Source organism: Papio anubis, chromosome 20, assembly GCF_008728515.1.
Source record: "Papio anubis isolate 15944 chromosome 20, Panubis1.0, whole genome shotgun sequence".
NCBI classification, from domain to species: Eukaryota; Metazoa; Chordata; class Mammalia; order Primates; family Cercopithecidae; genus Papio; species Papio anubis.
Window position 1 is genome coordinate 12,629,438 of NC_044995.1, and position 69,582 is coordinate 12,699,019.

At 48.1% G+C, this 69,582-nt stretch overlaps 3 protein-coding genes and 2 long non-coding RNA genes across 12 annotated transcripts in view; 4 read left to right on the forward strand and 1 right to left on the reverse strand.

Annotated features, from left to right (window-relative positions):
- Positions 1-3,763: 3,763 nt before the first annotated feature.
- On the forward strand, positions 3,764-37,898 carry LOC103880228 (zinc finger protein 544). Of its 6 annotated transcripts, XM_031659352.1 has the most exons (7): positions 3,772-4,237; positions 4,728-4,826; positions 5,978-6,046; positions 16,380-16,471; positions 18,728-18,854; positions 19,167-19,215; positions 26,450-29,251. In XM_031659352.1, exons 4-7 carry the CDS (start codon positions 16,439-16,441, stop codon positions 26,466-26,468), a joined length of 228 nt encoding a protein of 75 aa, XP_031515212.1. In that variant the 5' UTR covers positions 3,772-4,237; positions 4,728-4,826; positions 5,978-6,046; positions 16,380-16,438; the 3' UTR covers positions 26,469-29,251. The 6 variants fall into 6 exon arrangements, 5 of the variants coding, with proteins under 5 accessions (XP_031515209.1, XP_031515212.1, XP_031515211.1 ...); XM_031659349.1 differs by lacking the exons at positions 5,978-6,046; positions 26,450-29,251 and adding an exon at positions 36,617-37,898 and having other exon boundaries at positions 3,764-4,237; positions 4,703-4,826; XR_004180245.1 differs by lacking the exon at positions 5,978-6,046 and having other exon boundaries at positions 4,703-4,826; positions 18,728-18,817; positions 19,132-19,215; positions 26,450-26,471.
- On the forward strand, positions 26,071-29,251 carry LOC116271639 (zinc finger protein 544-like). The gene is given in 1 exon segment (XM_031659347.1): positions 26,071-29,251. A coding segment is annotated over 1 exon segment (1,827 nt). The 5' UTR covers positions 26,071-26,634; the 3' UTR covers positions 28,462-29,251.
- A 3,597-nt stretch (positions 37,899-41,495) lies between the features above and the next one.
- On the forward strand, positions 41,496-62,686 carry ZNF8 (zinc finger protein 8). Of its 2 annotated transcripts, XM_009195521.2 has the most exons (5): positions 41,496-41,688; positions 48,238-48,364; positions 48,637-48,732; positions 53,865-55,349; positions 59,442-62,686. In XM_009195521.2, exons 1-4 carry the CDS (start codon positions 41,623-41,625, stop codon positions 55,301-55,303), a joined length of 1,728 nt encoding a protein of 575 aa, XP_009193785.1. In that variant the 5' UTR covers positions 41,496-41,622; the 3' UTR covers positions 55,304-55,349; positions 59,442-62,686. The 2 variants fall into 2 exon arrangements, with proteins under 2 accessions (XP_009193785.1, XP_003916305.1); XM_003916256.3 differs by lacking the exon at positions 59,442-62,686 and having other exon boundaries at positions 53,865-55,637.
- Positions 62,687-64,242: 1,556 nt separating this feature from the next.
- Positions 64,243-69,582, reverse strand: part of LOC110741969 — a 14,886-nt gene continuing 9,546 nt past the window's right edge. The window contains exon 2 of the long non-coding RNA XR_004180246.1: positions 64,243-69,248. This is a non-coding gene — a long non-coding RNA (uncharacterized LOC110741969). The remainder of the gene's footprint in view (positions 69,249-69,582) is intronic.
- The window catches only part of LOC108583330, an 8,782-nt gene continuing 3,913 nt past the window's right edge, over positions 64,714-69,582 (forward strand). Inside the window, exons 1-2 of one of the 2 annotated variants that reach the window (XR_001897868.3) lie at positions 64,714-64,822; positions 65,443-65,571. This is a non-coding gene — a long non-coding RNA (uncharacterized LOC108583330). Of the gene's footprint in view, positions 64,823-65,392; positions 65,572-69,582 lie in introns of both variants that reach the window. The other variant, XR_001897869.3, reaches the window with a different exon arrangement.

Genomic DNA, 69,582 nt, shown 5'->3' on the forward strand with positions numbered 1-69,582 from the left:
GATAATGAGGTCAGGAGATTGAGACCATCCTGGCTAAAATGATGAAACTCCAACTCTACTAAAATACAAAAAATTAGCTGGGCGTGGTGACGCGGGCTTGTAGTCCTAGTTACTTGGGAGGCTGAGGCAGGGGAATCGCTTGAACCAGGGAGGCAGAGGTTGCAGTGAGCCGAGATCGCACCATTGCACTCCAGCCTGGGCAGTAAGAGTGAAACTCCGTCTCAAAAAAAAAGAAAAAAAGATTAAATCACTATAATCCTAAATCTCATTAGAAATATCACGATAAATCCAAAATATATTTTTTCTTAAAAAGTAATTTTACATTGAAGAAGTCTATAATGGCTACGCTAGTAATAATGAGTCATTCTAGTACACAGATTGTGGTCTCTGAAACACATTTCCCACTAAAAAGAACCAGGCTCCTCAGGGAAATAACAGATTCCAGGGCGGAAGCAGGACATTTGCAGAATGCCCATACCAGAAAGCAAAGAAGCTATCAAAGAGTACTGGGGTCATGTCACAAGGACATAGGAGCAAGCTTGAAGGAGCTCCTCTTGACCAAGGTTGGGTCAAGTGGAGAATTAAGTTATTCACTGAAATGAATTAAAACACATTCAATATGTTAAAAATCCACATATGGCTGAATCCATATTCAGTGTTTAAATTACCCCAATTGTGTCTTTTTTATATTTTACTTATTTGAATTAGGATATGAACAAAGTTCATACTTCTGTTTTGAGATGGAGTCTCACCCTATCACCCAGACTGGAGTCCAGGTGCGATCTTGGCTCACTGCAACCTCCACCTCCCTGGTCAAGCGATTCTCCTGCTCCAGCCTCCTGAGGCTGGGTGCAGTGGCCCAAGCCTGTAATCCCAGCTACTTGGGAGGCTGGGGTAGGGGAATCGCTTGACCAGGGAGGCGGAGGTTGCAGTGAGCCGAGATTGCGCCATTGCACTCCAGCCTGGGTGATAGGGCAAGACTCCGTCTCAAAACAAAACAAAACGCAAATAAATGGAAATAAAATGAAAAATCACATGTGGAAGACATCCACATGAGACGTCAGTACATATTAACCAAATGCAAGGTATGAACTTTGTTCATATCCTAATTTGAATACGTAAAATATAAAAAAAGACACAATTGGGGTAACTTAAACACTGAATATTTTATAATATTAAGAAACTATTCCTGGCCGGGCACCGTGGCTCAAGCCTGTAATCCCAGCACTTTGGGAGGCCGAGACGGGTGGATCACGAGGTCAGGAGATCGAGACCATCCTGGCTACCATGGTGAAACCCCACTTCTACTAAAAAATACAAAAACTAGCCGGGCTAGGTATGGGCTTCTGTAGTCCCAGCTACTGAGGCTGAGGCAGGAGAATGCATGCAAACCCGGGAGGTGGAGCTTGCAGTGAGCTGGATAACTGCCACTGCACTCCCTAGCCTGGGCTGCATGTGAGCAAGACCTGTCTCAAAAAAAAAAAAAAAGAAACTATTCCTAACATTATAGGTGAATTAATGATTGTGTAGTTATTTTAAAAAATCATTCTTTTGCTGGGTGTGGTGGCTCATGCCTGTAATCCCAGCACTTTGGGAGGCCAAGGTGGGCGGATCACAAGGTCAGGAGTTCAAGACCAGCCTGACCAATATGGCGAAATCCCGTCTCTACTAAAAATACAAAAATTAACCAAGCATGGTGGTGCGTGCCTGTAATCCCAGCTACTCAGGAGGCTGAGGCAGAAGAATTGCCTGCACTCGGGAGGCAGAGGTTGCAGTGAACCAAGATCATGCCTGGCAACTGCACTCCAGCCTGGGTGACACAGTGAGACTTTGTCTAAAAAAAATAAAAAAGTCATTCTTTTTTCCCATTATATCTTTTTTTTTGTAATAGGTCTTGGTGTTGATTTTTAAACAGCTTGAGATGTAATTCACATACCATTCACCCACTTAAAATGTACATGGTTTAATATACTCACAGTTTTACAACCATCACTACAATAAATTTTAGAACATTTTCATTACCCCAGAAAGAAGCCAGTTTCTCAAATTCCCATTGACTGGAATTTCTCCTCAATCTTCCCTAGGCCGTGACAACACTTTGTGTCTTTGGATTTGCCCACTCTAGAAAAAAGCATTGTCTTTTAGAGATATTCTTTTTTTTTTTTTTTTTTTTTTGAGACTGAGTCTCGCTCTGTCACCCAGGCTAGAGTGTCTTGGCTCACTGCAAGCTCCACCTCCCAGGTTCACACCATTCTCCTGCCTTAGCCTCCCGAGTAGCTGGGACTACAGATGCCCACCACCACGCCCGGCTAATTTTTTGTATTTTTAATGGAGACGGGGTTTCTGTTAGACAGGATGATCTTGATCTCCTGACCTCGTGATCCACCCGCCCCGGCCTCCCAAAGTGTTGGGATTACAGGCGTGAGCCACAGCACCTGGCCCTAGACATACATTCTTAAATTCTTAAGTATTTATGGATGAAATGATGTGTCTAGGATTTGCTTCAAAATAACCCTGGGAACTGGGAGCAGGTAGGGATAGAGTAAAAGGCAGAATGCTGACAGTCAATGAAACTAGGTGAGGGTGATTGATGCATGGGTGAAACATGGGGTTTCATTACACTATTCTCTCTACTTTTGTATGTTTGAAATTTTATTTATTTCTTTTTTTTTTTTGAGACAGAGTCCCACTTTGTAGCCTGGGCTGGAATGCAGTGGTGTGATCTCAGCTCACTGCAAGCTCCGCCTCCCAGGTTCATGCCATTTTCCTGCCTCAGCGGATCACAAGGTCAGGAGATCGAGATCATCCTGGCTAACGGGATGAAACCCCGTCTCTACTAAAAATACAAAAAATTAACCGGGCGTGGTGGCGGGCGCCTGTAGTCCCAGCTACTCAGGAAGCTGAGGCAGGAGAAAGGTGTGAACCCGGGAGGCGGAGCCTGCAGTGAGCTGAGATCGCACCACTGCACTCCAGCCTGGGGGACAGAGGGAGACTCCGTCTCACAAAAAAAAAAGACTGAGGGAACCTTCCCAGGAAACTCCTAGCAGCCTTATTTCTCCTTGGCCAGAATACCCTTGCCTAATTCACACAGCAAGAGGCTTGAGTCCATTCCGATTAGCTTAGAATCCATCAAGATCCCCCCTTAGGGAGTCAGATTCTAGATTTCCTGGAAGAATCTAAAAATTGCGGGGTCGTGCTAGCCAGGTATGAAAATAAGCAAGTAAAAAGGTGACGACTGTTGGGTAAAGCTATTGACAAGGTCAGGCACAAGACAGTCAAGCCAAGGAAGGTTAGTCACAGATGCACCCCAGACACAAAAACACAGTCCAGGAGCTGAGGATGCCTGAGCCACAGTGGTTCCCGCCAATCTGGCCTTCGTAGGAAAGTTTCCTGTGGTCTCCCCCATTGAAGAGCCAGGACGGGTCAGCAGGTGGTGGGTCTCAGACACTGAGGCCCACAACGCACTGAGACTGAACATGAGACCATTTATAATAACAGAACTCTGACCCACAACTTCTGCAGCAATAGGTACGAAACAGAACTTGGTCACTAACTGCCAGCCTCCCTATTTTTTTCCCTGTCCCACTTAGGAGCGACCACAGACAGCCAAATAGGCTCGACTGAGCAATCACCTAGGACGAATCGCCGCCTCCAGTTAGCGTGCTTCCAGCTTCCACACGGAATGCTCCAAGTGGGCACACCCGGGGCTTGTTTCTGTCACTAGGACGCGACCCCACGCCCAGGCTGTCCCCGACTCCCTGCCACAGGCGCAGATGGTGGCGGGAGCCCTTGCCCCTGGGCTCCCGGTTAACGGCCTCGGACCGTTCTCATGGCGCAGTCTTCGTCTCTCACCCCAGCAGGCCAAGGCGCCGGGAAGGCCCCTGAGGAGATGACAGCGCCGAGTCCCATGAGGCGCTAGTCCCGCCCTGGACGCCGGGCGCCGCCTCCACAGTCTCGGCTTCGGTTGCTGGATGAGAACCAGCGTGGCCCGTTCAAGGTGGAGGGCACAGGCGCGCCAAGGAGCAGAGCCGCGGGAAGCAACTCCCTAAGCCACAATGCTAGTCGCGAACACAGGAAAAAGCTCGTCTCGCCGCCGCGGGACCCCAAGCTCCCGCCGGCAATGAATATACCTGTGGGAGCAACGGCCGCGGCGCGGAATTCTGGGAGTTGTTCGTTGCGCGGAGCGCAGGCACGTCCGCCGGCCACCGGAAGCAGCGCCATTGCCCGGTGCGTGCAGGTGAGTCTGGCCCCCTCAAGGTTGGCGCGGAGGTTTCACTGTTACCCGGGTGCGGCCGGAGCGCAGGACCAGGCCAGAGCCGCCCCAAGTGACCTGGGCGTACCGGAGAAACGAGCAGGGCCTGCGGGAGTCCCTCATGCGGCGAGGCCGGGCAAGGGCAGGGGCCTGATGGGACCGGGATCTCTCCGGCCTCAGGGACAGGGAAGGCCAGTCCAGTCAGATTTCCCCTGCCGCAGCGCCCGGCTGGGTCTGAGCTTGTCGGGAGGCTCTCTTGCTGCAGAGCTGGGAGGGAACTGATAGGGCCGGGCCCCCTCGCAGGTCCGGGCAGGGGGTAGGACTGGGTGGGCCCTCCCGACAGAGGGGGCCTGGGTCGAGGGTTGCAGGGGCTGGAGATTCAGGCCGGAGTATGGAGCTCTGGGGCTGCCGACCCAGTGGGCCTCTCCCGGCCCTTTTTTCCTCCCTCAGCTCATCTTCTGCGGCTTATCCACAGGTGGCAGCCAAGAGCCTCCTGGTACAGCGGCACCAGGTGGCGCCTATTGGACCCCAGAGGTCATCCCAGCTCCAGACGTGGACACATTTTCTTCCAATGGTACGTGAAGCTTGAACCTTGAAGAGAACGTGTGTATTTTTCAAGTGAAGAGAAGATTAAGGCCAGTCCTGGCAGGTCAGGGGTAACTGGGGTGTTGGGGGCCTGCAGTGGTTAAGCGCTACTGGTGCACCCCAGTGAGAGACTACAGAGGTGAACAGGATGGGATGTGTATGTAACGCCTGTAAGTGAGGGATCGGGGTTGCATTTGTGTTGGGTGATATTTGATGGGGACCGTACAAGGCAGTGCTAATGAGGAAGGCATGGGGTTGGATTTCAGAGTCTAAGGGAGTAGGGAAACATCTGATTGTGGAAATGACTCCGTTTAAGGAGGGATGCCAAAAGACAGGAAGGAGTGGGGGAAGACTGTGTCTCTGTTTCCAGCGTGGAGCCAGGATAGAAGTCACAGTGCAAGCAAGTTGTGGAATTCCTGGTCAGTCTCTGCATGGGAGTTGAGGAGCATGTGGGTGACATGACTGAATGTGGAGGAGGGAATGGCAGCGGCAGGAAGTCCAGGACGTTTGGGCTGGACATGTAACCTGGAACAGATTGGAAACATCACCCCACAAGCAGGGAAGGAGAAAACTGGAAAAGGAAAGAGAAAGCAACTCCTTCCCTAGCCCTGCAGCCGGAGGGACTTCTGCCAGTTCAGCCCCCACACAGGTCCAGTATGAGGAACAGAAGGAGAATTTTATTTTATTTTATTTTATTTTATTATTTTTTTTTTTTTGAGACGGAGTCTCGCGCTGTGTCACCCAGGCTGGAGTGCAGTGGCGCGATCTCGGCTCACTGCAAGCTCCGCCTCCCAGGTTCACGCCATTCTCCTGCCTCAGCCTCCGAGTAGCTGGGACTACAGGCGCCCGCCACCACGCCCGGCTAGTTTTTTGTATTTTTAGTAGAGACGGGGTTTCACCATGTTAGCCAGGATGGTCTCGATCTCCTGACCTCGTGATCCACCCGCCTCGGCCTCCCAAAGTGCTGGGATTACAGGCTTGAGCCACCGCGCCCGGCCAGAAGGAGAATTTTATGTCCAAGTATAATCACTATGAATACATCTGTTGTGCCCCTTTTGCAGGTCAGCACAATGTTAAGCTCTGTAAATGCAACTCAGTTCTTTCAGCATCCTCACAAGGCAGGGCTTGCTGTCTTTCCAGATGTCTACAAATGAGGAAACTGAGGCCTGGAGAGGTTAAAGAGGCCCGTTCAGAGTCCTACAGCAGCAGGTAATGGAGGCAGTACTTTGAAAGCAGGTTGCAAAGTGAGTGTTCTCAGCCCTTGCCCTTGGATGCCTCCAGACAAGGAAGGACAGGGTTAGAGAGCAGAGATGGACACAGGCAGTGAGAGATTCCCCAGGGAAGGCCAGGAGCATCAGGACAGGATAGTATCACACAGGATATTGGGCAGACCTCTTGGGTGTGGTCTACATTTGTGTTTGTGTGTGTGTTCAGGAATGAGAGAGCAGAGCAGGAATGGGCAAGATAAGGAGGGGAAAACAAAGTGTTGGTCACTCTGTTCAGGCCTCAGCTGAGAGGAGAAGCGGCATGGGGGTGGGGCACTGGGCTATGGATTCATCTTGACCAGAGAGAAGACATCTGACCTCAGAATTTGAAGGGAGCTACTATTGAGTGCAGGCTTGCAGGAGTTTGTGTGCCAGGAAGTTGAAAGAGTCCAGAGTCATCCCTTGGAGTGAATGAAAAGGCTGATTTGTCTGCAAAGAGAGGACAGTGGTGGAAGGGGGCTGAAGTAGGGAGTGAGAGCATGAGCTTGCAGCTGTAAGGGGATGGTGACTGAGCGGATACTGGTGTTCCTGAACTCCTGTACCACCCAGGACTCAGAAACTAGCAGGGTTGGGCAGAGAGGGCAGTCAAGGGCATGGGCAGATTACACAGAACAAACAGGTCAGAGAGGCCAGGAGATGGACCTCAGGCCAAGGATGCTAAGAAAAAGAACAGGGGCATTGGGCTCGGCTGGGCTGGGCTGGGGTGTACCAGATGGGGAGGCTGGGAGCCTGAGTAGTAGTGTGCTTAGGGTCATGAGCTATGGAGCTCCCCACTTCTCACTCCCCAGCCACAAGGCCTCAGTTAAGTTTTACTCAAGTTCTTTCTGCCTTGGTTTCCTCTTTCAGAAAACAGGGTAAATGCTGATAATTGTCTTTGTGGGGTTACAAGGAAGATCAAATGTATGAATTCAGGCAGAGAACAGGGTACAGTGCCTGTCCTGTAGGAAGTACAGCCTGAGTGGTCAGTGGATTCTGAAAGGTAGGAAGGCCTGGGGCATTTTCTAGGGAAGGAGGCTGAGATCATAGGCCCCAGCATGTTTTGATTCATGTCTTCATTATTATTTTTTTTTTATAGACGGAGTCTCACATGTTGCCCAGACTTGTCTCGAACGTCTGACCTCAGGAGAGCCTCCTGCCTTGGCATCACAAAGTGCTGGGATTATATGTCTTTAATACAGAGCAGCTTTTTGTATTTTTCAGCCGTGCAGTTTATTTTATTGTGAACTGTTTGTGACTGTCACCTCTTTTTCTCATAGATCGTTATTTTCATTAAAGAAGCTTAAATATTTTGTCAAGTTGAAAAAATAGTCCTGGTTTTTTTTTTTGTTTTTTTTTTTAGAGACAAGATCTCGCTCTGTCACCCAGGCTGGAATCGTGGCATGACTTCAGCTCGCTGCAGCCTCCGCCTCATGGGTTCAAGCGATTCTTGTGCCTCAGCCTCCCAAGTTACTGGGACCACAGATGTGCGCCACCACACCCAGCTAATTTTTTAATTGTTTTAGTATAGACAGGGTTTCACCATGTTGTCCAGGCTGGTCTTGAACTTGAAAAGTAATAGAAAACATTATATGTAATGGCAGAAATACGACTAGTTTTCACAGTAAATGTGATAGGTAGAACTCTTGTTTTAGTAGACACTTTGAATTGAAAATAAAAAGTTAAAGATACGTGCTACTTAGAAGAGTCAGATGATCCAGGCTTTGACAAATAGGTGGTAGGATGAGAATAGATCCATCAGTGAAAACAAATAAGGAAATGGGTGGCAAGATAATATCAGATAAGGTAGACCTTTAGTTCAACAGCATTAGGACACTTTTATCTTTTTTTTCTTTTTTTTTTTTTTTTTTGAAACAGGGTCTCACTCTGTCACCCAGGCTGGAGTGCAGTGATGCTATCACAGCTCACTGCAGCCTTGAACTCCCGGCTCAAGTGAGCCTCCCACCTCAACCTTCTCAGTAGTTGGGACTACAAGTGTATGCCACTACACCCAGCTAACTTTTTGATTTTTTTGTAGAGATTTGGTCTCACTTTGTTGTCCAAGCTAGTCTCCAACTCCTAGGCTCAAGCAGTCTTCCTGCTTTGACCTCTGTAATAGTCTGTTCTCATGCTGCTAATAAAGACATACCCGGGCCAGGCGCGGTGGCTCATGCCTGTAATCCCAGCACTTTGGGAGGCAGAGGTGGGTGGATCACAAGGTCAGGAGATTGAGACCATCCTGGCTAACATGGTGAAACCCTGTCTCTATTAAAAAAAAAAAATACAAAAAATTAGCCGGGCGTGGTGGCAGGCACCTGTAGTCCCAGCTACTTGGGAGGCTGAGGCAGGAGAATGGCGTGAACCCAGGAGGCAGAGCTTGCAGGCTTGATGTGAGTTGAGATCGCGTCACTGCACTCCAGCCTGAGCAACAGAGCGAGACTCCATCTCAAAAAAAAAAAAAAAGACATACCCAAGACTGGGTAATTTATTTATTTATTTATTTATTTATTTATTTATTTATTTATTTTTAAGAGGGAGTCTCGCACTGTCGCCCAGGCTGGAGTGCAGTGGCCGGATCTCAGCTCACTGCAAGCTCCGCCTCCCAGGTTTACGCCATTCTCCTGCCTCAGCCTCCCTATAGCTGGGACTACAGGCGCCCGCCACCTCGCCCGGCTATTTTTTTTGTATTTTTTTAGTAGAGACGGGGTTTCACTGTGTTAGCCAGGATGGTCTCGATCTCCTGACCTCGTGATCCGCCCGTCTCGGCCTCCCAAAGTGCTGGGATTACAGGCTTGAGCCACCGCTCCCGGCCAAGACTGGGTAATTTATAAAGGAAAGAAGTTTAATCGACTCACAGTTCCACATAGCTGGGGAGGTCTCACAATCATGGCAGAGGGCAAAGGAGAAGGAAAGTCACACGTTACGTGGCAGCAGGCAAGAGGGTGTGTGCAGGGGAGCTCTTCTTTACAGAAGCATCAGATCTTGTGAGACTGTCACAAGAACAGCAAGGAAAAGACCTGCCCCCATGACTCAGTTACCTGGGTCCCTCCCATAACATGACATGTGGGAATTATGGGAGCTACAATATAAAAAGATTTAGGTGGGGACACAACCAAACCACATCAGCCTCCAAAAGCCCTGGGATTACAGGCATGATTACAGGATTAAGGCCTGGCCTTATCATCTCTTTAGTGATAAAAGGCTATAGGAAGAAGATACATTAATCTTGAATGTTTATGGGCCAGACACCATAGCATAGATATAAAACAAAAATTGTGTACTTAAAGGAAATATGAGAAGGACTATATGAGAAACTAAAACACTTATCTTAGAATTTGATCAGGCAGACAAAATAGAGTATAATAAATTATTTTAAGTATGGTGTCAAAGTAGATACTTTATAGATTTATCTACACACTTCTGTCTGAAATATATTCAGCCCACAGAAAATTAAAAGGCCCAGATTTTCTTCTGTGTACACAAGGCCCCTCCTTTATTAGATCTGTAAATCATTGAGTTCCCTTGGTCCTGGGTCCTGTTCCCTCTCTGTAACTCGATTGTTCCTGTTTAGTTTAAGTGCTGCTGAGTCTCGTGGACTTCAATATCTTTATTGTGGTGCCCCAATTTCTTCTCTGGGCTTCAGGCTGGCAAACGTAACTGCCTGTGTAACATTCCCACTTGGAAATTGTGTCCAGCCTTAACATGTCTTGATTCCCCCACCCCCTTCTTGTTCACTCTGGGAAAAGATGGAAACTTTCCCAAGTTCTTGAATCTAGAAAAAGAGATGTCATTATTGAGCCTTCGCTCCCAATTCTATTGCATAACTGATTATACTTCCAATGTAGAGAATGAATCTGCCCACTTCTCTCCATTTTGCTGTCCCTTGAGTCCAGGCCTTTGGTGATAGCCACTTCTCCTTATTGCACCTTTACTCCCCGCAATGGATATTCTCCAGCCTGCCAACATCTACATAAGCCCAGCAATGCCTTCTCTCTCTCTGAGATAGAATTCTAAACTTGTATGGGACTTTCTCTAGCTGTGGCCCTTGCCTTTCTCTATGCTCAGGTCATGGGATGTGCCAGGGTCTTCCCAATCTCTGGGGTGAGGTTTCCAGTCTGCCTCAGCCTCTGCCTGTGCATTGGAGTGCCTCCCCTCCCTTAACCTCATCCTGTGGCCATAGCACTATAGTCTTTCCTTAATCCAATGCTGACTGCACTTCATTATTCTTGCCTGTTTGCTCATGTGGCCTCCCTGCTACCTGGGAAAAGGCCGCACAGGCTGGGGTTGTGCCCTTGCTGGGTCTGGGTCCCACTTACATCCCTGGCCTGGAGCCTGGCACTTGGAGCGAGCCCAGAGTTCATCATTGTTGATGGTGACACTGCTGCTTTTCCTCTCTTATTGCGTTAGGATAGCTCAAGGAGCAGTTCTTCCCTTTGCATGTGTACCTGTGTGCAGCATTCTGGGAGCTGCCTGGCAATTCTGCTTTTGAATATGTAACCTAAACATACACATGCAGAAAGGCAGGCATGTGTGAAAGCAAGAGTGGCCATTATAGGGCTGATGTGAGGGTGAAATTTGGAAAAGTTGTAAATACTCAAACATTAAACTCTGAGGGTCTGTGATGTGCTCAGTACAGAGGGGGTGTGGGTTTCTGGCTCAGGAGCCTCCCATTGTTGTCACTTCTCCTCCTCTGTCTCTGGTCCTCCCACCTCCCTCACTGTAGCGATCATTGTGGTGACACCAGGCTTACCCCCAACAGTCTCCCCATCTAAAGATCTTCAATGTGGGTCTCTTCTTTCCATGTAGGGTCACGTATTCACAGGTTGTAGGGATTAGGATGTGGCCATCATTCAACTCACTACAGTCACGGTTTAAAAAAAAAAAAATTGCAAAGCCCTGATCAGCATGCAAAGGGACAGGCAGAACAGGGAGGGGACACAGGATGCAGGTCTGGTGGTGTCAGGGTGAGTTTCTCCTCCTTGTGCAGGGGAGGCAGAGTGTTCAGCATTTGCTGTCACTGTGTCCTGACTGACTGGCCTCTGAGTTTTTCTTCGTGTTCAGGAAGAGAAGGTGGTGAAACTAAACAGGGCTGGGCGCTCTGCGGCTGCAGGTTTTCTTCACATCTGCTGGTGTGTGAGGTTGGCCTTAGGCTGAAGAGTCCTGTGCCTGACACAGCCTTGCCCGCAAGGTTCTTCCTCCCTGTAAAGCAGTTTCTCAGCTCAGCACAGTCAGCATTTGGGGCCAGATCATCCTCTAGGGCTGCCCCGTGAGCTGTAGAATGTTTTACACCTTCCTACCCTCTGCCCACCAGACGGCAGCCAGTATCTGTCCCCTTCTGCACCTCCTCCCCACTCCACTCCCACCAAACTCCCGAAACTGTCTTCAAACGTGGCCAAATGTTCCCTAAAGGCAAAACTGCCCCCAGTTGAGGACGACTGCTGTGAAGAAATGGCCCACCTTTCTCGAAATTCCTGAAGGCCTGTTTCTTATTAAGTATGCCTGCCGTTCACTATGTGCAGGTCCTTGAGACCATTCACAGGTGGACCAGAAGGACTCACAGAACTCTGAAAAGCTCTTATATTCACAGTTACAGTTTAGTACATTGAAAGGATACAGATTAAAATTACAAGGCCGGGCATGGTGGCTCATGCCTATAATCCCAGCACTTTAGGAGGCTGGGGTGGGCAGATCGCCCAAGGTCAGGAGTTCGAGACCAGCCTGGCCAACATGGTGAAACCCCGTCTTTACTAAAAATACAAAAACTAGCCAGGTGTGGTGGCACGCACTTGGGAGGCTGAGAAAGGAGAATCGCTTGAACCCAGGAGATTGAGGTTGCAGGGACCCAAGATCACGCCACTGCACTCTAGCCTGGGTGACAGAGCAAGACTCCATCTCAAAAAAAAAAAAAAAATTACAGTGGGCAAAGGCATATAAGCTGGAGTCCGGGAGAGACCAGGACCAGCGTTCAGCTCATTCAGCGCTCAGTGAAGTTGCGTAGACTTCTCCAATGACCATGTGGACCAGGAAGCTCACCCAAGCCTTGGTGCTTAGGTTTTTTTCATTGAGGGATCTGTTATGTAGGCATGGAACCCATATAAATTACTTTGGCTACGCAGGCCCTCCAGAGATCCCCCTAATACACCATGGCCCAGTGCCCCTGGCAGGCAAAGACATTTTATCAGGCAGGATAGCCCAAGGGCTCAGAGGTTACCCCCCAGCAGCCAGTCAAGGGTCAGACCTTTCTTTTTCTTTCTTGAGACAGAGTCTCACTCTGTCGCCCAGGCTGTAGTGCAGTGACTGGATCTCTGCTCACTACAAGCTCCGCCTCCTGGGTTCATGCCATTCTCCTGCCTCAGCTTCCCGAGTCGCTGAGACTACAGGCACCCGCCACCATGCCCGGCTAATTATGATTTTAGGAGAGATGGGGTTTCCTCATGTTAGCCAGGATGGTCTCGATCTCCTGACCTCATGATCTGCCCACCTTGGCCTCCCAAAGTGCTGGGATTACAGGCGTGAGCCACCGTGCACAGCACAGACCTTTCTTAAGAATGTGCAGGGTGTCGGCCAGGCATGGTGGCTCACGCCTATAATTCCAGCACTTTGGGAGGCCGAGCTGGGTGGATCACTTGAGGTCAGGAGTTTGAGACCAGCCTGGTCAACATCCTGAAACCCCACCTCTACTTAAAAAATACAAACATTAGCTGGGCATTGTGATGCGCGCCTGTAATCCCAGCTACTCAGGAAGCTGAGGCAGGAGAATCCCATGAACCTGGGAGGTGGAGGTTGAAGTGAGCTGAGATCGTGCCACCGCACTCCAGCTTGGGTGACAGAGTGAAACTCCTTCTCAAAAAAAAAAAAAAAAAGAAAAGTGCAGGGTGTGGACGACCCAGGCTTGCTAAACCAGCCCTGCACACTCCCTGTAATGTGTGTGTGATGTGGCAGTGTGACCATTTCAGCATCAGGGAATGATGGGTTTAGCATTTACCTTTTTGGGGTAGGGGTCGTCTTTTTCTTTTTCTCCTTCTCTTTCTCCTTCTCTTTCTCTTTTCCTTTCTTTTTGTTGTTTGAGACAGGGTCTCACTCTGTAACTGAGGCTGGAGTGTGGTGGCACGATCACTACTCACTGCAACCTCAACCTCCGGGGCTCAAGCAATCATCCTGCCTCAGCCTCACAAGAACCTGGGACCACACGCATGCACCACCATGCCCGGCCAATTAAAAAATATATATATGTCTATATATTTGTAGAGATAGGGTCTCCCTGTGTTGCCCAGGCGATTCTCGACCTCCTGGGCTCAAACGATGCTCCCGCCTTGGCCTCCCAAAGTGTTGGGATTACAGGCGTGAGCCACTGTGCCTGGCCCACTTTGTTCTTTTGAGTAAGTTTAATGTTGGGAGTCAGATAAATGTGTACATACTCACATCAATTCTAAGTCTTGCAAGTTGAACATTTTGTCATAGCTTATGTTATATTTTAAACCTTTTTTGGTAGGGTGTGAATGCCTCCTCCCCAAACTTGTCATCTAATAGCAATTCTAATCATTCACATTCCATTTCTTTTCTTTTCGTTTTTTTGAGACAGAGTCTCGCTCTGTCACCCAGGCTGGAGTGCTGTGGCGTAATCTCAGCTCACTGCAAGCTCCACCTCCCGGGTTCATGCTATTCTCCTTCCTCAGCCTTCTGAGTACCTGGGACTACAGGTGTCCGCCACCATGCTGGCTAATTTTTTTGTATTTTTTAGTAGAGACGGGGTTTCGCCATGTTAGCTAGGATGGTCTCGATCTCCTGACTTCGTGATCCGCCTGCCTCGGCCTCTCAAAGTGCTGGGATTACAGGCGTGAGCCACCGCGCCCCGCCTACATTCCATTTCTTTTGTGTGTGTTGGTGCCTTGTCTGTCCTCCCCTGGCACTGAGGTCGCATGCAGTTCTTTGCATTGCATTGTCTTTGTCTTCTGTTTCAGCACTGAATTTGCTGTTCACTTCTAGCTCTCTCTTTCCACTTCTTCTTGGAGGACTAGAGTGCTTGGTTTGCCTGAAGAATGTTATGTATCTGTTCGGAAGAGAGATTAGGACTTGCCACGAAGTCATGCCTAGAGGGGAGAGTATCCCTGCAGAATTCAGCGTAGGAAAGGAGGCCTCAGGCACCAGGAGTGTGTGAGAGCAAGAGAGTTCTCTGAAGAGATTGCTTGGGAAATGAGAGCATCACTGGGGTGACGTCCCAGCAGCTGCGAGTGTTGAGGCTCCTGTGAGGTGGCCCATGCTTAGGCTCTGTGTTCCTGGCCAGAGCAGGGACCAGCACCCCAACATCTGCAGGAGATGATGCTGGTGGAAGAAGTTTCCCAAGCTTTTGAAAGGAAAGGTGAAAACTGCCAAAAAAAATATGGCACAGAGAAAGCGAGATTTCCGCAATGCATAGCTTGATACTTGATATTCCAGGGAAATTTTTTTTTCTGAGAATATGGAGCAAGAAAAATGCCAGCATTCAAACCGGAAGAATGATAAGTGTTCAGCGTCTGCAATGGCTGCCTTTATCCGCTCTTCTAGCCCAAATGGGAGTTGTTTCGCCTTTTTTTTTTTTTTTTTTTTTTTTTGAGACAGGGTCTTGCTCTGTTGCCCAGGCTGGAGTCCAGTGGTGTGATCTCAGCTCACTGCAACCTTGACCTCTAGGCCTCATGCAATCCTCTCGTCTCAGCCCCTACCCCCACCAGTAGCTGGGATCGCAGACCATGCCCAGCTAATGTTTTGTGTTTTTGTTTTGTTTTTTTTTTGAGACAATGTCTCACTCTGTCGCCCAGGCTGGAGTGGAGTGGCGCAACCTCGGCTCACTACAACTCAGCCTTCCGAGTAGATGGGATTACAGGCATAGGCCACCATGCCCAGCTAATTTTTGTATTTTTAGTAGAGATAGGGTTTCACCATCTTGGCCAGGCTGGCCTTGAACTCCTGACCTTGTATCTGCCCACCTCAGCCTCCCAAAGTGCTGGGATTACAGATGTGAACCACTGTGCCCGGCTGGCTAACGTGTTTTTTTTTTTTTTTTTTTGAGACAAAGTCTGGCTCTATCGCCCAGGCTAGAGTGCAGTGGTGTGATCTTGGCTCACTGCAACCTCTGCCTCCTGGGTTCACACCATTCTCCTGCCTTAGCCTCCCAAGTAGCTGGGACTACAGGCACCCGCCACCATGCCTGGCTAATTTTTTGTATTTTTAGTAGAAACGGGGTTTCACCGTGTTCGCCAGAATGGTCTCGATCTCCTGACCTTGTAATCCACCTGCCTCGGCCTCCCAAAGTGCTGGGATTACAGGTGTGAGCCACCGCGCCCGGCCTGGCTAATGTTTTTATAGAGAGGAGGTCTCATTTTGTTGTCTAGGCTGGTCTTAAGCTCTTGGACTCAAGCAGTCTGCCTGCTTCAGCCTTCCAAAGTGGTGGGATTCCTGGCATGAGCCACCACGCTGGCCTTTGGGGTCAGAGTTCAAGGTTCTTCATGAACTAGAAAGCATTGTACAAACGAAAGGCACCATCAGGTCGAGCGAGCGTAGTCATATGAGCAAAGGCAGAGATACCGGATGCGTTTCTGGAATGTTCAGTGGTCTCGAGTAACCTGTTGGAGCCTGCAGAGGGTGTGCTTCAGTGCCGATGTGGTGATGGGAGTCAGAGATGTGGAAGGGTTTGGTGCCACTCAGGAGGGTTTTTGCCAAACTCTCAGGAGGACAGTGATGTGACTGCTGCAAGGGGGTTAGACAAGCAGAAGATAGGAAGGGTTTGGTGACTGAGTTCAGGAGAGAGGGTGACAGGCGTGCCCTGGCAGTAGGCAGCATCCTGGCACTTCCAGCTGAGACCAAGGGAGGGCATCCCTGGACAACACCCCCTCCCAGAGCCGAGGGAAGTTCCCTGTGCTGCCCTGCTGGGGAGTGTCACATCCTCCTTGTCCCCACGCCCCCATTGTCATCATTTCTGAAAACAGCTTATGATACATTGTGATATGCTAAATGCACAATTACTTAGACACCTGGCCTCCATCTCCCTTCCTTAGTCATGAAATGATAGGAAAAATGCCCCTCCTTGCCCTTGACTGTTGAGGGGGCTGCTGCGTGTCTGGGCTCACAGCTGAGACACCCAGCATGTGACTGGGCACGTCCCCTGAGCCTGAGGTAGCCCAGGTCTGTACCCAGGCGTGAGGCCCATTCCTGCACCTGGGAAGCCCTACTTGTCGCTGGCCAGCCCGTCGTTCTCTAGGGTGGCTGTGGGCTCTGGAGGTGTGCAGGAGCCGAGGGGCTGAATCTCTGCTTGTTTTCCACTCCAGACTGGTCTCTTGAGGACCTCTGCCTTCTACACAGCAGCCTCTTCAGGTGCAGGGAGGAAATGGAAGCACGTTCTAAGCTGGTTCCGCCCCAGGTGAGTGGGGGTCTTTGCTCTCAGTGCCTTGGTCTCCACAGATATAAAACGGGTCCAGGAATAGCACCCGCCCCTGCAGGCTGTCACACAGGAGTGCTCCAGTGCTGGCCAGTGCTCCAGTGAAAGGCTCCAGTTCCCTGCAGTAAAGTGCGGCACCCGTCACCAGCATGGATGAGCCTAGAGCTCCCTGGACTAGACCCAGCACAAGTCTCCCATGCCTGTTCCACCAGGCCAGGTCTGTGCTTCCGACATTTTGCTTGTGGTTGCTCCTCAGGCCCTTGAGGATGGATGAGGCTGAGCCCTACACCCCGACAGCCACACTGGGCCCTCAACCCTCATGGACACCCCTGGCTGGGGGAGTGTCCCCTTAAATCACTGTAGTTACCTACCTACAGGGTCCCCTGTAAATGGTGAGGGCCCTCTCTTCCTGGCTTGCAGACAGCCATTGTCCCACTGTGTCCTTATGTAGTGAGGAGAGAGAAAGAGAGCGCGCATGCGCTCTGGTGTCTTTTCCTCTTCTTATTTTATTTTTTGATGTAGTATCTCCTATTGCCCAGGCTGGAGGGCAGCAGCGCGATGTTGGCTCACAGCAGCCTTGAACTCCTGGGCTCAAGCGATCCTCCCACCTCAGCCTCTCCAATAGCTGGGACTACAGGCATGCATTAGCATGCTTGGCGAATTTATTATATATTTAGTGAGGACAGGGTTTTGCCATGTTGCTCAGGCTGGTCTCAAACTCCTGGACTCAAGAGATGCTTCAGCCTCAGCCTCCCAAAGTGCTGGGATCACAGGCATGAGCCACCATGCCCAGCCTCTTCCTCTTCTTATAAGGACTCCAGTCCTATTGGATTAGGGTCCCACCCTTATGACCTCACTTAATCACCTTCTTTTGGTTTTTGTTTGTTTGTTTGTTTGTTTTTTGAGACGGACGGAGTCTTGTTCTGTTGCACAGGCTGCAGTGCAATGGTGCAGTCTCGGCTCACTGCAACTCCACCTTCTGGGTTCAAGCCATTCTCCTGCCTCAGCCTCCCAAGTAGCTGGGATTACAGGTGCCCACCACCACACCCAGCTAATTTTTTGTAGAGATGGGGTTTCACCATGTTGGCCAGGCTGGTTTCGAACTCCTGACCTCAAGTGATCCACCCACCTCAGCCTCCCAAAGTGTTGAGATTACAGGTGTGAACCACCATGCCCGGCCCCCAATCACCTTCTTAAACAGTTTTTAAACATTTAACCTTAATCACCTTCTTTGTTTGTTTGTTTATTTATTTGTTTTGAGATGGAGTCTCGCTCTGTCACCCAGGCTGGAGTAAAATGGCACGATCTCAGCTCACTACAACCTCCGCCTCCCAGGTTCAAGCAATTCTTCTGCCGCAGCCTCCTGAGTAGCTGGGATTACAGGCACGTGCCACCATGCCCGGCTAATTTTTGTATTTTTAGTAGAAACTGGGTTTCATCAGGTTGGCCAGGCTGGTCTCGAACTCCTGACCTCGTGATCTGCCCACCTCGGCCTCCCAAAGTGCTGGGATTATAGGAGTGAGCCACCATGCCTGGCCAATCACCTTCTTAAACAGTCACTTTGGGAGTTAGGGTTCAGCATGTGAATTTGGGGAACAGTTCATTCTATAGCATTAGCCTGTTGAAAACATACCACAGCCCTGATTTGTCCTACAGGCTGTAGTTTTCCCACCCCTGATTTAGAGCGTCTTTCTTACCTCATTTCGAATCTGTGATTTTGTAGAGAGGCAGTGGGTGAGGATCTCCTAGTGGAGTTCCTGTCATTTCCAGTCCAGAAATCAGGACCACTGCTGTGACTGGCAAGAGGTGAGATGCCCAGAAAAGGAACGGTACAGACCACATACATGGAGCTGTCCCAGACCATTTGGGTTGCTATAATAAGATACCTTAGAATGAGTAATTTACAAACAACAGAATTTACTGCTCACAGTTCTGGAAGCTGGTAAGTCCAAGATCAGTGTGTCAACAGAGTTGGTCTGGTTGGGGCCTGCTGTCTCATAGATGGCACCTTTTATGTGTCCTCATATGGTAGGAGGTGAACACAGGCGCCCCTCAAACCTCTTTTATGAGGACATTAATTGCCTTGTAAAGACCCCACCTCTTAACACTATCTCACTGGGTATTAGGTTCCAGTGTATGAATTTTAGTGGGGGACATCAACATTTAGGCCTTAGCAGGTACCTCCATGAGGGCATGAGGACCTGGGGTCTCTGAGCAGTAACAAATGCCCTGTTTCAGGCATCTGTGTGCTTCGAGGACGTGGCTATGGCATTCACACAGGAGGAGTGGGAACAGCTGGACCTGGCCCAGAGGACACTGTACCGAGAGGTGACACTGGAGACCTGGGAACATATTGTCTCCCTGGGTAAGGGGCTGTGCCCATGGAAGGAGGTTCTACCCCCAGGACTCAAAGCTGTACCAAGTTCTGAAGTGTGTTCCAGAATGGGCTGGAAGATACTGGAAGCAGGTCCCTTTCAGGTGCAGGTCCCAGGGGTTGCCCCTCACTCTAGCTCTGGAACAGGACTTGTAGTCCCAGCAGTGGGGAGTTTCCTCGGGATGGCACTAGGGGCTGAAGTTTGGACCCAGGACATGGTTCTTGGTTTCCAAGCAGAGGAGCAAGTCCTTTTTCCCTCTTTGACCAGGGCTTTTCCTTTCCAAATCTGATGTGATCTCTCAGCTGGAGCAAGAAGAGGACCTGTGCAGGGCAGAGCAGGTGGCCCCCCGAGGTAAGAGCAGACCTTGTGGTGAGCAACTCACAGTTAACAAACTTGGACAGAGAGCTCTCCGCAGGGCTTCAGGGAGCCTTGTTTGGAGGGAGCTTCCTTGGGTGCTCTCTGCAGCAGTTCCCCCATTCAAAGGAGTTCACCCATTCGAAGTGTGCAGTTCATGGCTTCCAGTGTCTTCCCTGAGTGTGGAACCCTCACCATAATCAGTTCCAGAACAGTTCATCATCCCAACCATTTAGGCCTCTTTACTTGATTTGTTTTGTTTTTAATTAATGTATTTTATTTTTTTTTGAGATAGGGTTTCACTCTGTTGCCCAGCCTGAAGTGCAGTGGCGCTATCTTGGCTCACTGTAGCCCCCACTTCCCTGGCTCAAGCAATTCTCATGTATCAGCCTCCCTAGTAGCTTGGACTACAGGTGCACACTGCCACACCTGGCTAATGTTTTTGTTTTTGTTTTTTAAGACAGAGTTTCGCTTTTGTTGCCCAGGCTGGAGTGCAATGGCACAATCTTGGCTCACTACAACATCCACCTCCCAGGTTCAAGTGATTCTCCTGCCTCAGCCTCCCAAGTAGCTGGGATTAGAGGCATGCACCACCACGCCTAGCTAATTTTGTTTTTTTTTGTTGTTGTTGTTGTTTTTGCTTGTTTTTTTTTTAGACGGAGTCTCGCTCTGTCACCCAGGCTGGAGTGCAGTGGCGCAATCTTGGCTCACTGCAAGCTCCGCCTCCCGGGTTCATGGCATTTTCCTGCCTCAACCTCCCGAGTACCTGGGACTATAGGCGCCCGCCACCACGCCCGGCTAATTTTTTGTACTTTTAGTAGAGACAGGGTTTCACCATATTAGCCAGGATGATCTCGATCTCCTGACCTCGTGATCTGCCCGCCTCGACCTCCCAAAGTGCTGGGATTACAGGTGTGAGCCACCGTGCCCAGCCCTAATTTTGTATTTTTATTAGAGACGGGGTTTCTCCATGTAGGTCAGGCTGGTCTTGATCTCCCAACCTTGGGTGATCTACCCACCTCAGCCTCCCAAAGTGCTGGGATTACAGGCGTGAGCCACTGTGCCCGGCCATTAATTTTTGTATTTTTAATGGAGGTAGGGTTTCACCATGCTGACCAGGCTAATAGACTTTATTTTTTAGAGCAGTTTTAGGTTTGTAGGTAAGTTGAGGAGAAAGTACAGAGTTCCCATGTCTGCTGTCCTACACACACACATGCAGTTTCTCCTGCTGTTAACAGCTTGCATTTGTATTGTACGTCTGTTACAATCGACAAACCTATCTTGAGGCATGTTTTTTTTTTTCTTTTTTTTCAGACAGAGTCTCACTCTGTCACCAGGCTAGAGTACAGTGGTGTGATCTCAGCTCAATGCAACTTCTGCCCCCCAGGTTCAAGCGATTTTCCTGCCTCAGCCTCCCGAGTAGCTGGGACTACAGGCATGTACTACCATGCCCAGCTAATTTTCGTATTCTATAGAACCCGGCCGGGCACGGTGGCTCAAGCCTGTAATCCCAGCACTTTGGGAAGCCGAAACGGGTGGATCACGAGGTCAGGAAATTGAGACCATCCTGGCTAACATGGTGAAACCCCGTCTCTACTAAAAAATACAAAAACAAACTAGCCGGGCGAGGTGGCGGGCGCCTGTAGTCCCAGCTACTCGGGAGGCTGAGGCAGGAGAATGGTGTAAGCCCGGGAGGCGGAGCTTGCAGTGAGCTGAGATCCGGCCACTGCACTCCAGCCTGGGCGACAGAGTGAGACTCCGTCTCAAAAAAAAAAAACAAAAAAAAAAACACAGCCGCACAAACGCCTGGATACATGCAACTCCATCTCACTTTCCCATTCAACAGCAAACACCAGATTCCAAACAATGTTGGGGCCAAACAGTATTGTAAGAATATCAAGTGTTTCCTCCTTAGATTATCCAGGTCAAATTTATTCCAGTTGTTAAGGATGCAGCCAAGCAGGGAGTCAGATGGAATAGATGGAGTGCTTCCTATTATTGTCTGTAAGAGAGAAAGTCCTAAGGAGGGTGTAGTACTATTCCTCAGAACCTCAGCCTAGGGTGTCCCCTTTGGAGAGGTTGAGGTCTGGAGTTGGATCCCCCAGGGGATCTCTCTTTGGGGTCCAATCTTAGAGTGTCAGACATCTCTGTCTTTAGGTGGGCACCAGTGCTGCTTTATATGTTTTCCCTCCAGTGGCGATGGTCTACTGTGAGCTTTCCTTTGGTTTCTGGGTGTAATTCCAGACTTTTAGTATCCCACCAATTTCAATGTGATGTATCTTCCTGCATTGCTCACAGGACTAAGGAGGTTCCCAAACATTGCAGAGTTAATAGTACCAAGGTTGCTGGGGTATTCTCCATGAAGGAAAGATCCAGGGGTATGTAAAAGACTGGGATTGAGAGTTTCTTGTTTTGTTTTTTTGAGATGGAGTTTTGCTCTTGTTGCCTAGGCTGGCTGGAGTGCAGTGGCATGATCTTGAGTCACTGCAACCTCAGCCTCCCGGGTTCAAGCAATTCTCCTGCCTCAGCCTCCTGAATAGCTGGGATTACAGGAGTGTGCCACCATGCCCAGCTAATTTTTTTTGTATTTTTAGTAGAGACGGGGTTTTACCATGTTGGCCAGGCTGGTCTCGAACTCCTGACCTCAGGTGATCCACCCGCCTTGGCCTCCCAAATTGCAGGGATTACAGGGGTGAGCCACTGCACCTGGCCAGGGTTGAGAATTTCTATGGGGTTCAGGGCAAGCAAATTGATGCTGAAGCAATGACCATGAAGCTATGGGATCCCCTCAGTGGAAGTCTGAGATGTAGAATGTCTGCTGAAGCTTGTGGACCCCAAAGGTCTTCAGGCAGTCAAATAAATCGAGTAAGAGAAGGTAAGTCAAATGCATGAGATACATTATCTTTTGCCCTTTCAGGCTAACTCTAAGGAGAATTTTACATAAGAAAAGAGGGTTTAAGTCACTGGAAACATGCGTGAGTTCACCCTGGACGAGCTGCCACTGCCACTTGCATCACAGATGGGGATCAGGGACTATAACCGGAAAAGATAGAAAAGAGTCTTTTCCCCTTCTGGGCATGGCAGCCATCCCCATATACGCCTTGGCCTTCAGGCAACACTGGAGGGTGACCCTGGCCAGCCTCCCTCAGTTACCAAGGAACTACTAGGAAAAGGCAGCTGAAAGACTGAAAAAGAGAAAAAGGAAAAGGACTAAGGTCCTTCACCCGAACTGGGTGGTGGCGGTCAGGCTCTTCAACACGGAAATCTTTCTGTTTCACCAGAGAGTGGCGCTGGCCAGAAACTTACAGTTGCTTTCATGCTTAGGTGCTGTCCACCAAAGGTCCATAAGTTGGAAAGAGAAAAAGAGAGAGAAAAGGGTTCCCCTATATGGAAAAGGGAAAAGAAAAAGAGAAGAAAAAGAAACCCCAAACTTTGAGCTTCCCTCTGGCTGGCTCACCAAAATATGTTACCAGTGGAGGGTGTCTAGGTTCTTGGCATTTTGTTCTTTTACTTTTTTTTTTTTTTTTTTGAGACGGAGTCTCACTCTGTTGCCCAAGCTGAAGTTCAATGGCACGATCTCAGCTCACTGCAAGCTCCGCCTCCCGGGTTCACGCCATTCTCCTGCCTCAGCCTCCCGTGTAGCTGGGACTACAGGCACCCGCCACCTCGCCCAGCTAGTTTTTTGTATTTTTTAGTAGAGACGGGGTTTCACCGTGTTAGCCAGGATGGTCTGGATCTCCTGACCTCATGATCCGCCCGCCTCGGCCTCCCAAAGTGCTGGGATTACAGGCATGAGTCACCACACCCAGCTGGTTCTTGGCATTTTTAACAAAGAATTGGACAAAACACACAAAGCAACAAAAGAAGCAACAAAAGCATAGATGTATTGAAACAAAAATACACCTGCAGGCTCAAGCAAGGCTCAAAAGCAATAGCCACAGAATTTTCTGGGGTTTAAATGCTCTCTGGATACTTCCCATTGGTTACTTGGTTTATATCGTATGAAGTAGTGGCCCATGACCAGTCTGATTGGTTGTGGAAGGTGGCCAAGCAGAGGCTGAAGTAAAGTTACAAAGTTACGCTCTGTGCAGACATCTGATGGGTTGCAGGAGGGAACCAATCAGAGGTCCTTTCCATTTTTCATCTGCAACACAGAAAGTTGGGGGGAGTTGCAAAGGGAGTAGCCTCCGACCCTTTGTTACGTGGGCGTGGAAATTTAGGGTTTTACTTTTGATTCAATTCATGAAGTCAGCATGAATCAGCCTTAGGCTCCCTGCCCCCAGACCCTATTCTCCTGCCTCACTGGCAACCACGGATCTTTATGCTGTCTCCATAGTTTTCCTTTTCCAGAATGTCATAGTTGGGGTCATTCACTATATAGCCTTTTCTGACTGACTGCTTTCACTAAGCAACGTGCATCATGTGTATCTTCACAGCACCCTCTCACGTTTCCCCCAGGCTGGAGATGTTGAGTTTATCTGAATTTGTCTCATGTCTTCCTGCTCCTCCTTCCTTGTAACTCTCTCGCCTGCAGCCTCTGTTATTTCTTCCTCTGAAGGCCCACACTTACTTATCTCCCCTCCTCCCTGGGCCATGCCCTGCACACCATACCTCAATCATGTCATTCTGGATTCTGTTTACTGTCAGTCTTTCTGTATGGCATAGACATCCCTCTTGACTGGCCTGTGAAGACAGCCTCTTTCCTCATTTCATGCTCCTAATGGAGAAGCCACTGCAAGATATTTAATGTCCTTCACCTGATTTTCCATGGCCAGGCAAAACCCGGACACAACTCAGCCACCCAATGACTTCTTGCCTGCTTCTCATCCTCAAATACCCTTCATTGGGCTATCGTTTCTTTTCAAAACATCCTCCCATGAGGGGTTCCACAGTGACTTCCCAGAGGAACCACAGAGCTGGGTTGAGGACAATGCAAGAATGAGAGTGCTGGGTGTGAGGGCACCAGGTGTGAGGGTGCTGGGTGTGAGGGCACCAGGTATGAGGGTGCTGGGTGCATGTAAGGGTCTTGCTCAGGAGGGAAGAGAGGTTTTGATTGAGAAGAGGGAAAAATCCTCTCAGAAGTCAAGGGATGGCCACAGAGTATAGTTAATGTGTTGCCAAAGGATCCTTGTGTCCTCATGTGCTCAGAGAGTGATGCATGGGAACTTGACGTAGGCCTCAGTAGTGTTGACTGTGGTGCCATGCAACCATAATGAACAGAGTGACAAGCAGAGGAGGGATCTTTAGGACCTGGACAAGGATCCTAAGCTGGGAGCCTCTGCCACTCATTTTTGGAGGCTCCGTATCTTCAACAGTGAGGAATCCCCACCACCACAATAACAAGGATGGCAAGATCAACCATGTTTTGTAATGTCGGTGCCAGACACTGTGTGAGGCTCACATAGTGATTCATTGATGCCTCAAAATAAATCTTGTAGGATAAACATTCTTTCTTCTGGCTACAGCAAGGAAAGTGAACCTCTAAGAGGCTGAGGACCTGTCTGAAGTGGCAAACAGTGAAGCCCAGATGCAGCCAGTCATGCTGCCCGGGCTGCATCGGAGACTGTGCAGTCTTTTCTGGAGAGTCTATTGGGTCAATTCTGGAATGCTTAAATAACTTTTTCTGTTTGCAGCGTGAAGAAGTGGTAGAATTGGTGCATTAAGCATATGAAGTCAGTATTGATGTTTGAGATGCAGTGATGAGATCCAGAAGTGGAGCAGAAACATATTCTAGGACTAAGCACCAGTTAGGAGTCTGTGTTTGTTTCCTGTGGCTGCTGTAAAAAATTACCACCAACCTGTTGGCTTAAAACAATGCAAATTTATTCTCTAAAAGTTACAGAGGCTACAAGTCCAAAACCAATGTCACTGGATCGAAATCAAGGTGTTGATACGGCTGTGCTCCCTCTGGATGCTCCAAATGGAAAACGCATTTCTGTCTTTTCCTTCTCCTGTTGGTTTCAGCATTCTTTCCAGTCTTCAGATACCTTCTGCTGTGTCTTCTCATCACCTTCTCTGTGTTTCAAATCTCCCTCTGCCTTTCTCTTATGGGAACACTTGTGATTACATTTAGAGCCCCTCTGGATAATCCAGAAAAAATCCCCATTTTAAAATTTTTAGCACGGTGTGGTGGCAGGCACCTGTAATCCCAGCTACTCAGGAGGCTGAGGCAGGAGGATCACTTGAACCTGGGAGGTGGAGATTGCAGTTAGCCAAGATTGTGCCACTTTGCTCCAGCCTGGGCAACAGAGCCAGCCTCTGTCTCAAAAATAAATAAAATAAAATAAAATAAAATAAAAATATTAATCACAGAAGGGTACATTGGCTTGGCTGTATTCCCAGCACTTTGGGAGGCCAATGGGGGAGGATCACAGGAGCCCAGGAGTTTGAGGCTGCAGTGAGCCATGATTGTGCCGCTATCTGGTCTGTTCAACACAGCAAGATCCTGACTCTAGAAAACTAAATAAGTAAATAATAATAATAAAATTCTAATCACATCTGAACAGTTCTTTTTCCCAAAAGTTCACATTCACAGGGTCCAGGGGCTTAGAACATACGTATTTTTTGCAATGGTTAATGGCTTTATATCCTGCAGACCCAGTTCATTCTGTGGATTTCTCTTATCTTCACCTCCCTGCTTATTCTCTTTTTTTCTTTTCTTTTCTTCTTCTTTTTTTTTTTTTTTTTTTTTTGAGACAGGGTCTCACTCTCTCACCCAGACTGGAATGCAGTGGTCCAATCTTGGTTCACTGCAACCTACACCTCCCAGGCTCAAGCAATTCTCCTGCCTCAGCCTCCTGAGAAGCTTAGACTACAGGTGCCTACCACCAGACCTGGCTAATTTTTTTATTTTTATTAGAGACAGAGTTTTACCATGTTGACTAAGCTGGTCTCTAACTCCAGACCTCAAGTGATCCACCTGCCTCAGCCTCCCAAAGTTATGGGATTACAGGCATGAGCCACTGCACCTGGCCCCTCCCTGCTTATTCTTTTGCCCTCTATTTGGGGACCAGTGTTACTTAGTCACTTCTTTATTATGTTTGTGTGTATTTTGCACTTTACCACTGATACCATGTTTGCTGATCCATCTGTGCTTTTCACAGCGTGCATACAGATTACAGTTTGTAGCTTGGAAACAAACCAGAGACACCTCTATTACACAGTTGTCTCCTTCATCCCCCTCCCCCTCTGATGCTTCTCCAGTAACTCAGGCATTTTGGATTTCTTTCAGACTGGAAGACTACCCTTGAGGAGAATAGGTTGAATTCTGAAAAAGATCGAGCTAGGGAAGAACTGTCCCACCACGTGGAAGTGAAACAATGTGTACAGGAGGAGCCACCCTGTTTGGTGTCATTAGGAAAAGTGCACAATCAGAGCAACCAGTTAAGAGAACACCAGGAGAACTCCTTGAGGTTCATGGTACTCACCTCAGAGAGACTGTTTCCTCAAAGAGAACACTGTGAGCCTGAACTTGGGGGAAGTTACTCTCTACCTTCTACTTTAAGCCTTCTACCTATGACATTACCTGCACGTACAGGTTTCCCTAAGCCTAACTCACAGGTTAAAGAGTTTAAACAAAATTCAACTTTCATTAATCATGAGAAAAATGGAGCAGGTGGGAAGCACTGTGAGAATCATCAGCATGCTAGAGCCTTGTGTCAGAGCATTTACTTGAGTAAACTTGGAAACATTGAAACAGGAAAGAAAACCCCTTATGAACATATTGTTGGTCGTGACTCTCTCAACTATGGTTCCTCCCTTTGTTTTCATGGTAAAACTTTTTCAGTGAAGAAAAGTGATGACTGTAAGGATTATGGAAATCTCTTCAGTCACAGTGTGTCTCTGAATGAACAGAAGCCAGCGCATTTTGGAAAAAGTCAGTATGAGTGTGATGAACACAGAGAAGCCTGTTCTGAGAGTCTGTGCCTTGTACAAACAGAAAGAAGTGACCCTGGAGGGACCCCCTTCAGAGGTGAGGATGGCTGTGCTGCCTTCCCTGTGGCCTCATCTTTTTCTGACTGTAACATCATTCAGACTGCAGAGAAGTCATCTGTGTGTAATCAGTGTGGAAACTCTTTCAGCTGTTGTTGTAAGCGCATATACCAGAGAACACAAACTGGAGAAAAGCCCTTCGAATGTACTCATTGTGGGAAATCTTTTAGTCAGAGCTATGACCTTGTCGTACATCAGAGGACACACACTGGAGAGAAGCCCTATGAGTGTGACCTATGTGGGAAATCCTTCACCCAGCGATCCAAACTTATTACGCATCAGCGAATTCACACTGGAGAAAAACCGTATCAGTGTGTTGAATGTGGAAAATCCTTCAGGTGGAACTCTAACCTCATTGTACATCAGAGAATTCATACTGGAGAGAAACCGTACGAGTGCACTCACTGTGGAAAGTCCTTCAGCCAAAGCTATGAGTTAGTTACACATACAAGAACCCACACTGGAGAAAAGCCCTTCAAATGTACTCAGTGTGGGAAATCTTTCAGCCAGAAGTATGATCTTGTCGTACATCAGAGGACACACACTGGAGAGAAACCCTATGAGTGCAACCTGTGTGGGAAATCCTTCTCCCAGAGTTCCAAACTTATTACGCATCAGCGAATTCACACTGGAGAAAAACCGTATCTGTGTATCGAATGTGGGAAATCCTTCAGGTGGAACTCTAACCTCATCATCCATCAGAGAATTCATACTGGGGAGAAACCGTACAAGTGCACTCATTGTGGAAAGTCCTTCAGCCAAAGCTATCAATTAGTTGCACATAAAAGAACTCACACTGGAGAAAAGCCCTATGAATGTAACCAGTGTGGAAAAGCCTTCAATCGAAGCACTCAGCTCATCAGGCATCTGCAAATTCACACTGGGGAGAAGCCGTACAAATGCAATCAGTGCGATAAAGCCTTTGCGAGGAGCTCCTACCTTGTGATGCATCAGAGAACTCACACTGGTGAGAAACCTTTTGAGTGCAGTCAGTGTGGGAAAGCCTTTACAGGGAGCTCTAACCTTCTTTCCCATCAGAGAATTCATTCTGGAGAGAAACCCTACGAATGTAGTGACTGTGGGAAATCCTTCCGGCAGCGATCTCAGCTTGTAGTGCATCGGCGGACACATACTGGAGAGAAACCTTAGGAGTGCAGTCATTGTGGGAAAACTTTCAGCAAGAAGTCTCCCCTCATCATGCACCAGAGGACACCTGTCAGTGGGAAGAGCTATCAGTGTGATGTGTATTAAGGCCTTCAGCCAGCAGTAGTGACTCATTAAACATCAGAGAATGCATCCTGGAGGAAAGCCCTATGAATGCATTGATTGTGGGAAAGCCTTCAATGATCGCTCAACCCTTAGTAAACATGAGAGGACGCACACTGGAGAGAAACCCTATGAATGTGACCACTGCGAGCAAGCCTTTAGCCAGCGGTGTCAACTTACCAGGCATTGGAGAGTTCATACTGGAGAGAAGCCCTATGAATGTTAATGTGGAAAAGTTTCCAGTTAGGATACTTCCCTTATTCAACATGAGAAAGCTCGTGGGCAAGAAACTCTCTGAATAACCAAGATGGAGCCAGATGCAGTTGCCAACACCTGTAATCCCAGCACTTTGGGAGGCCAAGGCAGGTGGATTGCTTGAGCCCAGGAGTTTGAGACCAGCCTGGGTAACATGACAAAATCCTGTCTTTACAAAAAATACAAAAATTAGTCTAGCATGGTGCTGCATACCTGTAGTCCTAGCTACTCAGGTGACTGAGGTGGGAGGATCACTTGAGCTTGGGAGGCGGAGGTTGCAGTGAGCTGTGATCATGCCATCACACTGCTGCCTTATGAGAGTGAGATACTCTCTAAATAAATAATAACCAAGATAGGAAATTTCCCTGCCATACCCTCTTTACTAGAAATCAAGTGGTTAAAACATGACTCTCAGAGTGGGGCTTCATGACCATGTGCATCAGAATTGCCTGGAGTGTGCACTAAAATTGTATTATGATGCTCACTCTAGCCAACTGAATAAAAATCTCTGGTAGTAGAATCCAGGAGTCTGCAGTTTCTAAAATCACACAGGTGGGTGGGCACAGTGGCTCATGACTGTAATCCCAGTGCTTTGGGAGGCTGAGGTGGGTGGATCACCTGAAGTCAGGAGTTTGAGACCAGTCTGGCAAACATGGCAAAACTGTCTCTATTAAAAATACAGGCCAGGGGCCAGGTGCGGTGGCTCATGCCTGTAATCCCAGCACTTAGTTAGGCAAGGTGGGTGGATCACGAGGTCAGGAGATTCAGACCATCCTGGCTAATATGGTGAAACCCTGTCTCTACTAAAAATACCAAAAAAATTAGCTGGGCATGGTGGTGGGCACCTGTAGTCCCAGGTACTTGGGAGACTGAGGCAGGAGAATGGCGTGAACCCAGGAGGCGGAGCTTGCAGTGAGCCAAGATCACACTAGTGCACTCCAGCCTGGGCGACATAGCGAAACTCTGTCTTAAAACAAAAAAATACAGGCCAGGCGCAATGACTCATGCCTGTAATCACAGAATTTTGGGAGGCAACGGCAGGTGGATCACCTGATGTCAGGAGTTCGAGACTAGCCTCACCAACATGGAGAAACCCCGTCTCCACTAAATATGCAAAAATTAGCTGGGTATGGTGGTGGACACCTGTAATCCCAGCTACTCGGGAGGCTGAGGCAGGAGAATCTTAACCCAGGAGGCAGAGGTTGCAGTCAACCAAGATTGAGCCATTGCGCTCCAGCCTGGGCAACAAGAGTGAAACTTCCTCTCAAGAAAAAAAAAAAAAGGACTCTGGTGAGGCATGGTGGTTCATGCCTGTAATCCCAGCAGTTTGGGAGGCTGAGGTGGGCAGATAACTTGAGGACAGGCATTCAAGACTAGCCTAGCCAACATGGCAAAACCCCATCTGTACTAAAAATACAAAAATTAGCTGGGTGTGGTGGCGCACGTGTGTAATCCCAGCTATTCGGGAGGCTGAGGCATAAGAATCGCTTGAACCTGGGAGGCAGAGGTTGCAGTTAGCTGAGATCATGCCACTGCACTCTTGCTTGGGCAACAGGGCGAGACTGTCTCAAAAAAAAAAAAAAAAAAAAAAAAGGACTCTGAGCTGGCCGAAATGGCTCATGCCTATAATCCCAGCACTTTGGGAGACCAAGCACTTGAGCCCAGTAGATTGGGACCAGTCTGGGCAGCATGTTGAGACCCCATCTCTACAAAAGAAATACAATTAGCTGGGCGTGGTGCTGCACACCTGTAGTCCCAGCACTCTGGAGGCTGAGGCAGGAGTATTACTTGAGCCTGAGGGTGGTGGGGGGTCGCACCTGCAGTGAGCTGAGATCACACCACTGCATTCCAGCCTAGGCACCAGAGCAACACCATATCTCTAAAACAAAACAACAAAATATTGGACTCTAAATCAATTTCAGGGATTTGGTTGTGTTTAAACTTTGTTGCTCAGTTGGTTGGATTGTAATCAGAACTGGCAGCATATTAATATGGAAAATACTTATCAGGTGATGTGAAAACAGGAGCCCAAATAGTATGTTCACAGAAGGTTACAAGCACATAATTTAAATTGGTCCACTCAGCAACATGTTCCCTAAAAGAAAAAAGCATAAATTGACAGTTGTGGGGAAAGTGGAAGAGGCCATGTCTGCATTCATTCATTCATTTTTTTGAGACGGAATCTCACTGTGTCCCCCAGGCTGGAGTGCAGTGGCACAATCTCTGCTCACTACAAGCTCTGCCTCTTGGGTTCACGCCATTCTCCTGCCTCAGCTTCCCGAGTAGCTGGGACTACAGTCGCCCGCCACCACGCCCGGCTAATTTTTTGTATTTTTAGTAGAGACGGAGTTTCCCCATGTTAGCCAGGATGGTCTCGATCTCCTGACCTCGTGATCCACCCGCCTCGGCCTCCCAAAGTGCTGGGATTACAGGTGTGAGACACCATGCCTGGCCACATTTATATTTATTTTTTGACACAGGCTGTTGCTCTGTCACCCAGGCTGGAGTGCAGTAGCGCAGTCACGGATCACTGCAGCCTCAACCTGGCTCAAATGTTCCTCCTGTCCTAGCCTCCTAAGTAGCTGGGACCACAGGCATGTGCCACGAAGCCTGGCTAAATTTATTTTTTTAGAGACAAGGTCTCACCATGTTGCCCAGGCTGGCCTTGAACTCCTGGGCTCAAGTGATCCCCAGCCTCAGCCTCCCAAAGTCCTGGGATTACAGGCATGAGCCACGGTGCATGCTATTACTGCACATTTAAGCAGGATAAGAGCCAATGGGAGGGTGGGCACGGTGGCTCATGCCTGTAATCCCAGCACTTTGGGAGGCCGAGGCAGGCGGATCCCTTGAGGTTAGGAGTTTGAGACCAGCCTGGCCAACATGGTGAAACCCCATCTCTACTAAAAATACAAAAAATTAGCCAGCTGTCATGACATGTGCCTGTAATCCCAGCTACTCGGGAGGCTGAGGCAGGAAAATCACTTGAACCCAGGAGGTGGAGTTTGCTGTGAGCCAAGACTGTGCCATTGAACTCCAGCCTGGGCAAAACAGCGAAAAGCAAGACTCCGTCTCAAAAACAAAACAACAAAAGAAAGTGCAGGGTGCGGTAGCTCACGCCTGTAATCCCAACACTTTGGGAGGCCGAGGCGGGTGGATCACGAGGTCAGATCAAGACCATCCTGGCTAACACGGTGAAACCCCGTCTCTACTAAAAATACAAAAAATTAGTGGTGGGCGCCTGTAGTCCCAGATACTCGGGAGGCTGAGGCAGGAGAATGGCGTAAACCCGGGAGGCAGAGCTTGCAGTGAGCCAAAATCACTCCACGGCACTCCAGCCTGGGCGACAGAGCGAGACTCCGTCTCAAAAAAAAAAAAAAAAAAGCAGATGGAAGTATAGCCAATAGCCAAACATACAGAATGAGGAAAGCTGGACAGGGTCAGGTGAGGAGAAGCTGTGGCAGCAGATGTGGCAGCCCCCAGCAGAGCCATAGATTAATAGACCAGAAAGTGGGTTAATCAAAGGTCTGTCCATGAAACTCAGACTCTTCCCCATTTCTTTTTTTCCTGCCTGGCATTAACTATCTGGCTGTGGGTTAGCAAAAAGTTAAGTAGGGAAGGAGTCACATGCTAAAAGATTAGTTCAGGGGACAACGGAATCTGATGTGGTTTTTTTTGTTTTTTTGTTTTTTTTTTCAGACGGAGTCTCGCTCGGTCGCCCAGGCTGGAGTGCAATGGCCGGATCTCAGCTCACTGCAAGCTCTGCCTCCCGGGTTTACGCCATTCTCCTGCCTCAGCCTCCCGAGTAGCTGGGACTACAGGCGCCCGCCACCTCGCCCGGCTAGTTTTCCGTATTTTTTAGTAGAGACGGGGTTTCACCGTGTTCACCAGGATGGTCTCGATCTCCTGACCTCGTGATCCGCCCGTCTCGGCCTCCCAAAGTGCTGGGATTACAGGCGTGAGCCACCGCGCCCGGCCAATCTGATGTATTTTGCTCTGTAGCAAGGGCTGCTTTATTCTGGCATTTCAGAACTTTTTACCTGATAGCTGGTTCTTGCCCTCTTCACCCTCAAGCAAAGCGTACTCTTAAAGCAGCCCCGCCTGTCTGTGGAGCTTCCTGTCTGTTTTCTCATAGCCTCTTGAATATAGGTGGCAGGCAAGGAGCAAAAGATAAAGTTTCCATCATGAAAGAAGGTATCTAAGACAAAGCAGAAAAGATACATATTCAGAGGAACCAAATATTCTTTGTTTTTTGAGACAGAGTCTTGCTCTGTTGCCCAGGCTGTAGTGCAGTGGAACGATCTCGGCTCACTGCAACCTCCACTTCCCAGGTTCAAGCAATTCTCCTGCCTCAACCTCCCAAGTAGCTGGGATTACAGGCGCCCACCACCACGCCCAGCTATTTTTTGTATTTTCAGTAGAAACAGAGTTTCACCATGTTGACCAGGCTGGTCTCAAACTCCTGACCTCAAGTAATCCGCCCACCTCGGCCTCCCAAAGTGGTGGGATTACAGGCGTGAGCCACTGCGCCCGGCAGAATCAAATATTTAAAGCATCTTGTTAATCTAAAAGTGAGTCAAGAAAGGGTTACAAGGCTGAGTGCAGTGGCTCATGCCTGTAATGCCAGCACTTTGGGAGGCCAAGGCGGGTGGATCGTGAGGTCAGGAGTTCGAGACCTGCCTGATCAACATGGTGAAACCCCGTCTCTACTTAAAATACAAAAATTAGCCGGGCGTGGTGGTGGGCGCCTGTAATCCCAGCTACTTGGGAAGCTGAGGCAGGAGAATCACTTGAACCCGGGAGGTGGAGGTTGCAGTGAGCCAAGATCGGCTGGGTGCAATGGCTCACGCCTGTAATCCCAGCACTTTGGGAGGCCGAGGCGGGCAGATCACGAGGTCAGGAGATCGAGACCATCCTGGCTAACACAGGGAAACCCTGTCTCTCCTAAAAATACAAAAAATTAGCTGGGTGTGGTGGCGTGTGCCTGTAGTCCCCGCTACTCGGGAGGCTGAGGCAGGAGAATGGTGTGAACCTGAGAGGCAGAGCTTGCAGTGAGCCGAGATCACACCACTGCACTCCAGCCTGGGTGACAGAGCGAGACACCGTCTCAAAAAAAAACAAAAACAAAAACAAAAGTGTTACAAATAAAAAATAATGCAGATATTTTGATAAAATAGAACAATGAGAACAAGAACAGACTCTTTGACTTTACAAGTAAGATTGTTCAATGTTATATGTAAAATGTTTATTAAGAAACAGAATGCTCGTTCCCTGGTGCTGCAAAGAAATAGCACTCGAACATAAATTTAATTCTCTCAGCAAGGCCGTTTTTACTTTCTGCAGAAAGGGTACTCATCACAGATGGAACAATGGCAAGAGCACACCTGATCAAAGGAGGGAAGCAATTTTTATTCCTTACGTAGTTTGTCCCTGCTACTGTGTCATGTCTCCATTGGCTGCAGCCAGATTGCACAGTCTAAACTAACACTAGATTGGCTAACGTTTAAAACTTTTCGAAATAGGCAAAAGTAATGGAAAGACAAAGGAAAAGGGGAAGTTGCTTATGCCAGATACAGAAGGAGCATAGGCTGTGAGCTGGAATGTGCCTGTGGGCACATCCAGGACAAATATCTTGGTTAAGGTACAAGGACATAGAACATACTACGTGCCTGTGAGCATGTTTAACAGCCACATAGGATAGGGCTTAACAAAGACTTAACAGCACAAAGCAAAGAGGCTTCAAGGAAGTTAGTTTATAAAAGAAACTTACTTTTCAACATTTATGATTTATTCTTTAACAAGAAGAGAAACTTTGAAGAGGAACTTTTACTTTCCACATTGAACAAATAAGTAAGAAAAAGAAAAAGGGAAACTTCCCCAGGGCTGCAAGGAAATTTTCAGGTCATGCCATGTATTATCAGAATTAATAAGACCCATGCATCATGGAAAATTGAGAACACCACGATTAAAAACAGATGGCAGGCCAGGCGTGGTGGCTCATGCCTTTAATCCCAGCTCTTTGGGAGGCTGAGGCAGGCAGATCACCTGAACTCAGGAGTTCGAGACCAGCCTGGCCAATATGGTGAAACCTCATCTCTAATAAAAAATACGAAAATGAGCCAGGCATGGTGGCAGGCGCCTGTAATCCCAGCTACTCAGGAGACTGAGGCAGGAGAATTGCTCGAACCCCAGAGGTAGAGGTTGCAGTGAGCTAAGATTGTGCCACTGCACTCCAGCCTGGGCAACAAAGCAAGATTCTGTCTCAAAAAAAGAGAAAAGAAAAACATGTCAGGGCTGGGCGTGGTGGCTCATACCTGTAATCCCAGCTACTTGGGAGGCTGAGGCAGGAGAATCGTTTGATCCCAAGAGGTGGAGGTTGCAGTGACCTAAGATAGTGCCACTGCACTCCAGTGTGGGCTACAAAGCAAGACTGTCTCAAAACAAAAACAAAACAGATGGCAGGGCCAGGCGTGGTGGCTCACGCCTGTACTCCCAGCTACTTGGGAGGCTGAGGCAGGAGAATTGCTTGAACCTGGGAGGTGGAGGTTGCAGTAAGCTAAGATTGTGCCACTGCACTCCAGTGTGGGCGACAAAGCGAGACTCTGTCTCAAAAAAAAAAAAAACAGATGGCAGGGCTGGGCACGGTGGTTCACGCCTGTAATCCCAGCACTTCGGGAGACCGAGGCAGGTGGATCACTCTAGGTTAGGAGTTTGGGACCAGCCTGGCCAAGATGGTGAAACCCTGTCTTTACTAAGGATACAAAAATTAGCCAGGCACGGTGGTGCACGCCTGTAATCCCAGCTACTCAGGAGGCTGAGGCAGGAGAATTGCTTGAACCCAGGAGGCAGAGGTTGCAGTGAGTCGAGATCGTGCCACTGCACTCCAGCCTGGGTGACAGAATGAGACTCTGTCACAAAACAAACACAGAACAAATGGCATGGCAGAACCTTCTCTAGAGAAAAGAGTTTTCAATCTAGGAAAGGAATAGGGTAAGAAAATGAATGTTTATTCACCCATAACTTTAAAAAAAAATTGTAATTGAAAGCTACAAGGTAAATTGTGCTCATACTATACAAATCCTGCTAGAGGGTTATCCGTTCATCCGTTAAGGTAGACTATCTGGAAAGCTAGTGTTCCACGTTTGGGCTATTGATGAAGTAGTGCCTGCTGGAGGGGCAACATGCTCATGTTTTGTTGTATAGTTGACGAGGAGATGCAGTCAGATGTGTTGACTGACCCAGGCTGGGAGTGGCAGTGGTGCGATCTCGGCTCACTGTAACCTCCACCTCCCGGGTTCAAGCAATTCTCCTGCCTCAGCCTCCTGAGTAGCTGGGATGACAGGTGGGCGCCCCCACGCCCGGCTAATTTTTGTATTTTTAGTAGACACGGGGTTTCACCATGTTGGTCAGGCTGGTCTCCAACTGATCCGCCCACCTCAGCCTCCCAAAGTGCTGGGATTACAGGCGTGAGCCATCACACTCAGCCTGTATTGGCTGTTTATTTTTATTTTTTTATTTTTTGGAGACAGAGTCTTGCTCTGTTGCCCAGGCCGGAGTGCAGTGGCACCATCTCGGCTCACTGCAAGCTCCGCCTCCCGGGTTCATGCCATTCTCCTGCCTCAGCCTCCCGAGTAGCTGGGACTACAGGCGCCCACCACCTCTCCCGGCTAGTTTTTTGTATTTTTTAGTAGAGACGGGGTTTCACCGTGTTAGCCAGGATGGTCTCGGTCTCCTGACCTCGTGATCCGCCCGCCTCGGCCTCCCAAAGTGCTGGGATTACAGGCTTGAGCCACCGCGCCCGGCCTTGGAGACAGCATCTTTAAAGAGCTAAAATGAGATCATTAGAGTGAGCCCTGGTCCATTATGACTATTGTCCTTATAAAAACAGATATTTGGAGACAGACAGCTTGTCACATACACAGGGAAAATGCCATTTGAAGACAAAGTCAGAGATCTACAAGCCAAGGAATGCCAGAGATTGGCAGCAAACCACCAAAAACTAAGGAAAGGGATGGAACATATACTTTCTTGTAGCCCTCAGAAGGAACCAACTGTGCCAACACATTGATCTCAGACTTCTGGCTTCTACAACTGTAACAATAAATTTATGTTGTTTAAGCCACCCCATTTGTGGTACGTTGTTACCAGCGCCCACATGACTAATACAACATATTTTTTAAAATCACCTACTTTATGAAAAACAGCATTTTCCAAAACAGAAATAGGGAAAAGAGTGGCATTGTATGATATTTTTTCAAATCTCCTTAATGTCTGGCTTCACTGAAGGCAGTTGAGTTCCCATAGCTGCATGTCCCCATTGCATCTGTTACAATATGACTCATCTAGCAGCCTCTGGACAACTGTATTGTATATTCCCATGAAAATGAGAGTGAGAGAGGAATAGCACTGGGTAGTCCAGGAGAATGGAAAAACCCAAACGACAACTAAAACAAGCAGTAGGCAAAGAAACCACAGGATAACAAAATCCAAAATAAGGGAGAGAAGACAGCCAAAACTGGTCAGGGTGACATGTCCATGACTCTTCCAGGCAAACCCAAATACGGGAGAAAGGGGGTGGTAACTGGGGTGGGGGTAGGGGGAGCGCGGTGCCTGAAATCCCCTCCTTTTCCAGATACCAGTGACTATTCCACCCATAATTAAACACCCATAAAATGAGAAATGCAAACAACGTTGGGTGTGACTCAGGAGCCAGGAACCACTCCCTCACACTTGTCTCCTGTGTTTCCTTTCACTTTGCAATGACAGCTTCTGGCTTTTCTGCTTATTCTGATTTATCCCTGAATTCTTTCCTGCGATGGCTTCAAGAACCTGGACACCAACTGCCACTGGCATCCAGTGACCCTCCTGAGCCCTCTGGCAACAAAAGAAAATGCCAACATCTTATTATTATTATGAACTTAGTTTTGAACCCACTGATACCTTGAAAGGATCTCAGGAACATTTAGGGCTCCCTGACCCACACTTTAAGAACTACTGCAATAGACAAACTCCTACCTTATAATCAAGGAGATAAACAAGAACTAGGAAAAAAAAAAAATAGACTGGGTGCGTTTTTGTAATTCCAGCACTTTGGGAGGTCAAGATGGGTGGACTGCTTAAGATCAGAAGCTCAAGACCATCCTAGGCAGCATTGCAAAACCATCTCTCTACAAAAAAAAAAAAAAAAAATACAAAAATGAGCCGGGCATGGTGGCATGAGGCTGAGGTGGGAGAATCCTTTGAGCCCAAGAGGTTGAAGCTGCAGTGAGCCGTGATGCTCTCTGGACTGGGCAACAGACAAGACCTTGTCTCAAAAATTAAAAAAAAAAAAAAGAGGAGGAGGAAAGAGGAAATAATAGGACATCAAAATAACAGATTCCACACCATTAGAACTAGGAGGAGCCCAGTGACTGGCTCCAAAAAAATGAACACACAGGTTTGGGCACAGTGGCTCATTCCTGTAATCCCAGCACTTTCAGAGGCTGAGGCAGACAAGATTGCTTTGAGCTCTGGAGTTCGGAGACCAGCCTGGGCAACATGGCAAAATCCAGTCTCTATAAAAATTAGCCCGGCCGGGCGCAGTGGCTCACGCCTGTAATCCCAGCACTTTGGGAGGCCGAGGCGGGCGGATCACGAGGTCAGGAGATCGAGACCATCCTGGCTAACATGGTGAAACCTCATCTCTACTAAAAATACAAAAAATTAGCCAGGCGTGATGGCGGGCGCCTGTAGTCCCAGCTACTCAGAGGCTGAGGCAGGAGAATGGCGTGAACCCGGAAGGCAGAGCTTGCAGTGAGCTGAGATTGCACCACTGCACTCCAGCCTGGGCGACAAAGCGAGACTCCATCTCAAAAAAAAAAAAAAAAAGCAAAAAAAAAAAAGCCCGGTGTGGTGGCTCTCACCTGTGCTCCCAGCTACTCGGGAGGCTGAGGTTGGAGGATAACTTGAGCTTGGGAAGCGGAGGTTACAGTGGGTGAAGATTGCACCACTGCATTCCAGCCTGGACAACAGAGTGAGACCCTGTCTCAAAAAACAACAAAAAAAGAACACACAGGCTTCCCCTAAAGAGAAGATAATAGATCCTTGCACACCTGCCCCTACCTCTCCAACACTGGTGGCCACTGTTCAGGGGAAGGCAATAGATCCTCCTAGTATCTTCTTTGCCTGCAGAGAAGGGGGTGCTGCTGGCAGCTTTTTGGGACTCCCAATAGAAGACAGATTTGGTCTCCTGGAAGGCTGCCTGATCGAGTTCCCACAGCAGCTGTCACTTGCTCAGGTGAGTGAAGACATCTGTCAAAAGACAGAATTTTATTTTTATTTTTATTTTTTGAGATGGAGTCTCACTCTGTCGCCCAGGCTGGAGTGCAGTGGCGCAATCTTGGCTCACTGCAACCTCCACCTCCTGGGTTCAAGCGATTCTCCTGTCTCAGCCTCTCAAGTAGCTGGGTTTACAGGCACCTGCCTCCACACCTGGCTAATTTTTGTATTTGTAGTAGAGACAGGGTTTCACCATGTTGGCCAGGCTAGTCTCAAAATTCCTGACCTCAGGTGATCTACCCACCTCAGCCTTCCAAAGTGCTGGGATTACAGGCATGATCCACTGCACCCAGCCAAAAGAAAAAATTTTAACAAATTTGGTTAAAGATCAAATTGGCTTTTATTTGTGATTCATGAATCTGGGCAGCCTCCACTCTGCAAAACAGAATGATGGATCCCACCGGGCAATGGTAGAATAGTGGTTTTTGTAAGGTGGGAACAAGGAAACAGAACAATAGAGAAAAGGCTAATTAGTTAACTAACGAGGTTACTTTTCTTGTAGGGATTAAAGCAGAGGGGACTTCCTTGTTATGCTGACGCAGATAGACTGGAAATCTGGTTTGTTGAGGGATCTACCTGCTTAAAGTATCAATCTGATTATGTGGCATTTAGCCTAAATGACTCTGTCTTGGTTTGGTATGGTCTCATGAGGCCTAGAGCAGGAGCTCAGTCCAAAACCATGTCCTCTCATAATTTTGTGTAACTTGCCTAACACCTGCTCCTTCTCAGGAGTGAGGTCCAGCAAAGAGCAGAGAGGGTACAGGGCCAGAAGGATGTGAGAGAGTGTGGCCAGCTCGAGCCCTTCAGGAGTCAGCTGCTCCATCCCCACTGGTGACTTCTTCACTCCTTCAACACTGTGTGAAGGGCCATGTCATGGTTGATCTTCATTCCCTCAGACTACACCATCAGCCCCATGGGGGTGAGCAAATAACAAGTAACTACATTCTTCCCTGCTATGTGTCCGGCTCTTAGTAAAAATTAAACAAAATTAAAAATTGTTGCGGTTTGAATGCAACATTTTTGAATGGAAATCTGCTTTCTCATTTTTCTTTTTTAATTTTTTTTTTTTTTTTTTTTTTGAGACAGAGTCTTGCTGTTTCCCAGGTTGGAATGCAGTGGCCGGACCTCGGCTAACGGCAACCTCCACCTCCCAAGTTCAAGCGATTCTCCTGCCTCAGCCCCCTGAGAAACTGGGACTACAGGTGTCTGCCACCACGCCCAGCTAATTTTTGTATTTTTAGTAGAGATGGGGTTTGACCATATTGGCCAGGCTGGTCTCGAACTCCTGACCTCGTGATCCGCCCGCCTCAGCCTCCCAAAGTGCTGGGATTATAGGGGTTAGCCACCGCGCCCGACTTTTAATAAACATTTTAATGGACTACAACAGACCCACAGAAAAGACACATCACAAAGTGAACATCCACAAGGAGAAGCAATAGGACTGTCAAAGGCATTCGACCCAGAGCGACTCCATTTTGAGTGAGGGCTAGGAAAATGAGGCTGGGCTGCATTCCCAGAAAAGTAGGTATTCCTAACCTCTAGATGTTTACGGTTAAGGGAACAAATTAATAATGTTTACTAAAACAGACCCAGACTTGGGAGTGTCCAAAAATCCTGGTATCTAGACAATAAAGGCATTCCTAATTTTGCTTTAAAAATAACATAGATTCTTGAAAAATACAGTAATTAAGAAATTAATTCTTTTTCACAAACCCTTGTAGCAGAGCACATCTCCCCAGAATCTATTTTTAGCCTATATATACGGAAGCATTGTGCCTAGGGTGCATGCATTCCTCCTCTTACTTTCAGGAACGTCCTACTGTCTATGGAGTAGCTCTTCTTTCACAACTTTACTTTTTTAACACACTTGATTTTACTTTGCACTGCGGACTCGCCCTGAATTCTTTCTTGCGCGAGATCCCAGAACCCTCTCCCTTGGGGTCTGAATCGGATCCCTTTCCTGTAACAGGACCAGCGCTCCGAGACTCCCCACTTCCAGCCGCTACCCCCAAAATCTTTTTTATGAACAAACCCCTAAGTCGTCCTGTGACTGATGCGTGTGCGTTTTAGGCACCGCGGAGCAGAGGGTAAAGCGGAACAGCCACGGGCCTCCTCCCGCGCAAGCTCCCGGGAAGAGCAGGCCCGGCCCGCGGAGACGTGCACGGCCCCCAGCGAACGATCCCCAGCCCCACAATCCGCCATCTCTCGGGGTCCGCCCGTGCTCCCTACCCATGACTGAGGCCTCTGGTTGCCCGCACCCTAGCGGGTATCGCAGCCCGGAGCAACACCGCCCCCACCAGCCCCAACTGAGCGCTCCCATTGGCCAGACGCCAGCGGGTGGAGGCTCCCATTGGCCATCGGCCATAATGCTTCCATTGGTCGAAGGCCAGGCCGGCGGAGGCTCCCATTGGCCGAGAGCTGTGGCTCGCCGCACAACCTACTGGGAGTTGTAGTCGCCGCGTCGCCGGTGCGGCCGCCATTGTCCGGCGTTCGCCGAGTCGGGTGGTCCCCTTTGGCTGGAGTGCCTCTCTGGTCTGGGGATCACCTCAGGCGCTGTCCTTCACTGGGCGATCCATCATGGACCCTGAGGACGAAGGGGCAGCGGGGGTGATGTCTGTGGGGCCGCCGGCGACCCGGCTTCAGGTAACAATAACAACAATAACGACGGCCGCGGGCTCCGGGCAAGCGTCTGCCGCTGAGACTGACCCTTTCACCTCGCGGCGCGATGAGGGCGGCACCGCTGTTAAGCCCTTGACACGTGGGGAAACTGAGGCGCGGGTCGGGGCGTGGTGACCAGCCTGGCGGGTCAGAGGGGGAACCGGGGTTCCAACCAGGCGCCAGGCCCCCGAATGCGCATGCTCCACGCGGCCGTGTCCTCCCCAGGGCTGGGGTCGGTCATTCCCGAGAGAATCCGGCAGGCCCAGCTCCCGCGTTCGGCTCCGCCCCTCGACACCCTTACCCGTTCCAGGAAGGTCTGTCCTCGTGTTGACGGATAACAGTAACTGTAGCGTTGGCCGGGTGCCCAGGTGGCACGAATCATCGAATAGAGATGCTTTAACGCGTGGAGTCAGCCGACACCCACCGGGACCCCAGCACCGCGGAGCCCCTGCCCTGGGGCTTGGGCACGACCTCTTGGGGGCAACGATGGGTCACCACGCACTGAGTTTGATGAGAGTGACTACCAGGGTCGTCCCCTGCGAGACTGTGGGAGAGCTGCAGTGCAGGGCGGCCAGTGCTTGCAGGGCCATCTGGCCAGGAGAGCTCCACTTTCTAGACAAAGTGGCTGCTGCCTGTGTTCTCCATAAAGTGCTGCCTCGCCTGGCAGGAAACAACAATAATTATACTTCCTCAAGCTCTGCAACTTTGAAATTATGTACTTTTTTTTTTTGTCGTTGGTTTGTTCATGGGGATTTGCATTATTTCAGATTTGGTACACAAAGTGAGACTTGATAATCTTAGGTTGCAGGTTTTCAGATGTCTGTTACTTCAAATTTGCATGAAATGCTACCACATTTTAGTTTGTTCTTGCTGTGGATGGGGGACACGGAATGAGCAATAAGAAAGGCTTGAGAGAAAGTGTATTAGTTACCTGTTGCTGTGTAGCTCAAAACTTTGTGACCTGGAACAACAATAAAGATCTCACAGGTTCCGACAATTAGGAGTAGTGGAATGACCTAGCTGGTGGTTCTGGTCCAGGCCCATGAAATTACAGTGAAAATGTCAGCATAGGTGTTGTCACCTGAGACTTAATTGAGGCTGGAGGATCCACCTCCAAGATGGCTCACTCACATGTCTGTTGATGGGAGACCTCAGTCGTTCTCCATGTAGGCCTCTCTTTGGAACTGCTGGGGATCCTTTCAACATGGCATCTGGCTTCCCACAGAACAAGCGATCCGGGAGAGGGCAAGGTAGACACTGTAACACCTTCCATGACCTGAATTCAGAATTCACACTCCTGTCACTTCCACAGTGTCTTACTGGTTACAAAGTCAACCTTGTTCAGTGTTGGAGGGGACCACACCAGGGCTGGAGGTCATTGGCAGAGGTGGTGGGGGAGCATCTTGGAGACTGTCCATCACAGGAGACAAGGACCAGAATGGAGAGCTCCAAGGTCCAGTGTTTTATCTGGTTATCTGTGTCTGCTGTAATAATTCACTAGAAATTTTGTGGCTCAGAACAACATTTGTCCTTATGGTTCTGGAGGTCAGAAGTCTGAAATTGGTTTTCTGGGCTGGAATCAAAGTATGAGCAGAGTTACCCTCCCTACCAAGGCTCTGTGAGAGCTACAGACCTTCTATTCCTTGCCTCATGGCCCTTTGCCCGTCTTCAAAGCCAGCAGTGTAGCATGTTGCTTCAGTGATCATATTGCTTTATGTCTTCTATAGTCACAGCTCCCTCTGTCTACCTCTCATAAAGACACTTGTGATTGTAATTAGGGCCTACCTGAATAATCCAGGATAATTTTTCTGTTTGAAAATCCTAATCACATTTGCACAGTTCCTTTTACCATATATAGTAATATTCACAGGTTCTAGGAACTAGGACCTGGATATCCTTGGAGGCCATTATATATCTCAGTCTACCATACCAGGCTGAGAGGAGGCATCCAGTATCCAGTGATGAGAAGGAGCCACTCACGTGTTTTAAGCAGGACTGGCATAGGGTTGAAAAAAACCCACTCATGCATTAGGGGCTGGTGGAAAGGGAGATACTGACAGCTCAACTAAGGCAGTGGGGAAAAGAGAGAAGTGGTTAGGGCCCATTGGCCAGGTGTTGGCTGATACTGGGGTGGCCTGGGCAGCAGAAGAATGTGTAAAGGAGAAACATCTGAGCACAGCCCCACCCCTTCAGGTCCCAGAAGTGCAAGACAAGAGGGATCTGATGTGGGGCAGAACGAACATCATGAGACAGCAAGGAGTGGGCTTCTGCTAGAATTCCAAGAAGGAGGCCAAGAGGAGGCATGAAGGACTTGTATGATACTACGGAGAACTCTCATGGCTTGGACAGACCAGTACTCAGTGGACCTGGTGTCTAGGCTGTCACCAGTGACTCTTGCAGAATGGGTGATGATGGGAGGTGGGGGCAGGAGGCATGGGAAGCACGTATCAAAATTGGTGGACATTCTGAGTGGAGGAAAGTGAAGACACAGAGACAGGAGCAGAGACCTCAGTTCCCAACCAAAGGCATCTTTCTGTATGTTTCCTATCAGAGCCACCTGCTACCTGTACTAACATTTCTTTCGTGTTTTTAATCTACTCACGTTTTTCTTAAAAGGAAATGTCCTTTTAAAATTGAAGTATTTGGGGCCTGGTGCAGTGGCTCATGCCTGTAATCCCAGCACTTTGAGAGGCCGCAGCAGATGGATCACTTCAGGTTAGGAGTTCAAGACTAACCTGGCCAACATGGTGCAACCCCATCTCTACTAAAAGTACAAAAATTACCTGGGTTTGGTGGCACATGCCTGTAATCCCAGTTACTTGGGAAGCTGAGGTGGGAGAATCACGTGAACCTGGGAGATGGAGGTTGCAGTGAACCAAGATTGCACCTACTGCACTGCAGCCTGGTCAACAGAGTGAGGCCCTGTCTCAAAAAATAAAAAAATTGAAGTATTTGGTGTGTGTGGTTTTGTTTTGTTTTGTTTTTTAACCTAGCAGCAACACTGATGGTTTGTGGTTTTGATTTTTCATTTCCTTGATGACTAATGATGTTGACCATCTTTTCATGTACTTATTTGCCATTTGTGTATCTTCTTTTATATATTCTTCAAATAACTATACAGATTCTTTGCCTGTTTTAACTGGGTTGTCTTTTTATTACGGAGTTGTATGTGTTCATTACATACTCTAGATACAAGTCTCTTATCAGAAATGTGATTTCCAATTATTATCTCCCATTCTGTGAGTTGTCTTTTCACTTTCTTGCTAATGTCCTTTGAACTACAAAAGTTTTTGTTTTGATTACATTTTGTTGCTTATGCTTTTTGTTTCATATCTGAGAATCCCTTGCCAAATCCAAGGTAACAAAGATTTATCTCTGTTTTCCTCTAAGAGTTTTATAGTTTTAGCTCTTACTTTTTATTTTATTTTATTTTTATTTATTTATTTATTTTTGAGACAGAGTCTCGCTGTGTCGCCCAGGCTGGAGTGCAATGGCACGATCTCGGCTCACTGCAACCTCTGCCTCCTGGGTTCAAGGAATTCTCCTGCCTCAGCCTCTTGAGTAGCTGGGACTACAGGCGCACGCTGCCACGCCCAGCTACTTTTTCATATTTTAGTAGAGATGGGGTTTCACCATGTTACCCAGGCTAGTCGCGAACTCCTCAGCTCCAGCAATCCGCCCGCCTCAGCCTCCCAAAGTGCTGGGATTACAGGCGTGAGCCCCCGTGCCCAACCTCTTACATTTATGGCTTTGTTTTTATTTTATTTTATTTTATTTTATTTTATTTTATTTCTTTTTGTTTGTTTGTTTGTTTGAGACAGGATGTCACTCTGGTTGCTTAGGCTGGAGTGCAGTGGCATGATCTTGGCTGTCTGCAACCTCTACCTCCCAGACTCAAGCACTCCTCCTACATCAGCCTCCCAAGTACCTGGGACTACAGGCAGCCTTGCTAATTTTTTTCTTCTCTTTTTTTTTTTTTTTTTGTAGAGGCAGGGTTTTACCATGTTGCCCAGGCCGGTCTTGATCTCCTGGACTCAAGTGATCTGCCTGGCTCAGCCTCACAAAGTGCTGGGATTATAGGCATGAGCCGCTCTGCCCAGCCAGCCTGATTTGTTTTGAGTTAATTTTTATATATAGTATAAGGTAGAAGTCTGTGTTGGTTTGAATGTGTCCCCCAAATTTCATGTGTTGATAGTATTTGAAGGTGGTGACCTTTGGGAGAAATTTAGGATTAGAAAAGGTTATCAGAATGGGACTCCCTTGATGGGACTAGTGGCTTTAGAAGGAGAGAGAGACCTGAGCTGGCACAGTCTTACCCTCTCACCATGTGATGCCCTCCACCATCTTATGACACAACAAGAAGGCCCTCACTGGATGCCAGTACCATGATATTAGACTTCCTAGCCTTCAGAACTGTAAGAAGTAAACTTTTTTTTTTTTTTAAGTCAGAGTCTCACTCTGTCGCCCAGACTGGTGTGCAGTGATGCGATCTTGGCTCACTGCAACCTCTGCCTCCTGGGTTCATGCCATTCTCCTGCCTCAGCCTCCCATGTAGCTGGTACTACAGGCGCCCACCACCACACCTGGCTAATTTTTTGTATTTTTAGTAGAAACAGGGTTTCATCGTATTAGCCAGGATGGTCTTGATTTCCTGACCTCGTGATCTGCCCGCCTTGGCCTCCCAAAGTGCTGGGATTATAGGCATGAGCCACCACACCCAGCCCAGAAATCAACTTCCTTTATCTAAGTTATTGAAAGAGAGAGAGAACAAAACTTTCTTTATAAATTACCTCGTCTTTAGGAGGAGAAGGTGGGAGGATCACTTGAGGTCATGAGTTCGAGACCAGCCTGGCCAACCAACACGGAGAAACCCTGTCTCTACTAAAAAGTACAAAAATTAGCTGGATTTGGTGGTATGTGCCTGTAGTCCCAGCTACTCAGGAGGCTGAGCCAGGAGAATGAACTGAATCCAGGAGGCAGAGGTTGCAGTGAGCCAAGATTGTGCCACTGCACTCCAGCCTGATTGACAGAGTAAGACTCCATCTCGAGGAAAAACAAAAAAAACAAAAAAACAATAAATTATCCAGTCTGTGATAATTGGTTACAGCAACAGAAAATATGCTGAGACAGGGACTATCTTTACTCTTTTCCATGTGGCTATCCAGATGTCCCGTAGGAAGTGTTTGTAAACCACTTAATCATTATACAGCCCCCAAGGGGTGATGCTTTGTTGATATGGAAACTGGGAAGCAAAGATGCTTCTTGGGGACGAAGTGACTGAGCCAAGACTCTGATCCAGAAATATCTGGCTTTCAAGCATGGCTGCAGAAGGGCTTTGTTTATGGGACACATTTTAGGTAATGTTGCATCAACTTATAAAAGTCAGAATTCTTCACATAAAGGCCATGTGCGACAGCTCACGCCTGTAATCCCAGCACTTTGGGAGGCCGAGGCAGATGGATCCCTTGAGGCTAGGGGTTTGAGACCGCCCTGGCCAACATGGTAAAACCTCGTCTTTACTAAAAACACAAAAATTAGCTGGGCGTGGTGATGCGCTCCTGTAGTCCCAGCTATTAGGGAGGCTGGGGCAGGAGAATCACTTGAACCCGGGAGGCAGAGGTTGCAGTAAGCGGAGGTGTGGCACCACTGCACTCCAGCCTGCGTGACAGAGCGAGACTCTACCTCAAAAAGAAAAATAATTTTTCACATAAAAATCTGACCTAATTTTCAGCTTCTCTTTAGAGATGAGCAGTTCTGACAAAGGGGCCTGTATTTTCCCATAATCAGTCAGTTCTGAGTCCCGGCTGCTCCTTCAGACAAGGTCCATGCTCCCTCTCACCTCCAGTCCCACTACTCACAGGTGAGTGTGGGTTCTGAAACTGGCCCACTTCGGTCATGTGAGCCTGCTTTGCCCTGAAAGCAGGTGAATTTCTGACCCCAGCCTCATGTCCTCCTCTTTTCAGGAAGGATGGTGAACCTCCCTTTGGATGTTTTTTTTTTGAGGTGGAGTCTCACTCTGTCGCCTCAGCTAGAGTGCAGTGGTGCAATCTTGGCTCACTGCAAGCTCTGCCTCCTGGACTCAAGTGATTCTCCTGCCTCACCTTCCCAAGTAGCCGGGATTACGGGATTACGCATGTGCCACCACGCCCAGCCAATTTCACTTTGTATCTAAGTGTTAGTGAGTGTATTAGTTAGCTGCTGTGTAACACACTATCCTAAAACAGTATCTGTTTTACTTAAAACCTGCAAATTGGTGGTTTAGGCCACATTCTGCTGGTACCCTCATCTGTCTTGACGATGTAGGTCAGCTCTGCTTGGCGTTGATTTGGTGAGTCCTCTCACATGTCCTCACTGTACAACCCACACCTATGTGTAGTGGCCTAATAGGTGCCCAGTGAGACCTGACTCCCATCATTCATAACGTGCAGTCTCTCGTGACACGGGCCTGCCTGTTTTCTCCTTTTCCATTCTTCCTCTGCCAGAAAGCACTGATGGAGATAGTCCAGCTGATTGAGAATGTGTGTGATGTTTCAGGAACCAGTGACCTTCCGGGATGTGGCTGTGGACTTTACCCAGGAGGAATGGGGGCAGCTGGACCCTACCCAGAGGATCCTCTACCGTGACGTGATGCTGGAGACCTTTGGGCACCTGCTCTCCATAGGTAAGACCGGCTTCGCGAGGTGCGACAGCTGATTCTCCCCGGGTTATAAGTCCTGGGGCCTCTGGTGTGAGGACCTGACCTTGGGTCCTCACTCCCTGTGGGGAGTGCATGAAGAGGGAGGTCTGCCCTTTTCCATTGCAATGCAGAGCTTCACCGACTTCGCCGTGTTGTGAGGCGCCCACATGTCCTCTCAGTCGGGAGTCTGGTCTGGAGCCCGGGCTTGTTTCTGTCCCGAGCAGCCCCTCGCCTCCTGTGTTCTTCCCCATTTCCAGGTCCTGAGCTCCCGAAGCCTGAAGTCATCTCCCAGCTGGAGCAAGGGACTGAGCTATGGGTGGCCGAGAGAGGAACGATCCAGGGCTGCCATCCAGGTGAGACCCCCTCTGTGGGAGCAGCTAATGGGAGCAGCCCGGCAGGTCACTGGAGACGCACTTCATGGAAGGAGTGGTGGTTGGTGGTCCTGAAGACCACCCCATTCACTAGGAGTACACAGGACTCAGCATCAAGTCACGCTGACAGCTCTCAGTATAGTGAGACCAACAAAGGGGAAAGGCGCATGGGGATAAGTCAGAGGAAGCCAGGCATGAGCCTCCAGGGTCCCCTCACTGTGGAGTCACTCAGGATGTGCCAGGCTCCCCAGCACTCAGGTGTGACACCTCATGAGACATGAACTCTCCCAGGGAATCTTGTCAGAGACTCAGTGCTAGGAGTTTTGACTGAGGCTGTCACATAGACACTCTCTGCCTAGCACAGACCAAGGTTCCAGGCTACCAGGAGAAAGCCAGTGTTTAGAATAAACCACATAGTGTGTGCACTCTCCTCAGTTAGGGTGGTGGGAACCATCCCCAAATCCAAATTCTCAGTTGCAGCCAAGGGCTAACCTTGTGAACAGGCTTCTCCTAAGAATGCTGGTCTCAGGCCTGCCCTGTTAAATCTTTTCTGCACAGTGCTCCGCAGCCTTCTCACCTGAGCTCCCCATCTCTAAGCTCAGAGGTCATCACCTCTGCTCCAGTGCTGAGAATCCCACCCCTTCCTCCCTCTCAGCTTCATCTTCCTTTCTAGGTTCCAGGTCATTTCCTCTCTCACCATCCTTCTCAGCTTGTCCTTTCTGTGGGATCGTTTCTAATGTGTGAACCTGCTCTTCGTCTCCTCTATTTCATTCTTGCATGTCCAGATTCTTTGTGTTTTGTGTTTTGTTTTGTTTTTAAGACAGGGTCTTGCCGGGCGCGGTGGCTCACGCCTGTAATCCCAGCACTTTGGGAGGCCGAGACGGGCGGATCACGAGGTCAGGAGATCGAGTCCATCCTGGCTAACACGGTGAAACCCCGTCTCTACTAAAAAATACAAAAAACTAGCCGGGCGAGGTGGCGGGCGCCTGTAGTCCCAGCTACTCGGGAGGCTGAGGCAGGAGAATGGCGTGAACCCGGGAGGCGGAGCTTGCAGTGAGCTGAGATCCGGCCACTGCACTCCAGCCTGGGCGACAGAGCCAGACTCCGTCTCAAAAAAAAAAAAAAAAAAAAAAAGACAGGGTCTCCCTCTGTCACCTAGGCTGGAGTGCAGTGGCGTAATCATGGTTCACTGCAGCCTTGACCTCCGTAGTTCAAGTGATCTTCCCACCTCACCCTCCCGAGTAGCTGGGATTACAGGTGTGCACCACCATGTCCTGGTAATTTTTGTATTTTAAGTAGAGATGGGGTTTTACCATGTTGCCCAGGCTGGGCTCGAACTCCTGGGCTCAAGCAATCCACCTACTTTGGCCTCCCAAAGTGCTGGGACTACAGGCATGAGCCACCGCGCCTGGCCCATTTCAAGATTCTTAATCACAGCTACAATATTCCTTTTGCCACATAAGGTTCCAGGGATTGGGATGGGGACATCTTTGAGGGGCCATTATTCAGCATACCACATGATTAAAGAGAGAGTAAATTTTTAAATTATTTTTAAGGAAGAGAAGCCTAGTCAATAGAAGAAGACCCCGTCTCTACAAAAAAATTTTAAAATTATCTGGCATGGTGGTGTGTGCCTGTAGACGTACCTACTTATGAGGCTGAGTGGGGAGGATCACTTAAGCCCTGGAGTTCAAGGCTACAGTGAGCTACGATGGCACCACTGCACTCCAGGGTGAGCAACAGAGCATTAAAAAAATAAAGGAAAAGAGGCCGGGCATGGTGGCTTACGCCTGTAATGCCAGAATTTTGGGAGGCCAAGGCGGGTGGTTCGCTTGAGTCCAAGAGTTCAAGACCAGCCTGGGCAACCTGGCAAAACCACATCTCTACAAAAAATGCGAAAAAATTAGCTGGGTGTGGTGTTGCATGCCTGTGGTCTCAGCTGTTGAGGAGGCTGAGCCCAGGAGGTAGAGGTTGCAGTGAGCTGAGATCATGCCGCTGCACTTCAGTCTGGGCAACAGAGCAAGACCTTGCCTCAAAAATAAAATAATGGTAAAGAATCCCTGTCCAGGCAGCTCCCACTCCCAGTGCACTCACAGGGGTTTGTGGGCTCAGGGATGGCTGAGCGATCTCAAGCCCCTCCTTGGCCCCTGTCACTCATCTGGCATCATTCCTTACTGGTTCCCTCTTGTGGTTGCTCAGCTTCCCCTGCTGCAGGTCACCTCCTGGCTGACTGCAGTCCCAGCTCTTCTCCCATTTCCTCTCTTCATCAACTGCTCACCCTCTCTCCAGAGACTCCGTGGCTTCCCAAGTGCCAGGCTCAGTGAGTCGTTCTGGGCAGCCGGGAGTCAGGCTGGAGTTGGAGCCTGTCTCAATCTCAGCGCTCTTTGCTGTTCCTGGCCAGGCCAGTTCACCCCACTAGTGTTCTCAAGTCCCCCTCCTCCGGATGCTCTTCCGCACTCTCCCAGCAGGCAGCGTTAGTCTTGGCCAGGGTCACAGTGTTGTGTTCAGTCTCCGTGTTTCGTCCATGTTGTCTCTCAGCCATTATCCTGGCTCACGAGCCTGTTCCGTGGATATTCCTGAGGACCTGCCATGTGCTGCTGTTTGTGCTGTGGATGCAGCAAAGAATGACAGGAAAGGCTGAGCCCTCACTCAGCATCTGGGAGATGGAAGTCTGAGAGATGGATGCCAGTGCCAGGCCGTGATGAGGCTGTAAAGGAAAAGGCACCTGGGGAGGGCGAGGTGGGGCACTCATGCCCCAGGACTGGCAGGGAGGCCGCTCTGAGAAAGTGACTCAAGCTGGGGCACAGGGAGCAAGGTGGGCAGATGTCTGGGGATGTGGGTTCTTGGCAGAGGGAGCAGCAGGTGCCAAGGGCCCCAGGAGGGAGTATGGGGGATGCATTGGAGGGATGTGAGGAACCATGTGGAGCAGAGTGGGCTTGGGGCAAGAGTCAGGAGGTCAGGCCAGCCAGGGCATGGTGGAGAAGGGCACAGGGTCATATCCACCCTCAGAAGTGACTGCAGAGTGAATAGAGGAGTGACCAGGACTGGCTTGCAGTGGGGAAGAGGGTGGGTCTGTTTGGTTTTGCATAATAGCTTTATCGAGATACAATTCACATACCGTAAGTTCACCTGTTAAAGTGTACCAGTCAGTGGTTTTGAGTATATTCTCAGATTGTGTGCATCTATACTATCTAATTCCAGAACATTTCATCACCATCTTAGTCAGCTTGGGGTACCATGACAAAATACCACCGCCTGGGTGTCTTATACAGCAGACATTTATTTCTCACAGTTCCGTAGGCTGGAATTCTATGAGCACATTGCCAGCTGATTCAGGCCCTAGTAAGGGCCCCTTCCTCGATTGCAGAAGGCCGCCTTCTCTCTGTGCCCTCATATGGCAGAGAGAGGAAGCAAGCCCTGTGGTATTTCTTCTTATAAGGTCACTAATCTCATTCTTAAAGGCCCCACCCTCATGACCTAATCACCCCCCAAAGGCCTCATCTCCAAGTACCCTCACATTGGGGATTAGGGTTTCAACACAGGAATTTTGCTATTGACATTCAGTCCATAGCAGTCACCCAAAAGTCACCCATTAGAAGTCACTCTCTGTCTTTCCCATCCCCTGCCAACCAGTAACCTACCTTCTGTCTCTGCGGATTTTCCTGTTCTAGACATTCCATATGAATGGAATCTTCTAATTCGTGACCTTTGTATCTGCCTTTTTTCACTCAGCATAATGTTTTCCAGCTTATCCATGTTGTAGCATATGTCACTACTTTGTTCTTTTTTGTGGCTGAATAATGTCCCATTGTGTGGATAGACCATGTTTTGCTTATCCATTTGTTGAGGGGCATTTGGGTTGTTTCCATTTTTGCCTGTTAATTAACAGTGCTGCTGTGAACATAGTGTATAAATTTTTGTGTGAAGTGACTTATATTTTAGAAGAAACCTCTGGGTGCTATGTAGAGAGTCAATTTTTTTTTTTTTTTTTTTTGAGACAGAGTCTCGCTTGGTCGCCCAGGCGGGAGTGCAGTGGTGTGGTCTTGGTTCACTGCAAACTTCGCCTCCTGGGTTCAAGCGATTCTCGTGCCTTAGGTTCCTGAGTGGCTGGGACTACAGGTGTACACCACCACGCCCAAATAATTTTTGTATTTTTAGTAGAGACAGGGTTGGCCAGGCTGGTTTTGAACTCCTGACCTCAAGTGATCCTCCCGCCTCGGCCTCCCAAAGTGCTAGGATTACAGGCATGAGCCACTGGACCTAGCCAGAGAGTCATATTTGGGGGCCAGAGGTGACTGAGCAGGAAGCCTGGCACCTGGCCAGCTTCAGCTGCTCCAGCATCTCTCCTGTTGTCAAGCTCTCATTCATTCATTCCCTTGAAAGGTTCCTTCAGCATTCACTGAGACAGATATTTTTGAGCTTCTACTACTTGTCATTTCTAGGCACTGGCTGTGAACATTCTAGTGTGGTGAGGTGGACCCGGAATGAATGAACACATGACGTGTATTTTGGTCAGGACGAGAGCAGATGAGAGGGCTTGAGAGGGCTTGGGGAAAGCAGGGGAGCCTGGCTTATAACAGAGTCCCTGTCCTAATCCCCAGAACTGGTTATCTCGGATACTGGGTGAGCAAGAGGGTCAGAATCAGAAAAGGAGATGTGACAACAGAAGCAGAGGTGAGTGAGAGAGATCTGAAGATGCTGTACTCGGCTCCAGAGGTGACGGAAAGGGCCGGGAATGCAGGCGGCCTCTAGGAATGGGAAGATGCAAGGATTTTCCCCAGAACCTCCTGTGGAGAAACCAGCCCTGCCAACACCTTGATTGTAGGACCTCTGCATCCCAGAACTATGAGATAATAAGTGTGTTTTAAGTTACAGCAGCGAACAGGGAACTCATACCTTCACTTCATTGCCAGTGCATGACCCACAGCAGGTGCCCAATAAATGTTTGTTGAATGAGCAAAGCCGTGTTTGATGTTAAAATAAGAAGAGAATCGGGGACTTGCCAGGGCAGCTGGTTAGGACCCCAGTTCAATATCAGGCCTACGGTGTTGGAGGCCTGTCCCCCTTCCTTTGTTTTCTCCCAACAGCTCAGAGATCTCTGGGTTTTCTTTCAGGCTGGGAGCCTCCATCTGAAACCCAAGCATCACGCAAGGAAGAGGGCCTTCCTGAAGAGGAGCCATCCCGTGTCACGGGAAGGGAAGGATTCCCAACAGGTGCTCCTTATCCCACCACGTTAGGGAAAGACGGGGAGTGTCAGAGCCAGGGTCTGGCACTCAGGGAGCAGAGTAACTTGAAGCAGTTGGAATTTGGCCTCAAGGAAGCACCAGTTCAAGATCAAGACTACAAAACTCTCAGACTCGGGGAAAACTGCGTCCTGAGTTCAAGCCCACATCCATTCCCGGAGATCTCTAGAGGAGAGTATTTCTATACTTACGACTCACAGGTTACAGACTCAGAACATAACTCCAGCGTAGTCAATCAGCAGACAGGCTCCCCAGGAAAACAGCCCGGTGAAAACAGTGACTGTCACAGAGCTTCCAGTCAGGCCATTCCAGTTACGGAGCTCACAAAAAACCAGGCGCAGGACAAACCCTACAAATGTACCGACTGTGGGAAGTCGTTTAACCATAACGCACACCTCACTGTGCACAAGAGGATTCATACGGGAGAAAGACCTTATATGTGCAAGGAGTGCGGGAAAGCCTTCAGCCAGAACTCCTCCCTCGTGCAGCACGAGCGTATCCACACTGGAGACAAGCCCTACAAGTGCGCCGAATGTGGGAAGTCTTTCTGCCATAGTACACACCTTACCGTCCACCGGAGGATTCACACTGGGGAGAAGCCCTATGAGTGTCAGGACTGTGGGCGGGCCTTCAACCAGAACTCCTCCCTGGGTCGGCACAAGAGAACACACACTGGGGAGAAGCCGTACACCTGCAGCGTGTGCGGGAAATCCTTCTCTCGGACCACTTGCCTTTTCCTGCACCTGAGAACTCACACCGAGGAGAGGCCCTACGAGTGTAACCACTGCGGGAAGGGCTTCAGGCACAGCTCATCCCTGGCCCAGCACCAGCGGAAGCACGCCGGGGAGAAGCCTTTTGAGTGCCGCCAGAGGCTGATCTTTGAGCAGACGCCAGCTCTCACAAAGCATGAATGGACAGAAGCCCTGGGCTGTGACCCACCTTTGAGTCAAGATGAGAGGACTCACCGGAGCGACAGGCCCTTCAAATGTAATCAGTGTGGGAAGTGTTTCATTCAGAGCTCTCACCTCATCCGGCACCAGATAACTCACACCAGAGAGGAGCAGCCTCGTGGGCGACACCGGCGGCGTGAAGAGCCCTCGAGCAGGAACTCACGCCTAGTTCAGCATGAACACTCGAACTCCAGAAAGAGCTCTGCAGGCGGAGCAAAGGCAGGGCAGCCGGAAAGTAGAGCCCTGGCTTTGTTCGACATCCAAAAAATCATGCAAGAGAAAAACCCCGTGCACGTTATTGGAGTGGAAGAGCCTGCTGTGGGCGCTTCCATGTTATTTGACATCAGAGAATCCACATAGGAGAGAAACTTTGCTGATGACTTTTAACCACAGGTACAAAAATGTGGTAAGTCCACATAGTGTACTCATGAAAAGAGGGGCTGGGGGTAGAAATGTCATTGGTGACTTCTGACTTTCTGAGGAAATGACGCTTCCCAAGCACCCAAGGTTGGTTGGTCCAAATCTGTCAAACTCAGTGCCCTCTTTAGCGACATCTTTTGTGACATTCCTTCCATTACAGCACAGTGAGTTCACAGGTAATATAACCTACCTACCTGTGTAATGTCAAGAAATCAGTATGCAACCCCATTTTGTAAAGGATCATTAAAATGAAAGTAATTTATGGTAGAGTAAATTGTAGAGTAATGTGTACTGACTTGGTGCACTACTTCTCCTTGTCACTGTGGGCCCAATTTTGCCAGGAGACCTAGGACAATAGCCTGTTGCTTGTGGACTGGTAGAGGGTATGATGTTGACCATGGCAATATTGTGAGGGGCCTTCCCAGGTGGAACGTGACCTTCCAAAGTAGTAACCAACTCCTGGAAACGTTTTTAACAACACAATGTGCTATTATTGCATTTCTGGGAAATTCTGGGTAAATTCCAGGCATGCAGCAATTAGCTTGTGCTTATGTGTGAAGTCAAGTTAGGTTCTCAGTTCATACCCTGAAAACTGCTTATTCCACATCTGTTGATGTGGTCCACTGGGGGCGGTTCTGTTCCTCACCATCTTTGCAGCATGCAGGGCTCCTGCCCACATTTCAGCCACACCCCCAACCCACTTACATGACTAGCCCCCATGAAATTTCACAGCATTCCCTGCAGGGGAGTGTCACAGCTCCTCTTGAAAAACATCTGGTGTTGCTATGAGCCAGAGGTTCTTTTTTTTTGTTTTTTTCTTTGAGATGGAGTCTTGCTCTGTCACCCAGGCTGGAGTGCAATGGCACAGTCTTGACTCACCACAACCTCCGCCTCCCAGGTTAAAGCAATTCTCCCGCCTTAGTCCCCTGAGTAGCTGGGATTACAGGCACCCGCCACCACAGCCAGCTAATTTTTGTATTTTTAGTAGAGATGGGGTTTCACCATGTTGGCCAGGCTGGTCTCAAACTCCTGACCTCATGATCCGCCCACCTCGGCCTCCCAAAGTGCTGGGATTACAGGCATGAGCTACCACGCCCAGCTGAGCCAGAGGTTCTTAACTGGTGGTGCTCTTGCCTCCAGGGCACATTTGGTGACATCTAGAGACATTTTTGGTTGCTGTGCCTGGAGGAAGGGTGCCACTGTCATGTAGTGGGTAGAAGCCAGGGATGCTGCTCAACATCCTATTGTGCCCGGGACAGCTCCTCAACAAAGAATTCTCTAGCTCCAAATGTCAGTAGTGCCAAGGTAGAGAAGCCACCTGGGTATAAACCCAGCCCAGAAATGCAGCTGACATTTTTAAAACTTCAAGCTGGGTGTGGTGGCTCACGCTTGTAATCCCAGCACTCTGGGAGGCTGAGGAGGGCGGATCACTTGAGGTCAGGAGTTTGAGACTAGCTTGGACCCGTGGTGAAACCCTATCTCTACTAAAAATACAAAGGTTAGCCAAGTGTGGTGGCGCGTGCCTGTAATTCTAGCTACCTGGGGGAGGCTGAGGCACAAGACTCGCTTGAACCTGGGAGGCAGAGGTTTCAGTGAGCCGAGATCGCACCACTGCACTCCAGCCTGGGTGAGAGAGCAAGACTCTGTCTCAAAAAAAAAAAAAACTTCAAATTGATTGATCAGGGCTGGACTAGAAATCATATAAGCTTGATTTTAACAAATGGTGTCATTAGCTAGTTTATACATGATGTATTTTTAGTACATCCTTTACTGTTTTGCAGCATTCATAACTGATGTGAAATAAGGAAGATAATCCATTATTGTTATTATTAGTATTTTTTTTTTTGAGACAGGGTCTCACTCTTTTGCCCAGGCTGGAGTCAGTGGTATAATCACTGGTCACTTGCAACCTTGACCTCCTGGGCTCAAGTGATCCTCCCACCCCAGCCTCCCAAGTAGCTGGGACCACAGGCATGCGCCACCATTCCTAATTTTTTTTTTATTTTTTGCAGAGACAGGGTCTCACTGTGTTGCCGAGGTTGGTCTCGAACCTTAGCGTCCCAAAGTGTTGGGATTATAGGCATGAGCCACTGTGCCCAGCCACTTATTTTTCTGAATAACCTTTAAGGATTTATTGTGGACATTTTCAAACATGAGTAGTATGTTTTTGCTGGTACACCCACCTACCTCCCCCACACTCTCCTGCCCTGGATATATATATAACCATGTTCCTCCACTGGGACAAAACCATTTCACAATCATACTAAGCTGTCATTTTGCATTTTTGCTGTGCCCTGATAGTGTGAAAGCCATGGCGGGTAAAACTGCCGAGCCTGAGTTCAAAGCAGAGCAGTAGCCCTGAGGGTGTTCATATTCTTCTCCACTGGGCATTGCAGTAAAAAAAAAAAGAATTTCACTTAATTTGTTTTTTTTTTTTTTTTTTTTTTGAGACGGAGTCTCACTCTGTTGCCCAGGCTGGAGTGCAGTGGCGCGATCTTGGCTCACTGCAGCCTCTCGCGGGACGGCATTCTCTTGCCTCAGCCTCCTGAGTAGTTGGACTACAGGCGCCCGCTACCACACCTGGCTAATTTTTTGTATTTTTAGTAGAGGCGGGTTTTCACCGTGTTAGCCAGGATGGTCTTGATCTCCTGACCTCATGATCTGCCCACTTTGGCCTCCCAAAGTGCTGGGATTACAGGTGTGAACCACCGCACTTGGCCCTCTTTTTCTTTTTGAGATGGAGTGTTGCTTTGTCGCCCAGTCTAGAGTGCAGTGGCACAATCTTGGCTCACTGCAACCTCCACCTCCCGGGTTCAAGCAGTTCTTTTGCTTCAGCCCTCTGAGTAGCTGGGATTACAGGTGCGCACTACCACGCCTGGCTAATTGTTGTATTTTTAGTAGAGATGGAGTTTTACCATGTTGGCCATGCTGGTCTCAAACTTGTGACCTCAAGTGATCTGCCCGCCTCAGTCTCCCAAAATGCTGGGATTACAGGCGTGAGCCACCACGCCTGGCCTACTTTCACTGACTTTCTGTGATGAAACAGGAAAAATTAATTTTGTTAAATCTCAACTAGAACTATATTGTCATTATCACATTAAACAGATATCAAATATCTAGTGTTCAAATGTTCTGGGTTGCCTCATAAATTTTGTTTTGTTTTCTATTTGTTTCATGGTAATCATAATCTAAACAAGATCCACACAGTGCATTTGGTTGGAATTTATCTTTTTTTTTTTAAATAGAGACTTGCTGTGTCATGCGGTTCACTGCAACCTCCCAGGTTCAAGCGATTCTCCTGCCTCAGCTGCCCCTGTAGCTGGTACTACAGGCATGCACCACCACACACAGCAAATTTCTTATTTGTAGAGATGGGGTTTTCCTACATTGCCTAGGCCAGTTTCAAACTCCTGGGCTCAAGCGATCCTCCCACCTTGGCCATCCAGAGTGCTGTGATTACAGATGTGAGCCACTGCACCCTGCCAAACAGCAATTTGAATAACCGTGTTGGAATGTTTGAGCATTGGAACTCATTAGCATCAGAACTTCCCGTGTCCATTCTTGCTTTTTGGATGCTGGGAGTGTGACAACTCAGCTATTCAATTAAAGCAGAGCTGGCTTCCAGGATGCCAGAGCCAGCTTTGTGGTTCATCTCTAGAGGTTCAACAGGACACTGTGGATGGCTCAGGTTCGTTTCTCTGCACTTACCTTTTTGGGGTTGTCCTCAAAACATTGCCCGTGTCAGCGCTCACTTTTCACAGCAACTCTGGCCTCCTACCTTGACCTGCGCCACTTCTGTCTCCTTAGATAACCTTCCATTCGCATAGCTAAATGCTGCATCCTCAGACACTGCCACAATAATTGTTCTGTGAGTTAGTACCATTTTACAGATAGTCAAAATTAGGCACAGGACAAAAGTTAGTAGTAACTGAAATAAAAGTAACCAGCCCAAGCTAGGAAGTCGTGGAGTTAGAATTTGATGTCAGCACCCAGCTGACCATGGCTTAAACAGATTAGGCTTTGTTCAAAGGCTGTCTTTTCAATGGCTCAGCTGTGTAATAGCCAATGTTTTCTGCAGTTCTCTCAACCTTTCCATCGTGATCACGGGGAGACTACTATGGCTCCAGCCCTTGCATCCACAGTGAAGACTGAAAGAAGGGAATGGGCAGGCCAACACTTATCTCTGATGATGTTTAAAGGAAAAACACTCCCAGAAGCCTGCAGCATATGGCCCCCTAAGTCTCACTGGCCACGGATGGGTCAGGGGGCCACCCCTAATAACAGCGGGGCTTAGAAACCTCGTATTTACCTTTCTAACCTCTGTGGTGGAGACAGGTAGGAGAGAAGTCTTGGGAAGTGGATGATGGAGGCAGCTAGCCGTATCTGCTGCTTTTCTCCTTCAAGCTCTTGGGAGAATTGCTTGTGCTACCCATTCCCTTGGTGGCAGCTCACACTTCAGACCTGCTGTCCGCCCCTACTGCTTCACAGAACCCACTGCAACCACTGTCCAGGGCACCACCTCTGGTGTCGTCTCTCTTCATCCCCAGGACTGTGAAGCCTGCTAACCTCTTTACAAAGCTCCATCTCCTTGCATTGTGGGGTTCCTTCCAACTCTTCAGGGAGTTCTCAACCTCCCGTTAGCCCTCCTAAATGTTGGGGTCCCTGGGGTCCTGTCCCAGAGTCCACCTTGTGCTCAACGCCCTCCCCAGGTGTCATCCACATCCCTAGCTTTGTGCTGCTCACTCCCAAATCAGTCTGGTGCTTCTGAGATTTGGGCTTCAGACCCAGACAACTGCTGTGTGCTGCTGGGCAGCTCCCCGAGGTGTGCCGAAAGCTCCCCAAACCCAGCCTACCCCAAACAAAACTCATTTTCCGCCCAGACTAGTCTCTGCTTCCCTGATCCCTTTCCTGGAGGCGGTTTCCACTCGCCAACCCTTCAGGGAAGCCAGAAAATCAGCCATCAGTCTTCTTGGCCTCTCCCCTTCCCCACTCCGTGGAGTTAGAGGTCCTGATTTTGCCATGTGAACATTTCAGATTTGCTTACTTCATTTCATCCCCACCGCCACCAACAGTGCAGGACGGCCCTAAGAGGAGAAGCAACGTGCTACCAAGCAGCCCAGCCAGAACGTGAACCAAACAGTCTGGTACCAAAACCCTATTCGTGATCATTCCTCCTTTCTGCTCCACCAGCAGTTTGGGGCACAGGCTTGGGAATCCAGCAGGAAAGCTCCTCCCCTCTGAAGCAGGGGGACCAACAGTGACAGCATGGTTCTAGACAGCTGTGGAAGTCAGGCCGGTGATTGCCTCATTCCCTCCACCTTGGCCCCCAAAATGGCCAGTCCTGAAGGGGTCACAGTTGATACTTCTCTGAGAGGGCATGGGGTTGGCTGAGGTTATAGCAGCCTCACTGAGTGGTAAGCTGGGATTAAGCAATCAACCGGAACTCAGCGAGCCTTGAGTTCTCAAAGCGGGTGTGGGAGAGTTCTTATACATCTTCTGTGGAGGGCAGTTTATCAGTCTCTAAATTACAAATACATAAACCCTTTGTCTCACCAAACCTGCTGGGAATGAATCCTACATATATATTTATATGTGTGCAGGCTACATGGTTTTCATTATGCTATTGATTTTAAAAGTAAAAATTTAGAAACAACCTCCTTGTCCACCATGGGGAACCGGCTAAGTCATTTATGGTGGAATAGTGATCATATTCTTAAAAATGAAGACTCTTTATATACAGCTTGAATATTCCTTATCGAAATGCTTGGGACCAGAAGTGTTTCAGATCTTTGCATATTTTCTGTTTCTCATTTCAGTTCACATTTTCTAAACATGATATTCCTACTGATTTCCTTGTAGATATTTTGAAACAGAGAAGAAACTCCTCTGTGGAAATTACTGTTAACTAGGGAAAAGACATGTTTTTTTCTGTTTGTAAAAGTAATGTGAGTTCTTTGTAGCAAAACTTGGAAAATGCATAAAAGTAAAAATATATATATATGAAAACTTGTGTAAAATTCCTTATACTTTAGCCATCCATAGATGGTCCTTACTATTAGGATTTTACTAATTTTCGTTGCAATTTTTCTTAAAATATACATGTGTGTCTACACATACATATAGTGTACACTAAATTTTACATACACACAGAGGAATATATATGTGTATAGTTATCTTGTGTTTAGAAATTTGGAATCCCTTCTAGTTCTCTTGTAACATATGCTTACTATATTTTGATTATTTTCTCTATGAATTTCATGTAGCTTTTTAAATTAACTTTCAGGAGGATTGTAACAATGTGCTCTCCACCCAGTATTTAACCAGCCTTGAGTTTTCTCAGAGGGGGCATTGGAGGGGTTCTTATACATTTCCAGTGGGAATGTGAATTGATACAACTTCTGTGGAGGGCAGTTCATCAGCCACTATGTAAATTACAAATACATAAACCCTTTGTCTAAGCAAACCTGCTGGTAATGAATCCTACACATGCATTTGTATGTGTGCAGACTGTTTGTACATGGTTTTCATTAGGCTATTAATTTTAAAAGTCAGAATTTGGAACCAACCCTCCGTGTCCACCATGGGGAACTGGCTAAGTCATTTACGGTGGAATGGAGATCACAGCCTTAAAAATGAAAACTCTTTATATACAAGTTGAGTATCCCTTATTCAAACTGCTCGGGACCAGAAGTGTTTCAGATTTCAGATTTTTGAATTAGGGATCCTCAAACTATGCTAATGTGAGAAAGAGCTCCAAGATAGTTAAGTAGATAAAAGCAAGATGTCAAACTGTAGAGTATGTTTCCATTTATTTAAAGAAGAAACAGGCTGGGCGGGGTGGCTCATGCCTGTAATCCCAGCACTTTGGGAGGCTGAGGCAGGTGGATCACCTGAGGTCAGGAGTTCAAGACCAGCCTGACCAACATGGTGAAACCCCATCTCTACTAAAAATACAAAAGCCAGGTGTGGTGGTGCACACTTGTAATCCGAGCTACTCAGTAGGCTGAGGCAGGAGAATCGCTTGAACCTGGGAGGTGGAGGTTGCAGTGAGCCAATATTGTGCCATTGCACTCCAGCTTGGGCAACAAGAGCAAAACTCCGTCTCATTCATAAATAAATAAATAAATAAGAAACATTTGTTTATATGTACACACAATCTCTGAAAGGGTAAAACTGTCAAGCATACTGGTTGGCCAGGAGAATTGGGAGGAGAGTGATGAGGAGTAATTTTCATTCTTTATCCTTCTATATTTTTGGAATTTTTGAAACATGTAAAATTATTACCAGTTCAAAAAATAAATTTAAACAAAAATCTTAACTCTTTCAAATTAAAGTAAGTTTGATAATTTCTTTCATTGTTTACTGTCTGCGTCTCCCACACAATCTTCACATGAGCAGAGACTGTGTGTCTTGGTCATATTCTTACTTGTTCTATATATACTCGTGTATGTGTGTTTGTATGTTCAGTTGACAGAAACAGTTGAGTGTAAAACAGCTTTAACTCGACAATACCAAAGATGTAAGATAAAGGTCCCTGGAAGGTGGCTGTAGCGCACACATACATTTCCAAGTTACTTTTTAAAATTTCCTGTATCAGTGAGCCCCAATTATGAGAGCCCCCTACATACAAGTTGTAGGCAACAGCCAAGTCCATTTCCAGTGTTATTTGCATGTCCTCCAAGGTATTCAGGTTGTTTCTGCAATGGGTAACTGGAAAGAAATCTCCATCCAGTCTGAAAAAGCAGTCTCCCGTAGGTCTCTTGTAAGGAAATCAACATGGACATCTTCCAGAATGCACTGTACAACATGGTAGCCACTAGTCATGTATAGCTATTTAGATGTAAATATGTTTTTTTAAAATTTTATTTAAGTTTTTTTTTTCATTTATAGCAACAGGGACTCACTATGTTGCCCAGGCTGGTCTTGAATTGCTGGGCTTAAGTGGTTCTCCCACTGTGGCCTCCCAAAGTGCTGGGATGACAGGCGTGAGCCACCGCGCCAGGCCGATAACTGATAGAATTTTTTTTTTTTTTAATGACAGAGTCTCACTCTATCGCAAAAAAATAATTTTTATTTGTTTTTATTTTTATTTATTTATTTTTTTGACTCCGTCACCCAGGCTGGAGTGCATTGGCATGATCTCGGCTCACTGCCTCCCAAGTAGCTGGTACTACAGGCGCCCACCACCATGCCCGGCTAATTTTTTGTATTTTTAGTAGAGACGGGGTTTCACCGTGTTAGCCAGGATGGTCTCGATCTCGTGACCTCGTGATCCGCCCGCCTCGGCTTCCCAAAGTGCTGGGATTACAGGCGTGAACCACCGTGCCCGGAAATAGCTGATAGAATTTTTAAAGACCCTTGTGATGATCTGACCGTGGTAGGAATAGGGAGGGGTAACCCGAGTCAGTTTGCACATTGGGAACCTCCTCCACTAGGTCATACAGGCCTTTTGTGTGTAGATGGAATTATCATGTCCCACACTGTACCGGGACACCTCCCTCGATTAAGGTGATTTGCATCATGCAGGGCCTGCCTATTATTAGGGAGTCTCCTGAACATACAAATGTACAGGGACTGCATACACCTGTTGCTCAATTTCTAGCTAAATGCCTGGAGGTAGGGGATAAATAAATGGCATTCATACGGTGTAATGCCATGTTTCAAAAAGTTTTCAAAAATTGTTCAGTGGAGAAATGTGCAGGGTCAGTGGAATAAAACAAGTGTGTAAAATTAGATGATGATTGTTTTATACTCTATACGGACAAGCCTAAATTGGAGGGCATTTTGGAAAACTCGCTTGGATACATGAAAACTGCCAAGATCATTATAAAGAAACAACAGGATCCATTCTAGATTGAAAGCAACTTGAAATGATACAGTAGAGTGTAATGCGTGTTTAGTTTGTGCTTGAATAAAAGATGAAAACTACATAAGACATTGAGACAACTGGAGAATTTAGCATGCGGACTGGGGATTGGGTACAGGCTTCAATGTCATTACTTGGGTGAGTGGAAGAACGTACCTGTTCTTAAGGGACATCTGCTTAAGGATATACAAGGTTCGGGGGGGGGGGAAATATCTCCAAACGATATACTTTTATATCTATGCGTGTACATGTGTGCGCGTAGAGCAAGAAAAAAGTACATATGCTGTATATTTCAAAGAACATATAAAACCATGGATGTCAATATACTTCCCTTTAGGTGCGCTGACCATCTGCAGCTCCCGCGCTCCCCTTCCGGCCCCGCGGCGCTGGGAACTCCATTTCCCAAAAGGCCTTGTATTCCCGTGCATGCCCGTTTCCAGGCAGGAAAGCGAAGGGCCTTCTGGGAGGTGAAGTCCTGGGCGGCCGCTGGCCACCGGACGGAAGTGCGTAACGGAAGTGCTGGCGGCCGTGTGTAAGACGCGGCCGGGCGTGCGGACTATCGCGGGGCCTTCTCTGAGGAGGCTGCCTCAGTGGTGAGTGGTGTGTGGAGGAGCGGCGAGGGTGATTGTGAGGGATGGACAGGCGCCCTGGCCTGAGAGTGCTGGCGGTGGGAGTGAACGAGTGGGCGGGTGGGACCGTGAGGGAAACGCGAGCCCCGGTGGGTGCGGGCAGAGGCGCGCGCGGTGCGTGAGGGCGCTACCTCGCGTGTCTGGCCAGGTGTCACCGCTTATGCGCCCCTGGGAGGGGAGGGTCCTGTGCTGCAGGCCGAAGGAATGAGGGTCCACTGGAGGCTCTGTGAGCAAACCGCAAACCGTTCTCATGAAAGCAGGATGTCGGCAAACTGACAAACTGCGTCTGCCCCCAGAAAGAATGCTGGGGGCAGTCATGCCCCACATCCCGTGCTCCTTGAGGTTATCTACAGGAACATCTGGAACCTGTTGAACAAAGAAAGCAATTATGTGGGCCTGTGTTAAATCAAATAGCTGACCGACAGTTACCCCTTCCTCCCTATTCACTCTACCTAATAAATATGAAGGGCTGTAAAAGCTCAGGGCCCTTGTTCCCTAGAATCAAGGAGCCCCCTGACCCCTTCTTTCAAACAGATCCGTTTGTCTTTGTCTTCATTTCTGCCTTCGTCCTCCATTTGGTCCAGAGGCAACCCTGACAAGTAGTGCCCGACCAGGGACCTGAACGAGGAAGGTCTGCCAGAGCAGAGAAAGCGAAACTGATTAGAGGAACTAGGAACCCCTGGAAGGAAGAGTCTGCAGGTGGAGAATATAAGGTCAGTTCCCTGAGGAGTTTCTGAATCAGGGTAACATGGGGCAGAATTTGTCTTTTGAGGAGCAACATTATGTGCAGCTGCTTAAAGTTTTACTTAATCTGGTGCTCAGGTTAGTTCTCAAACATTAAGCTTTTACAGGAGGTTATTACACATAACCCATGGTTTCTGCAGACAGGTACCCTGGCTGTGGAAAATTGAGACCAAGTAGGAGAAGGATTGAAACGAGCTTATCAGAAAGCTCTTAAAGTGGCTCCTTCTGTTTTCTCTGCTTGGGGTTTGGTCTGTACTGTTCTCCTGCCATTGTCCCCTTCTTATTCTGCTGGACAGCAGGAGCTATGTTCTGAATCTCAAAAATGGAAAGAATCTTTTGTCTCACCAACAGCGCCTATTGAAAATGATAAACAGGAGAGGGAGGATGAGAACTGGCCTGTACTGCCCCCAGTAGCAGAAATAGAGATCCCAATACAAAAAATTCTGCATGCTGCAGCCATAGCTGGCGAGCCACTAGGACCTTGCGCTTTTCCTATCACCTTAAGGCCTGATCCAAATAATCCATAGCAGTTTATTCATGAACACACTCCAGTAAAATTTAAATTATTGAACTAATTAAAAGCTAGTGTGGTTACTAATGGAATACAGAGCCCATTTACTTTAGGATTGTTAGAATCTGTATTCAGCGCTGTGTGCTTCCCACCCTTGGATATAAAGCATTTAGCTTGCACTTGTTTGTCCGCTAGTGCATATCTGACATGGAATTTAAATTGGCAAGAAATGTGTGCAGACCAGGCTAGACAGAATCTTGCCGCTGGACATGGGAACATTACAGAGGAAATGCTGTTGGGTAGTGACTCTTATTCAGACCTGGTGCAACAATTGCACTTCCAGATGCCGCTTACCATCAGTGTGCCTTGGCTGCTAAGCATGCCTGGGCCACCATTCCTGAGAAAGGGGCCCCAGTATAATCTTTTCCGCATATCATGCAAAAATCACAAGAGCTCTATGCACAGTTTATTGCATGGTTACAACAGGCAGTGCAGCGTCAAATTCCTCATACTGCTGCTGCGAAAATGCTTACTTTGACCCTAGCTTTTGAAAATGCAAATGCAGATTGTAAATGTGCGTTAGCACCTGTGAGATGTACAAAGAGCTTGGGAAATTTTCTCAAAGCCTGTGAGGTGTGGGAACTGAACTCCATCGTTCAACAATGTTAGCTCAAGCAATGGCTAATTTAGTAGTGAACAAATCTGAAAAGGGCCAAGGGTTGAGCCCTAAAGTGGGAAAATGTTATAACTGTGGAAAAATTGGACATTTCAAAAAAGAATGCCATCAGACCTCTAGGCGGAAGGGATCTTATAATGCAGTACCTGCCCCCTCCCCAAACACACACACACACACACACACAAACACCAGGACTCTGCCCTTGCCATAATAAAGGAAATCATTGGGCTAATCAATATTGCTAAAAATTTCATCAGAATGGCACCCCGCTGTCAGGAAATGAAAATGGGGCCTGGGCCCAGCCCCTCAAACAATGAGGGCATTCCCCATCCAGGCCACAACCCGGCTACAGGGGTGGGTTCCTGGAGGAACATTGACTCCCTCTCCTCTGGAACACCCGGGAGTGCAGGATTAGATCGCCCAGTCAGAGAAAGGGTCACGTTAGTTGGAGGAGAGAAACCCACCAAAATTCCCACCGACATTTGGGGACCTTTGCCAACAGGATATAAAAGATTAATTTTAGGCCAAAGCCATCTTAACTTACAGGGCATTACTGTGGTCCCTGGGATTGTTGACTCTGATTATGAAAGAGAAATTCAAGTAATTGTAATGTCACAACATCTTTGGGTTTTTAAACCTGGGGAATATATTGCTCAGCTATTGCTTATTATTATTATTCTCTGCAAATTACGCCCTTCTTCACAAAAGGAGAAAACAGGAAATCAAGAATTTGGGAGTACAACTACACATGAAATTTACCTATCCCAACCCATAGCTTCTAATTGACCCACCTGTGCAGTGCAAATTAAAGGAAAGAAGTGCTATGGACGTGTGGACACGGGAGCAGATGTTTCAGTAATATCCAAAAACAGTTGACCCCCATCTTGGCCCCTGCAATTAACCTCTACATCCTTAGTGGGAGTAGGAACAGCTCAAAGTGTTCAACAGAGTGCTGAAATTTTACTTTGTCTCGGTCCAGATGGACAGCCATGTACTTTTCAACCTTATGTTGCAAATCTCTGGGGCTGAGATTTACTTACAGCATGGGATATGAGACTCACAAATGAAAAGTTTGATAATCCAGGATTTAAAATATTGAAGGAAATGTGATATCAGAGTGGGAAAGGCTTGGGAAAGTTCCTACAGGGAAACCCCAATCCAATATCAGTAACTGGGCAAACGGATAGGACAGGGCTAGGGCATCAGAATTTCTGATAGGGGTCATTGATACTTCTCCTCCACCCACTGCCTTGCCGCTAGAGTGGCTGACTGATAAACCTGTGTGGGTGGATCAATGGCCCCTATCACAGGCGAAACTGACTCAACTCCATCAGCTGGTAAGAAAGCAGTTGGATGCAGGCTGTACAAAAGAATCAGTTAGTGCTTGGAATTCACCAGTATTTGTGACCCCAAAAAAGTCAGGAAAATGGCAACTGCTGCATAATTTGAGAGTTAATGCACAAATTAAACCAGTGGGTGCATTACGGCAAGGTCTGCCATCCCCAGCAGCCATTCCAAAAGATTAGCCTCTTGTAGTAATAGATCTTAAAGACTGTTTTTTTACTATACCATTACACAAGAAGGACAAGCCTCAATTCGCCTTCTCTGTGCCTTCTGTTAATCAGAGAGAGCCTGTCTCTCATGATCAATGAAAAGTTTTATTACCCCAGGGCATGCTCAACAGTCCTATGTTATGTCAGCATTTTGTAGGAAAAGCATTGAAGGAGCCTCAGAATATGTTTCCCACCACCTACGTCATTCATTATATGGATAATGTTTTTTTTGGTCGCTCCTACAGATCAAGTATTATACCAGTTATTCAGAGAAATAAAATGGGCTTTAACTCAATGGAATCTCAAAATAGCTCCTGAAAAGGTGCAAACAACCTCCCCATACCAGTACTTAGGTACTATTGTTACTGAAAAAAGTATTTAGCCTTAGAAAGTAGCTCTTTGTAAGAACAAATTACAAACTCTGAATAACTTTCAACGGTTATTAGGGGATATTAATTGGCTGCGCCCAATGCTAGGTATTGCTCCTTATCAACTCACTCATCTTTATCAAACCCTCCAAGGAGATTCTTCATTAGATTCCCCTCAGCAACTTACTAAGGAGGCAGAAGCTGAATTACAGCTTGTAGAACAGATGTTTCAGCAACGACATGCCTCCCGGCTACAACCACAAAAGACTTTGCTTTTGTTTTTTCTTGCTACCCCTCATTCTCCAGCAGGACTTTTAGGTCAATTCATAGACAAAATTATAATGGTAATAGAATGAATTTTTTAATCCAAACAGTAAAATATTTGCAAGTTTATCTTTCTTTAGTCACACAATTTATAATAGGCAGGCATAGATAAAAAATGCTTACAGGATATTATCCTGATAAAATTATTGTTACCTTGGATTCCCAACAACAGGCTGAGGCCTGGAGGTGTCGACTGCATGGCAGATCACTTTCCCTGATTTTGTAGAAATAATAGATAACCATTATCCATCAGACAAAATTTTGCAATTTTATAAAATTCACCCTTTTATTCCCCCTGTGATTACTCATCACAAACCCATTTCAGGTGGACAGACCTATTTTACCGATGGCTCTTCCAAAACCTGCACAGCCATTTATGGACTTAAACATACTCAAATAATAAAGACCCCTAGAGTTTCAGTTCAGCACTCCGAATTAATGGCAGTTATTCAAGTTTTAAAGCTCAACCTTTATTTCCTATTGTCTGTAATTCAGCCTATGTTGTAAATGTAGCTAGTTGCATTAAAACTGCCACTGTCAAGAGCACC

What these genes read in the sequence shown, in the direction of transcription:
- LOC103880228 (XM_031659348.1), top strand. Translation starts at nt 4,121, where the DNA reads ATGAATATACCTGTGGGAGCAACGGCCGCGGCGCGGAATTCTGGGAGT. An exon ending in CCATTGCCCGGTGCGTGCAG is followed by an intron (nt 4,238 to 4,702) that starts GTGAGTCTGGCC and finishes TTCCTCCCTCAG; the next exon opens with CTCATCTTCTGCGGCTTATC. An exon ending in GGAACATATTGTCTCCCTGG is followed by an intron (nt 18,855 to 19,131) that starts GTAAGGGGCTGT and finishes CTCTTTGACCAG; the next exon opens with GGCTTTTCCTTTCCAAATCT.
- ZNF8 (XM_009195521.2), top strand. Translation starts at nt 41,623, where the DNA reads ATGGACCCTGAGGACGAAGGGGCAGCGGGGGTGATGTCTGTGGGGCCG. An exon ending in TGGGCACCTGCTCTCCATAG is followed by an intron (nt 48,365 to 48,636) that starts GTAAGACCGGCT and finishes CCCCATTTCCAG; the next exon opens with GTCCTGAGCTCCCGAAGCCT. An exon ending in GATCCAGGGCTGCCATCCAG is followed by an intron (nt 48,733 to 53,864) that starts GTGAGACCCCCT and finishes GTTTTCTTTCAG; the next exon opens with GCTGGGAGCCTCCATCTGAA.